A 60,948-nucleotide genomic window follows, 5' to 3' on the forward strand; every position below is an offset into this window, starting at 1 on the left:
AAACTGATTTGTCCTTACGAAAGCTTGAAGAGTTGAACAGGGGGCTGGCGGAGCTTCAAAAGGACAAGGTTGGACTTTTCAACATGAATTTCTTCAAGCCTTTTTATTTGTCACAGACTGATCTGGTTTTGTTTAAATTTGTGTGCAGGGACAACGTTTGAAACAGGTTCAAGACCACCTTAACACTCTGAACACACTATGTTTAGTGCTTGGCATGGATTTCAAGTGCACAGTTATTGAGGTCCACCCCAGTTTGGATGATTCTGAGGGAGCAAAGAACATAAGTGACAATACAATTGAGAGGTTGGCTGCTGCAATTCTAACACTGCGAAAGGTCAAGATAGAGAGGATGCAGAAGGTAACTAGTTGGAGACTTGGAGTCACATATTCTTGTTGTATTCATGTTCTTTGTTATTAATTAAACCTTTTCCATAAGTCGCACTAAGCTTTCAAGCTGTGGCAGCTTCAAGATCTGGCAACAACAATGTTGGAGTTATGGAATTTAATGGATACACCAATTGAGGAACAGCAGATGTTTCAGAATGTCACCTGTAACATAGCTGCTTCTGAAGATGAAGTCACAGAACCCAACATACTCTCTGAGGATTTCATTAATTATGTAAGTGTATAACTATGTAACCAAAAATGCGACATCAAGGTTTGCTTACGTCATTTTTGCTAAGATTTTTTTCCCATGAAGTAAGCTCAAATGAATTTATTACACAGGTTGGGGCAGAAGTATCTAGACTTGAAGAACTGAAAGCAGACAAGATGAAAGAGCTTGTTCTGAGGAAGAGAACAGAGTTAGAGGAGATTTGGCGGCGGACATGTATGGCAGCAGAGGCAGATAGTGCAATGGAATATGCAATTGAAGCTATTGAATCAGGTCAGAAAGACTGACAGTATATATCAGTTTTGCTAGAGAGAGATATCCACACGGAACAATGAAATACTAATCTCTTTATTATGCATTAGTAAATCCATTTCTTTTCGTGCAGGTGCTGTGGATCCTTCAACCATCTTAGAACAAATTGAGCTACAAATTGCAAAAGCAAAGGAAGAAGCATTTAGCAGGAAAGAAATACTTGAGAAGGTTGAAAAATGGTTGGCTGCACGTGAGGAGGAGTGCTGGCTTGAGGAGTACAACATGGTAGGAAATTTTGGTCTTCTGGAGGAATTTTACTTTTGTTCTGTCCTTGTTCTTGGATTAATTTTTTCATTGATGTTTCAGGATGAAAATCGCTATAATGCTGGTAGAGGTACTCATCTCATGCTGAAGCGTGCGGAAAAAGCTCGTTCTACAGTGAATAAACTTCCAGGTGCAAATGTTGCATCATGCATTGTAATACTAAATGATGTCTTTGTGGCTCCATAAATTGCACTTAAGTTTCTTAATATCCTGGTCCAATATTTAAAATTGGAAGTAAGAATCAAGGACATCATTTAATGCCAGTTTTGACCTTTCAATATTTTGTCAGAGTGTTATTTGGGTGTGTGTTCAATTTCCTAAATTTCTTGATTTGCTTGGTGTTGACAGCAATTGTGGATGCTTTGGCATCAAAAACCATAGCATGGGAGAAAGAAAGAGGCGTGGAATTCACATATGATGGTGTAAGCACTCCATTTTCAGTCTGTCAACTTTTGAACATCTCTTTTAACTTCTGCCAAGTCAAAACTTTGAGTCTATATTAGCTCTATTGGACTAAACTTGGCATCTGTCTTCGAATCATCCTTGTTCTTTATTATCATTTGATATATATGCTAATGGTGGTGAACTCTTATTTCGCCTATATAGATTCGGCTACTTGTTATGCTGGAAGAGTACAGTATATTGAGGCAAGAAAAAGAACAAGAACGCCAGAGGCAGCGGGTATGCACTGCAGTCTGAATTCCATCTACTGTGATCTAGAATCAATCTACTACAATCTGGAATCAGTCTCTATTAGTAATGATTCATGACATTTGTTTCCACATCAACCATTGCAGGATCAAAAGAAACTTCAGGAACAGCTAATAGCAGAACAGGAAGTGCTTTTCGGGTCAAAACCAAGCCCTTTAAAGCCCCTCCAGAACGGAAAAAAGGTGCTGAAAACTTCAACCGGTTGTCCAAGTAGCAAAAGAGTTTCTGTTGGTGGAGTGATGCTGCAAACTCCTAAATCTGATCCAGTTAACTCCCCCAAAGCTGCTACTCCTCAATCACGCACAGCCAAGAAGAGTCTATTGCAAAATGACTCACATAACAATCATCAGGATGAAGGTTTTGTAGCTTTACCTACGTGTTATTCTTTTCCCCATTCTATTTTCCTAGTAAACTTTTACAGACTGGTGGATAGTTTGAAGTTGTTCTTGATATTTATGATTTATGTACGTAGAATAAATTTAAATTTATGTAGGTCGGCGAGGGTTCGATGTTTATCTCCCAGTGAAACAGCAATCAGTGAATGCTGCAAGTGATGATGATGGTGAATCCATGTCACGGAAGCCATTCTCACTTGTCTCCGAGGCCAACACAACAAACTTGATGGATGACATGAACAAAGCACAGAAAACATTTTCAAGTAACAACATGACAGTAACCACAGCTTCCAAGTTGGCTTCTCTTCCTGATGAAGATGAGAACAGGACCCCCAAGGCAAAACCCACTACCCCTTCATCTGTATCTGTTCCCATGCAGACTGCCGCAACTCCGGTTCCATCCTCTGTCCTTTTTGGAGCTAGCAATGTGGAAGAGAAGGCTGAACAGATTGAATACTCATTCGAGGAGAGGAGAGCTGGTTTCATTCTTTCACAGACAAATCTTAAGCCAGTACAAGTTTGATTTGCTGGATGAAATTGATTTGGTTGGCCTGTCTTGCCTTTCTTACTAATATTCTTGTGGTATATACAAAGCCAATTGTTTTTGGCTTTTCCATATTCATGTACATACTTAATTGCAATGGCCTTATCAGTGTTCCCACTTCTCTGATTTCCTTTTTCTTTTTTGTCCACAAATTTTCTTCCTTCCCTTCTGGCTAGGTGCTAAGCCAACAAAATGTCAAATGAAAGGGAAATGATTTTGTTGGATTTAACTTGCTTCCTTTCAATTTCAAATGAAAGCGAGGAAGAACTTAAAATGATTAGTAAAATCAAAAGCATGAGAACAAAGGAGTGGAGTCTTAATAGAAGTAAAGCGATAGATGACAACTTGACAGAGGAAGAAAAGCTGTTTTAATGTAAAGAAACATCCAATAATAAAAGACTAGAGAATAAAAGCTGACCCCTCAAAATTCAAAATAGATGCTTTGTGTATAAAAAACAATTGTTTGAATTAGTGAAAACAATCATTACAAAAATTATAGCAAATATCTCCCGACATCCATTGCAATTAGTGGAATGGAGTCATGGGTAACTTGAAAATTCTGAAACTGTTTCTAGTCTCTCCTTTTAAAGGTAAATTTTTTTTTTTTTTTTCAGTTTGAATTAGGTTTCCTAAAACCAGATTTACACAAATGAATATTGCCTTTATTTGAAGGGGGTTTTTGCTTACCTTATTCACCCGCGAAGAATGAACAAGCAAGATCCTAGTTGTAGAGCGATTTAGTAGTAATAAAATCTTCTGTGTTTTCTATTACCAATTGTAGTCTAATATAAAACAGGATACAACTAAAGATTGGTTACTTAGTTTTAGAGGCAGGACATAAGAGGGTCCACTTGTAATGAGACCTCGTCTCATAGTGGTTGTAGTTACTGCTTTTAATATTTATCCAATTTGTTTTTATTATAAAAATCAATATTTAGGTCAGCAAAAATTAAAAAAATGGTTTGACTTCCTCTAACTCCAATCCCAAATCTGATTTATTGGAACCTAAATATGAGAATCAATAAGAAGTTAATATTTTTTTTAAGGTCCAACATTTATTTTTTAGATTGGCTTATCCAAGAGATGTGAGAAACTTCATATGATACAATTCATTGACGAGATTGAGAATCAAAAGAAATTAATATTTTTTAGTATCTGAGATATCTTTTAGAGTTATTTATTCAATAAACATTTTATAAACATTTTACGAGAAATATCGTCCAATAGGCATCAGAAATTTTTTAAAAAGAAAAATTACAAAAAAATCATCAATTTTCTACTATTTTACTTAGAAGATCAAACATGAATCATGAGAAAAGAAATATATGAATTATATAAAATTTTGATCAGTCATAGCAGTGGATTCTACTTCGACCCTCCTACATAATGCAAACTAATCCAAGATAATTAGTCATTGTTCATATGATTGTTTACGCAATTTAGCTTTAATGTTTACCTTTCATTTTTTTCTTTCTAAACATAATTTTAAACTTAAAAGAATAATAAACAAAAATATGAAAAAGAAAGGGATTTTTTGGGGGATAAATGAGAAAGGAAGATTTTCATCACTCGCCCCTTGAGTTACTCATTAATTTAAGGTCATCCCTTGAATTATTCAATTAGAACCCCTATAACGTGAAAAATGTATTAACGACATCTTCTGCTATTTGAAAATCATATTTAAATACTGATTTACGTAAGTTAATTTTTTCAAAAAGACAAGAATAACCTTGAACAAAGACAATCCTCTATTGTCTTCGATTTCTTCCTCTATGATTCATGGGTAGTGTTTTAAATTTAAGATGTAGGGGTAATAGGGGTAATATTGAAAATGTATAAATAAAAACTAACCTATGAATAACAATGTTAAGTAATAGGGGTCACATTAGGTAATTCAAGGGTGACATTAATTCTGATTGGGAAGCCAAAGGATAAGACTGAAAATTCCCCAAATGGAGAAAAGAAACTAGGCACTAGCTTATACTCAGCGAAAGTTGACCCACATTGGCTAACATTCAATCCCAACCGTTGGATTAGGAAGTGACAATTGTCATTATGAATAATGCGTCCACGTTGTGTATTTCAATTTACAGTTGCAGGAGGTAACGGACAGCAGGAAAAATCCTCTTTTGGTCAACACAACAGAAAAGCGAACGACAATTCCAGCTAAGGTGAATTTCCATCTTCTTCGCCCAACATATAAATTAATGTAATAAAATCGTCTTTTTTCATGTTCGAATATTGATTGAAACCTGAAAGACTTTCTTGCTTTGATTGGGGTCTGCATTTAGGGGGTTTCAGACAAAGTTAATAAAGAGAGATCTCCATAGATCGGTTGAAGACTTGAAGTGGATTTTTTTTTTTCAGCTTGAGGAGAGAGAAGGGAGAGGAATGACGATCTTGTATGCGCTGGTTGCGCGAGGATCTGTGGTTCTGGCCGAGTTTAGTTCAACAGCAACGAATGCGAGCGCAATTGCTCGACAGATACTGGAGAAGATTCCATCCGACAACGATAGCAATCTTTCCTACTCTCAGGATCGCTATATTTTTCATGTCAAGAGGACCGATGGCCTTACCGTTTTATGCATGGCCGACGACACCGCAGGAAGTAAGTTTCTTCTGCTTCTTTATTTTGTGGCTTCATTTTTAATGGTTATCTTCTTTGTTGCTTAGTGATTACTCTGTACAATCTGCGAAAAGAACAAGGTTTCAGGTTCTTGATTTGATTTGCATATTTGGAAAGAGGAAGCTCCGGTCTTAGACTTTGGGTGTAACGTAACTGATTTTGATTTTTAGATAATTAAGAGGACCAAATTTTTTTTCCTGTTTTCTTCTCGTCTTCCTCCTTTTTACTGCATGTGAGAGTGGAATCATGGAGTTGGATTACAATCCCAATCTCATTTCCTTGAAATACTTCTGAGTAAGCTGTATTTGCAGAGTAATTTAAAATTTCTAGCAATTCTAAAATTTACACAATTACCAGGTTGCGTGCTTTGAATGGTTACTCCTCTTAAACTTCTAAATGAGATCCCAAATTCCCAATGCCTAGGATTCATGACCAGACAGTAGAGAATGGAAATATACATTTTTAGATTTAGTTTTTCTTTGCCCATTGATGAGAAATCCCTTCACCTCGGCAATGTGATCCATGATTGGACTCTTGTATCATCAGTTGCTCCCTCCCATCCTCCTGTTACGCAGGGTTGAAAATACTCTCTTTTTTTATGCTACTCAAGGGATAAGAATCCACAACTCCTAATATACAGGGTTGAAAATGCCCTTTTCAATTCTCTCTTCTGTAATATATGCCAAACTGGCTACTCACCGGGCAGGTGCTACTTGGACCCCTTCCTTTCTGTTGTTGCCAGTGCTTTCCCTCCTTCTTAACCCGCCACAGCCTGTCTCTCCCCCTCCTGCATGCCCTGGCCCTTCGCTTCTGAAGTAGCTCACAGCTTTACTCATACATTAGGTTGCCTCCTCCTCCTACCATCTGCAGATTTAGAGCACCAGCCGAACTTGCCCTCCTTTGACCATTATTCTGTGTCAACATGTCCATCCTTCTAGCCCAACCTCTACTTGTGATTGCTGTTTGACCAGGACCACCTAGGTGCTACTCTCCTTTGCCCCTCTTCTCTCCTACTCCTGATGATCCTGTCCTTTCCCCTCTTTGTACCTACTGTGTTACAAACTTACAGCCCATAACTCCTTCCAACCTCTGTTATCACTAAAACCCCTCCTCCTGTGCCACCTCTATGCCTTTACAACAAAAGCTTCCTTATCCCAAGAAGGGGTTGCACCTGGAATTTTTCCTTCCCAATCATGAGAGACTTTTGTCAGTCAGATATCCATTTTCATGTCCTAGGGCAAGACATCTATAGTTTTGATAAGGTGGGTTTTCCTGTATTATTAATTGCAGTTTCTTCTCCTAGTTCTTGTGTCTACTTGTTGTGGTTAGGTCTTGATTGCTATGGCTGCCTCCCTAATTTTAGTCTGTTGTGGTTGATTTGGGTTCTTCCCCTTTCTTATGCCCATGTGGCCTTGTCTTCCCGGCATGGTGGTGTTGTCTATTTGTTTTTTCCTGCTCCCCCCATTCACTTCTCTTTTAGTCTGTTATGGCTCCTTTTGATCACAATGGTGAAGAGAGAATCTCTTCACCATCGGTTAAAAGAGATTGCATCCTATATTAGTTTTATAAAATTGTTCCTATTCTTTTGTTAGCAGGAAGGTTGTATTTATGATTTGCTACTTTCTTATGTTGTTGCATTCTCCTTTCATTGACTCTAGGAGCTGAATTCCAATTCTGCTTCTGACTGATGATATATGGTGCTTGCCTTACTTTGTTTAATCATTTTATGCAGGGAGAATTCCTTTTGCATTTTTGGAAGATATTCATCAAAGGTTTGTGAAGACTTATGGCCGTGCTGTACATACTGCTCAAGCTTACGCTATGAATGATGAATTCTCAAGAGTTTTGAGTCAACAATTGGACTACTATACCAACGATCCCAATGCAGATCGGATAAACCGGTTGAAAGGTGAAATGAGCCAGGTATATTTCAAATGCTTGTGAAGATTTGTGTCTTTAACATCTTTAAGAAAAGGGAAAAGGATTTGAAATTCTAGTTTATATGTGCTTTGGCTCTCTCAAATACCTCATAATGCTACTCTCCCGCCTCATCATTTTACTTCATGTTCTTGTCTTTATTTAGTCCATGATTAGGTGAACAGTGGTTTTAGTCAAATAAAAGAGACAATGCACCTTTTACACCTTTCTATGTAAAATAAACCTCATCGTGTCAATCCTTTTCCTTTTCTTTTTCTTGGGTTTTTTTTTTTTTGGGGGGGGGGGGGGTTGGTAATTGAGATAATTCTTGCTAGCTTTTCCTGACTGTATAGTATGTGTAATTTACTAGGTACGCACTGTCATGATAGATAACATTGATAAAGTTTTAGAGAGGGGAGACCGCTTGGAACTGTTGGTGGATAAGACCACTAATATGCAAGGAAACACATTTCGTTTCAGAAAGCAAGCACGCCGTTTCAAAAATACAGCGTGGTGGAGAAATGTCAAGCTCACGTAAGTCTGCTGATCACAAAATAGTGAATCCCCAATGTTTCAGGAACACACATACATGTATGCATGCATTGATGCACCCCACTGGATTGGGCATGGAACTTCCTACATTCCTGTGCATATGTTTTATTTCTTTGTTTCTTTTTCCTTTATTAGCTTATTTATTATATTTGTCTTTTTTTTTTTTTTTTTTTTGGGGGGGGGGGGGGGGGGTGGGGGAGGGATGTTTAAGGTAAAAATCAGGAGGATTATATATTGAAAAGTTTACAGGGCAATATAACTATATGACTGACGAACTACAAAACAGTTATCAAAACTCATACTCTCGTGATCTTGTGGACTAGGAGTGGAAGCAGAAGATCCCACTGCTTTATAGCTTGAGCCTGTATGTTTGGCAATGTGGTGTTTAGCAACCCCATTTTTCCGGTCTTATTCACAACAGAGTTTTTGTCATATGACTCAGGTGATGCTAGCCATCTTATGAGACTTTCCTGAGGAAAGTTTCCAGAAATACCACATAGTTTTTCTGGTGGTTAGAATCATCCGATAGCATGTGCTCTCTCATCTAGGCTGGGAATCCAATCTAAGTAAAAAGCTCCTTCAACTTTCAGAAAGTTGGTTTGTCGGACCAGGGTCACATTCTCACTTTTGATTTCAAGCTTAATAACATTGAGCTCTACAACTTGCATGAACTGAATCATGTCTTAGAATATATGGAACACATGTATGGACATTCTACCTAGGTTTTGTTAGTTGGCCCCTTTTCTTATTTGGTTAGAACTGGCATGTCCATTTTTCATGATAAACGTATCTTTTGTCTGTACTGTACTTTCTTCTTCATGGACCTGCATTGTCATTGAAAGGAAGACAATGAGGGTGGGGGGGGGGGGTAAAAGAAGGATACTTCCTCTTATAGCATTGCACTTTGTACAACACGGTTAATGATTTGGTTATCTTCATCTTTGATGTAAACATCTCTCTCTATTAGTGTGTCTGAGTGTGTATTTATGTTATTGCATACTTACATCTAGAAACAAGAATATGGAACTAAGCTCTTTTTGCCCCCCCCCCACATGTTTTAGCTTCCTGTATGTTTGCTTAGTGCTTTATGTTTTTATCGTGCAGGGCTGCATTGATAATCCTCCTCTTGATCATTATATACATCGTGGTTGCTGTTGTATGCCATGGACCTGCATTGCCTTCTTGCCTGAAGTGAAAAGGTTTGTTTGGCCTCTGATACTGGTCACTTGAAAATGGATGTGCCATCATCTGTTCTTCTGTTGCTTCAAGCTGTATGGCTGTAGTTTGACGTATTTGGAGGGTGTTTTTTCTGATGGAAGCTTCAGCCGATTATATGTGTTTTCCCTGAAGATCCACTACATATTTATCGAGTTCGAGAATACTGCTGTTTTATGAAGTTTCCCTGTCCAACAGTTAAATGTAATATGTAGAGGCATCCAAGTAATTGCAGTTTTGGCACCATGATTCTGGTTGGTGGAATGGTCGATTGTTTATGTGAACATATTGTTTCTTTGGTCTATCTAGTGGACTCATTGAATTGAAGCATATATATAATATAGTTAAGGAAAGGAAAAATAAAATAGAAAGTTAATTTCAGGGTTTTCACTGGGTATAATTTCATTCAGAACTAGAGTTCAATGCCACCGGGGAAGTTACAGAAATCGAATTTGTGAGCCATAGTTTGCTTGAAAGATGGAAGTGAAATGCAAGGAAATATGAAGGTTTCCTTCACAGGCATTGTAATAAGTAATCAGCATGCACTGGGAAATAAAAAATTTGTGCTTGTATACTATTTCAGGCATTATGGCTAGTTCTGCTGGTTGCCCAAGACCTGGGTTTGAGTCTTGTCTTCACCCATTGCTGCATCAAACTCTCTCATTGGAAACCAATGCTGATTGTCACGGCAAAAAGGGTGATTAGTTAGATTATGGATACATATCAAGTATTGCATTGTGTTGGCTAAGGCATTTTAGTGCAATTTAATAGAGAGATGTATCGAGATGTATCGTATCTATTGTATCCAATATGGATACGTATCGACTAGTGTCATATGGTATTGTGGGATATTTTAAACCTTGGGAAAACTAGGGTTGTCAATAAAACCATATTGGCCCAAATTAGCGCCAACTAAGCCCACCTGACCTAATCAACATAAATCAAGTAGGTCAAGCTTAAAAAAATCTTGGCAAGGTAGGGTTCTTAAGCCTTGATAGGGTTGGTAAGGTTTGGACTTAGGTCCCTAGGGTAGGGTTGGCTAGACGCAACTTGGCACATGGAGGCTCTTAGGTAAAATCATGGTTCAATGTGTCGGCAATATACCACCGACACAAGGCGATATTTCGCCATGTCACAATAGTGTATTGATAACAAATCGGCGATCTATCGTCAACAGTCGATTTTTCGGTGATATATTGCCAAAGTCACTATATTTAGTAGAATTTCATTAGATTTCTCATCGATTTTTGCCAAAGTGATGTAGGACCTCTATAGACTGTGAACACCCCTGTCGGGGCAACCTCTCGGACACCCCTCTTGTGTCCATCGGCAACAGAATGTGAAGCATGATCCATACTCAACATAATTGTATAATGAATTGTAGACTTTAATACTTCTCTTCACTAGTTGTGTATTTGTGTTCTTTTTGCATGCTTACATTAATTTATATGAGTTTTTAAAATTTCTAGTTTTTCCTCATATAGCTAGGCATGTGTCAATCAAAATTTCAAATTAAATGATGTTTTAGGTTAAAATAATGCTCCTAGTGTGTTTATTGGCTCAAATTAGACTACACAACAAAATTGAAGCTAAAGCGACCCTAAATACCCCCCGAAACCGAGGGTCAAATTTTCATCGATACCCTACCAAAGTTGCTGACATGTCGATGAAATGTCGCCATGTCACTGGTATCGACAAGCAGCAACACACGATATTTCTCTTCATATGGAGATTTGATTTGTTGATTGAACAACCCCAAGAGCTTATGTTTATTTGATTTATTCTCAAGAAGAATTGAATTTATGACCTCTTTTCTAAGAGGTGTTGATCATTGTCAATTAAGCAATCCTTTAATGATATAAGATTTTTTTCTTTTTTTTTGGGTGTTGGATCTAAGGTTCATTTAGGTCAACTTAAATTCTCATTGACTACATCTTCAAGAGAATTTTTATATAATAAATAGAGGCAGGACTTTGCCCGTGGCGTGGAGGGAATATATTTTTCAAAAGAATGAATTATATTGGCACCTTGCCAGAACATGGTTAGGTTAGCCGCGTATAAGAAGAAAAACAAACAAGGGAGCGATGTGAATTATTTAGGGAGGGTTACGAACAGAGATATTATTTGAATTCAACGAACTAGATTAAAAGACTTTAATCCGGCGGTGATTACTAAACCCAAGGATGTATTTACTTCTTTATTTGGGTGAACCGGAGGCCATTCAAAATTTCAAATCATTATTGGTTATTGGACGGCCTAATTTCCGGACCAGTCTCTGACCGGATCTTTGAACGTTGACGCTTCATATACTTTAAACGAAACAAGGGCAAACGCAAAACTATAGGCAACGGAAGGAGTGGTGAAGAAGGGTAAAAGTAAAACCCCACTGTCAGTCTACAGTCTGCCAGGCGACGAAGCGAGCGTTACGATTTCCAACTTTCTTCTGCTGTGAATTTACATGGATACGAACAACAAAGATTGGCCTTTGCATCGATACCGTAGATGTAGATAATAATTCTGGGTTTATCGTTGTTTTCTTATCATCTGAGATCGACTTCGTTGAGCAAAGCTATTCGTCGGAGTGGATCTGAACTCTCGAAGCTGAGGCATTACTAGGGTTTCTACTTGTTGCAACTCTTCTGTTAAGTTTCGTTTGAGGTACATCATCCAAAACTTCAATGGTCCTCCGCTTATCTCTAGGTTTTGCTTCTTATTGGTTTGGATAGTCGAACATACTTAGTCATTTCAGGAATCCTTGTCGAAACCCTTCCACTTTGTTTTTGCTTCTGATCTGCTCTCATACACACTACTAGGACGAGAGCATTTTATCTGCAGTTCCTTGGTATATCTGAATTCCCAAGTCCTTTTCACCCCTTCTGTATCTTTTCGCCCAATTCCTTGATTTTGTTTGCACTGAGGGTAATTTTTTTACTTTATAGGAGTTCAGGTTTGATCTAAGTTGGTCAAGTATTTGTAGTTGCGTTTAGTGGACCGCTAAATTCTTTAACATTGCGCTTATTTGAATTAGCAATTTCACTTCTTCTGAGGGACACATTTTAGATGGTCATAGGTCTAGGATTTGGAAGGAAGCTTGAATTGCATTCCTAGGCGTTTCTGTTTGTCAAACATGTTATCCAGGTCTGAAATTGGAAAAGGAAAACGTATTCTTCCCATGTTGTTGTTTACCAATTTGTCTATATTGTGACATTTATTTGTTGATGCTGATGGTTTCTCTATAGGTGTGTATCCTTTTTCCCTCTTCATATCAGATCAGTATTTCCTTGTAACCCCCAACAAGCATTTTTCCTTTGTTGCCATGTCGTGAACACACCATCAATATCAAACACTTCAGATTTTGGAGGATCAGCCTTATTTTTCAAGAAAGAAGATGATGACACAGAAAGGTTTTATTTAATGAAAAAGAAAATTGCAATGTGTCCTAAAGACAAAAATAATACCAGACAGTATAAGGATTTCTTCTTCATCCTTTTTTCCTTTTTTTTGATCAATGATAATTCATTATTTCACATAACGACAAAGAATGAAAATTCATACAATACATCAAACCAAGAAGGACAGTTGATCAGAAGAATTTCATATTATAAGCCAAAACTTCTCATTCTGTAGAGTCGTGAGGTTATGAACTCGGGGGGAGTCCTTTTTGGTAAAATATATCACAGCTTATCTTAGTCCAACCAACCATGTTCAATCTAGGTTGGGAAGATTAGTTTGGGCTTATTTTTTGGGATCATAGTTCATTGTTCTATTTTTAGGTTTCTGACCAAGTCAATACTCAGCCTTGCTTGAGTTCATCAAAAAGAGGGGCATTGAGGGCCCCATTATGAAGAGCGCCCTTTAGCTGTTTTGAACCTAACTTATGTTCTTTTGTAGCCTAATTCCCTCATAGTTAGGGCCAGGCGTCCTATCCCAAGTATATGGTCCAAATGAAGAGAAAAATTCATACAAACAAGGAGGATATCTTGTGTTTTGTATTAACTCTCCAAAAATGAATAACAATATGCTAAATTTACTTTTTAGTATGAAATATTGTATTTATCTGTTGTCACAATGGGATGTTTATGTAAAAATGTCATTACAAACTAAGAGGATATCTAATGTTTTATATTACCTCTAATTTAAGTAAGAACATCCTTTATTTATTTTTAGTAAGAGATACATATTTAACTATGACACAAGGAGATGTTTATCATATCTAAAACATCTCTTGCATCAGGTTATCATCTCATGACTTGTTAATGAACTAATATTGAAAAGGATTAGTCACTCTCCCTAACAGAAGTGAAGGAATTAAATTCAAAATTTCAGCATGCAGCTAAACTGGATATTATTGAAATTCATAAGAAGTGTAATGTCCATGTAAATATTATATGTTTTGTTCAAATTTTCTTGTAAAACTTTGTTCTGATTTTATCCATGTATAAAAATATATTATGTTAAAACAAACACCATGAAATAGCGAATTGAAAAAGAAACAAAAACAAAAATACATAGAGATTTAACGTGGTTCATACACTGATGTGATATGTTACGTCCACGGGCGAAGAAGAAGAATTTTTCCACTATGTAGAAGAAGAATAGAAGGAGATCTCATAGCCAATCGGCAATAATGGCGTTACAAGAACTCTCACCCAAAACCCTAATAAAAACTCCCAAATCTCTCAATAATGTAGTAGGTGAACATAAGATACATATATATCTCTCAACACTGAAGTGATTGAAGAGGAAAATCCCCCCCCCCCCCCCCCCAAAAAAAAAAAAAAAAAACCCAACAATAAAAAAGGAAAACAGAAAGAGGTGATCAAATCTTGATATTGCAAAGTAAAAAAGAAAATACGTTTCAGAAAGGAAACAATTCAACCCAGTTCTGTTTCAATTATTAGTCATTAGGTGATGCCAAAGAGCTTCCACCACACTTGTTCCACCTGCTTTGTTACTGGGTTGCGCATGGCTTCTCCTTTCAACCTGCCCTTGAAGTCACTCTGTGTGTTTTGGTTATCCTCCAACCATTCCGGTGCCTCTTTCAAGGCACTTTCAAATTTACCCTTGTCATCGCTCTTGATATTTTTGTGAGCTTGACCTTGTTGTTTACAGTCCTCTTCATGTTTTAAGTATCTGTTTCCCAACTTTTTCCTTTACCCTCTTGCCCCTGCTTTGCATGCTCGTTTGCTTATGCCCCTTGTTGTTTGTTATTTTGTTTGATTTTGATTTCTTTGCCACTGTCCTCTGCTTTCACATGTAGAATGCCATCGGAATTGACTTCATAGGGGAGTTTGATCTGTGGAAATCCACTGTCATTGAAACAAGACACAACCCATAGAGAAATTTTAGGAATTCACTTCATTCTTCAATTTCTTTACTGTTGGAGAAAGGACACCACAATATACTTGTTTACTTACCTTAAAGCTGCTTGATACCAGATATCAAATCTTCCAAGCTCATGACAGTTCCTCGTGAAGCTCCTTCACCTTTTATTAGCATGCAAGATTCAAAAGCACAAACGATTTTGTAAAACAAAATGAATAACAACAATAAAATTCTGCAATTGTCTTTGACATCAGTCACATCTGTTTGATAGCTTAATCAACACTATTTTTTGTTGATCAATAGGCTATGAAAGTCTAGGCTTCTTTGTCGGGATCATTTGTACTGTGGGAGCAATTTGGTCATAAGCGCTCCAAGCATAGATGAACGATGATTGCAGAGTCCACATTCATTGTTGTCGAAGTACCAGAAAATGAATGATTCGACCACTGGAACGTGGTTAACATTGTAATCGACAGCCAAATTCATTAGCCACCCATACTTATGCTTGGACAGGTCCGATAGACTCTGTAGTTGTACGATAGTTACCTGCAGGAGTTGGAGGAGAGGTGGGAGAGGGAAGGAAGAAAGGTTGAAAGAAGAGGGGGGAGAGGGGTGACGGGTTGACAGGGGGCAGCCATATGGTTGTGGTTGATGTATCCTCAATTAAAGGAGGGCCAATTTCCAAGATATTTAAAAGAACCAACTCAAATGGTTACAAGATGATTTCCTTGAAAATTTGTTTGTGGGGCTTTTGGGTTAAAAGTTGGTAAGATCTCAAGCACGTGGACCCAGGAATGCTTGTTTGATTTTTGTTTTTAGGGTTTTAGCTTGGAACAGTGTGGTATGCTAATGAATGATTTGGTAGAAGTGATGCCCAATGGGTTGAGATGGGTTTAGGAATCAAACCAAGCTTAGCAAGAAAAGGCTTATGGGATGGTTTCTTGAGATGGGATGAGCTGGGGAAAATCCTTGAGATAGGAAATAGGGTTTTTAGACGTGAAATTGGGTTGTAACTTGAGTGAGACTAGAGCTGTAACTGTAGGTAATGTCCTCTAAGTCAGGTTAGGTAGGGTTTCAAGAGTTTAAAAGTTCAAGATTTGTTCTAGGGTTTTAGTGGTGTGATCTGGTTGAGGCTGCAGGGGAATGGTTTGCAGCTCTAGGGGATACTTTGGTGAAAAATGTCCGTCAATTTTCATGGTTGGGTGTGAAAACCCAAGGTTAGGATTGTTAGAGAGGAACCAAGAATAGCAGGTCAATGAGTGGTGGAGTTAAAGTGCAGATGGATTCTTGCAAACATCAGCATATTCTAATGGTTGGAATTGGGATGGCTGGGATTGAAGGTGGACAGGTTAAAATTCTTCGAATGTTGTGATGGAATATCAAACAACATAAAAGTCAAAAGGGGGGGGGGGAAGAAGAGGGGGGAGGCTTGATCTCCTGCCCGAGCCAGTGGCTTTGCAAACCAGTGCTTGGTTGGCTGATCAGCTTAAGAGGATTGATCTAGGCCTGTTGCATCAACATGGATTCCAACTCCAGCAGTAATCTCTCGAAGAGACACAATGGGGCAGCAGCCAAAGAAGCTTAAAAAGCAATCAAATATTACTTATTCAGTCTTACCATATTTTATTCCACAATTGGCATTTATGTAAAAGCTTATCAGCTTTAAATCAAATTTAAATGGAAAATGACTTCTAAGTTCTAACTAATACCTACCTGACTTCATAGTAGAGTCGTTAAACTAATTCAATGGAGACTAAAAGACCTTCTGTGCGTGTAGGGGTTAGGTAAGCTAAGAACTGATAAAAACTTATTCTAAAAGTGTATCCTGCCCTTACAACTTAAATTAGACTAACCTACTAACTTAAATTGAACAACAATTGAGTAGACTAAAGACTTTAATACTCAACTCATGTATCCATCCAATAAAGGCCCAACCATTACATGTATACACCCTACTTTGTTTCCTAAAAAAGTTTGCTTCTTTGGTGCTGGATCTGCATCACTTTATATGACCTATCGTGAGCCTTCATTAAAATTTCCAGCAAGTTCTGGATTTCACATATGGTAGTCTGATAGTGGGGATAACTTTACTTTGCAACACACTCTAATTAACTTGGTCTACACTTCCAATCGTATTCAACGTACAACAAAAACAACAAAAACAACAACAACCACATCAACAAGCCTTATCTCAACTAAATGGGGTTGGCTACATTTGTTCTTGCCTTCCAATCAGCTTTGTGTGAGGCCATACTAGATACAAGGTCTAAGCTATGCATATCCTCTCTCACTACTTCCCTTAAGGCTATCTTAGGTCTACCCCTAGTTTTTCTGATTCTTCCGATCTGCGTTAAATCACTTTTCCATACATGGGCATTTATAGGCTTCGTTGAACATGGCCGTGCCACTTCAAACAACTTTCTTGGGTCTTATCATTTATAGGAGCTACCCTCAAACCAGCTCTAATAAGATCATTCGTTGTCTTATCCCTCCTAGTTTTGCCACTCATCCATTGTAGCATCCCTCAATTCTCCTATAGTGAGTTTATCTATATGATATTTTGATGGGACCCCAATCTCAAATAAAGATGAATAAATTGATTCACAAAAATAATAGCAATACTGAATCAAATAATCTCCAGACAAAACACAGAACTAGCAGTGGGTGAATCCTACGACTACCCAAGAGCAATAGCTCTCACCTAATCATCTACCAGCTCACGATGAAAGTTGCACCCTAGATATTCCATCTTTGTTTTATTTAGAAGCCTTTTGATTCCAAAGTTGCTCTCCATGATTTTGACTTGATATTAGTCCCTACTTGTGTCTCATCTATCAAAACAATATCATCATCAAAAAACATACACACCAAGGCACTTCATCTTGAATGTCGTTGGTTAATTCATCTGTTATAAGTGCTAATAAATATGGGATTAAAGCTAATCCTTAATGTAGCCAATTGCAATTGGAAATTTACCACCTAGTCCCCTTACTGTTTTTACACTTGTTACTGAACCATCATATATATCTTTAATTGTGTCCACGTATTTACTTGCAACATTTTTTTCTCTAGTACTTGCTAAATTAACGCTCTAGAGACTTTGTCATAAGCTTGTTCTAGGTCAATAAATACCATATGATGATCTTTCCTACACTCATACTTTTCCATAAGTCTCTTAATAAGGTACATAGCTTCCAGTAGATCTTCTCGGCATAAAGCTAAATTGATTTTTTGTAATAGTGGTTACTTGTCTCAAACGGGTTTCAATTACTCTCTCCCATGATGTCATAGTATGACTCATCAGTTTGATGCCTCTATAGTTATTACAACTTTAAATATCTCTTTTTATTTTGTAAATTGGAACCATGATGCTTTTCCATTCATTTGGGATTTTCCTTGTGCTCATAATCTTATTAAACAACTTGTTTAGCCAAACTAGTCCATAGGTTCCTCAATTCTTTTACACTTTGATTGAGACTTTTTCAGAACCTTTGTGCCTTGCTTACCTTCATCTTCCTTAGAGCTTCTTCCACTTTGAATATCAAAATTCTCCGTATATATGTTTAAAAATTGTTGCCATGGCATATGGTGTAGTCGTTTGAATCACAGATACTTGGAGTATGTTCATTTAATAGACTAGAGAAATGGATTTCCCATCTCTTCTTGATGTCCTCATCACGTAGTAGTACTTTACCATCTTTACTTTTGACACATTTAACATGGTCTAGATTTCTACTTTTCTTGTCCCTTATTTTATCTATTTTATAAATAATTTTTTCCCCTTCCTTCATGCCTAACTTATTGTATAAATCTTCTTACTTCTTCTCCCTTGCTTTTCCTACAATTTTCTTAGCTCATTTCTAGTGTATTTATCCCTTTGTAGATCCTCCACATCCTTGAGTCTTTTGCCATGTCTTAAAACTGGCCTTCTTACTCTTTTTTTTGGATGATTAAATAATTAATTACCAAAGTGAAAAAAAAAAAAAAATACAAGAACACAAGGGACAAAGCCCAGCAAAGCGAGAAAGAGGCCTCAACTAACAAGCAACTCTAAGAGGCATTGAGCCTAACCTAATGTAAGTCTTCATTTATTTTTTTTTGCTCAAACAAGAAGCAAATCTCTCTATAAGAATGACGCTCCTTTTGATTCACGGATGACATACTTTTAACCACCTTCTTAATGCTTGGGGTCATCTCATTCCACATTGTACTAGTGTCCCCCCCAAATTCCAATTGAATTTGACATACATGATTAAATTTGGCTACATAGTTAAGGTAACAAAATTTATTCTCTAGGACAGTTGCCTTACGTAAGTTAAATATATAGTCAAAACTGGGCATTGTGACAATATACTGTTCTTTCTCTTGGTAGAATTAGAAGGACCGACCTTTATTTATTTATTTATTTTATAGTTTTGCCTCAGACAATGTAGTTATGCAGCTCTTTAATCTATTTTTTATTGGTTATATTCTTTTGGATACAGATCTTGGTGCCTTGGTTTTCTATACCAAGTTTTGTTGGATATTAGTTGACCAAAATAATGTGGCATAAGAAACAAAACATGGCATTACCAGGTCAGATGACTGGTCCTCCTCGGCCTCCGCCTCCGCCTTTGGAGAATTTGATAGCCGCAGCTCCCTTTTGTCTAGCAGATAAGGATTCCCTGGGTGAATCATCAAGGAAAAGGAAAGCATCAATTTTGACTAAACGAGAAAGTAACTTTTCTCATGGAACTATTGAATCAGTTCTAGAAGATCCTTTCCCTAGAGAGTCATACCCATGTCATGGGAATAGTGCACTTTCAGTGATAGATATGCAAAGGAACAGTCATGGAACATCTTCAAGTCAAATTGCAGAGTCCAGGAAACCAAACACTGAAAACACGCAATTTGGGAACCACCAACATCGTCATCCAACTAACTTTTCAACAACTTGGCAGAACAATGATATGAACTTACCACAATTTGCAGTTGAAAAAATGGACAATTTGAGGATGCTGCCTCAATCTTTTCATCAGAAAGGACCCTCACCTTCAGTTAAGGCAGCAAGTGAGGAAATCCATCCAACACATGATCGGCGACATCTGGCACATAATACATCCAGCCAAATTCAAGCTGACACGTTTTCTTTCAATTTGAATTCAGGTGATGCGTTTTTTGGAAAAGCTCATGATGGTACTCCTTTAAAGGATAAGATGATCTTTGGGCATGGTAATCAATTTTCTGCAGCTAGTCCATCAGTGGAACTGAACTCTGTGTCTTCTGGAAGTTTGAGATCCTTGGAGATGTCAGAGCATACTTTGGATGAAAATGGAAAGTTGATGCATCCTGCAAAATCTGAGGGAAAAGAAGGTAGTCAAAGCACTAGTAGCATTGCTTCTTCCATTGAGGTTCAGGATGGTGCTCAAGATTCGAACATTTCATGGAAAACTTCTGTATCTATCGAGGGAAAGAAAAATGATCAATCATGTGAAAATTCTGACATTGAAATAAGATCTGGCAGTTCTGATGTGGGTTTAGGAGTTAATCTAAAGGGCAGAGATCAAAGCCCTGCAGATAAGGACGTTAATGATGTTAAGAAAACAGTAGGATCAGATTCAGGGAATGTGAAACTTACTTCGAGTGAGGAAATCTCACCTGGAAATGCTGGTAATCCTGCAAAACCGCATGTTCAGTACAGCCATGGGTATGATCAGCATAATAATTCTCTTAGCATGGATGGCAAAAGAAAATCACTTGCAGGAAAAGTAGCTCCTCCAAGCATTGAAAAACTCTGGGATGGATCCCTTCAGCTAAATGCATCTGTAACAGTGTCAGCAGTTGCCTTCTTTAAAAGGTTTCTTTCAGCCACTTTGCAAAATCTATCTTGTCATAATTTTTGATCTTTTACTATTTATTCCCATCTATGCAAGTTACAAGCTGATGCTTCTCTTCTATGCACTAGGATTATCATCTAATCGATAATTGCTTTTATTGATCTATTTTAAGTGGAAATTTTATATGTGCATTCAAGTCCTTAATAAACAGCGGAAAATGGGAGTGACGGGAACATAAAATTTTTTTAGGAGTTAAAAGTCATGCCACTAATTTCATTTGGTACACAGGACACACATGCAAGGATGGGTCTGCTCATTTGATGGAGTGTCACCTTGAAGATGTGCTACACTGTTTTCATGGCTTGTTGTTGGCAGTTGGTTTATATGATCATCTTGAGAAAACCTAAAATGTGGTATAACTGCCAGTTATAGACACACTTTAGAGTGTTGGTCTACAGTTTGTCAGATTGCTCGATCAGTTTTTATCCATACTCCATAGTTTCCCTTTTGAAAAATTTTAGTCTGAAACAATAATATATATTTTTCCCTTCAGCTGCATTGAAAAAATAAATCTGCTAATATCAGAGGGAGAAAAGTCTTAAGGTACAGATTTTTGATATAATACCCAGTAGTATAATAATAGAATCTAAACTAAATCACACTCATAATCTGTTTTTTCGACATAGCAACAAATGACTTGTACTCTAGAATGTTTTGGTTCCCTCCATTAGCGTGGTTCTTGTTCAAGTCTTGTAAAAAACAGAACATGGAGATCATAATGTAGAACACGTAAATATTAATAATTCTTTGGGAAACTAGAATAGTCTGGCTTAGCAACTACAGGGACAGAAGTTGCATTTGGCTCAAATTCTTTCCTTTTTGATATGGGTGTGGAGTTGATCATAAACAGAAAACAAACTCCATGATTATGTGATAGTGGTTTAGTGAAAAGGCTTCCATGAATTCCTAGGTCCACATCAACTATCATTTCCCCCTCTTTACAGAGTGATACTGTCCAAGATATTTGCCTCATTTTTGGTATCTTCTAAGTAATTCCACCCCAAATTCCATGATCTTAGATTCTTGCTTGCTGTTAATATTGACTGTTTTCCCTTAGCAATAAAATTTCATGTGGTCTGGGTTTTCACCAACTTTCCACTGCTAATGCTAATCCTTCCATTGTTGTCAAATCCAATAGTTTTATTTGTTTGACTAACAAGTACAAACTGTGAGAGGAATAATTGAGAGGAGTATTACCAGAGGTCACTTGAGGAGGAGTTCTACTTGCAAGTAGTGTTTTGTATAAACCTTGATAAGAAGATTTGCCTTTTATGCTTAGCTCCATTATTACCTCATGATACATCTGAAGTCAACCTGTAATTATTCTCCAACTTTTCTGGATAAACCTTGATAAGAAAATGTCTTGTCTGGCGTAACTGATGCATTGTTTAAATTTAACTAAAATGCCCCTTTTCCCAGTGAGTGCACTTTGATATATCCTGTTTCCCCCGATATAGCCTGCTGCAGTGCTCTAAAGTTATGCATAGCTTTCCTTGGCAGTCTCTGGTTTAAAAATAAAAATCAGATGAGGAATGAAGGAGCAAGCACTATATGTCCAAATTATGGTGTAAAGAAGGGGACTTGTGCCTTGCTTTAGATTAGAATATGAGGTAAGATGAAAGCTTCAAATGAAATTTGAAGAAACTTATACTGTTATATTAACGAATGTCTAAATGCTGAAAACCTCATGTTGACTCCACAAGGCTACAGTAGCAAGCCTTTTTCCTCCTTTTCTTAAATCCATACAAATTCTACCTTCTCCAACTTTGGTGAAGGGGATCAAAGCAACACGAATAATCTAGTAGGGCTCCAGAATGAATAGGTTCCATTGTATGGTACCTCACTGTCAAAAAAATAATCTATTAGGCCTCCAGAATGAATAGGTCCCATTGTGTAGTTCCAGTTGAATAATCAATTGTGTGATTGTAATCATAGGGTCAAACCTTGAAATGACTCTATTAACGCCTGAGTCATTTTTTGGTATGGTTGGAATTAAATCACACAATTTGAATTCTATGTTCCAGGTCTTTCCTTTCCTTTCTGTAATCAGTGGTTGGCTCAAACAACCTGTAGCGTTATACATCACCAAGGTTTGGGAACTCAGCCAACCAAAAAACCTAGTTCGACTAAGATCTTAGCAAGTTGGCGACACTTTAAAAAAAGGCTCCTTTTATGATTTTGGGTGGGCTTTTGACCTCGTTTGGCCATGAAAGATGGTATGCAGCCTCATTTGGGCCATTTAAACACAACGGTACTATTAGATTCCACAAATCAAATGCAAAATGGGAGTTTGACTTTCGACTAGGTTGGTAGGTTATGACGTTCTAAGATACCTACCCTTCTCTATACAAAACGTAGTAATGTAAAGTAATCAAAGCGTGCAATTGATGTAAAACAACTTAAAAGCATCAGAAATGTAAAGATGTAAAATACTTCAATCTTAACATAGATGTCGTCAACTCCTCGTATGTTCTCACGTGAGTCACTATAGCACTTATACATCATTCCATACAATTACTGTTTAATGCCGAGTTTGTGCCGAGATAGTGCCGATATCTTGAATTGGTGCTGCTTTCTTGACTTGCATCCCATCTCATCTCGATTTTGCAAAACAGAGATATTTCTCAGATCTCAGCGGTTCTCAACCATGATCAGCACTCAATAGAAAAGTTCCTCCAAATCTTTTTGGCAGCTTAGACACAGGTCATTCACAACATCACAGGCACAAGTGACAAGCAACACTATTATAGTACATTGGCACCAATTTCTGGATTCAGCAAGCAAACAATGCAACTTTTTCTATCCTCCTAAAGCATTTTTATTGAACTGAGCCATATTAGTAATTCCATTCCACAGACCAATGCAATTATTTGTAAAATGCTAATATATTGGTGGAGATTTTGGATGAGTGTCTTCATTTTGGAATTAACTTCAATCATATTTTACTTTCACAAGACAGTAGAGGGAGCTATTTCAGCTATAAAGGTGCACGTCTTGGAGCCTTGTGATACAGAAGTAGCATAATTATATAGGGCACTAAAAAGAGCAGAATAACACAACTGTGCGACACTTAAAAGATCAGAATAACACAATCAACCTTCCATTTCTGGAAATAGAAAAATAATGTTTGATTAGCAGTGACAGACACAAATTGGGAAAAAAATAATTTTCCTACGTAGAATAGAAGTACTCTAGGTGTTGTCTTTGATAACATTTATATATTTTATAGTAGGGGTGTCAATGGGCCGGTTGGGCGACCTTAACCCTACCCTAGCGACTAAAATTGAAACCCAAGCCCAACCCAACCCTGTCAGGGTTTAAAAATCCTCAACCCTAACTCGACCCCGGCAGGTTCGACCCAACCTGGCCCGCCATTATTAACCCTGATAGGGTCAGGTTGGCCCTGACTAACCTTGATCGTGACCCTAATTTTTAGTGGGAAACAAAATGTATAACTATATTGCCATGAAGTAGAATCGAACCCATGACCTTTTTGTTGAGAACTGTTGGTTTTACTGAGCAACATTGCATTGGTATGCAATGCTGGTATTAAATAGCTTTTCACTCAACTTTAATTAAATTACACTAACATAGGGTCAGGTTGGGCTGGGCCGAGTTGGCCTAAGGGTTAAATCCGAACCCGACCTTACCCTGTTAGGCTTATTATTTTGTAACTGCTGCCCGCCTTTTGGGTTAAAAACATCAGGCTAGAACCAGGCTGGGTCAACAGGGCTTTATTGACACCCCCATTTTTTAGGATGGAAATTGATGGTATGATTGCTGAAGTTTTTATCAACATGGAACCACATCAGTTCCACTTCCACTCATACCACTATACAAATGAAGGAATTAGTCCTTCACCTCAGAGATAATAATTAAGGATCTTGTATAGAACATGATTATAGATATAGACGATACAAATGTGAAACAAACTATGGAAAAAAAAAAATGAGAGAAATCAATGTGGTATTTGACATTGATGTAATGATGTGGTTATTTGGAAGAGCATTTATTGGATCTCTTTTCATCATCTTCTGCCCTACATGGCTACACCATATATGTATCTCTTTTCCCTGCCTTTTTCGTGGGTTGAGGTCTTGAGGGTAGATTTTCCAAGCCCTGGCTTGGGGTTGCCATAACCCTCCACATTTCCACCATGACTTGCTAATACTAAATAACTAGTTGTCCTCAAATGAAATTGAAGAACACATGATAACAGGAAAACAACAGTACTGGATGCAAAACACATGAAGAAACCGTCCATTAGGGCATTGCCTTTGTTGCTAATTGGTTGATGGACAATACTCAACCATGAGTACAGGATAATGTCCTGCTTTTTCCTATTCCTGATAGACAACAATCAAGAGAACTTTCATTGAAGTTCTGATTAGAAAGAAGAGTGGCAAATTACAATACACAGAGGAAGTGAACTTGAAAAGTCAGCCATTTGAAAAACAGAAGGGGAACTATAAGGAGGAAAGATGTTACGCCTTGCAGATCAATTTATGCTGGATGGTGCCAGTTCTTCTAGAACTGTTTGCTAGAAAACGAACTTCTCTCTTGCTTTTCACACTCCTGCCCCTTCCCTTTTTCAGCTGACCAATCCATAGAAAGTGTCAATCAACATGAACACGTATTGAATACTTCCATTTCTTCAAATATCATTTGGTTTCTCTGTATGGAAATTCCCTAAAGCACTGGGTCTTGTTCTTTATCAGAAATTAAGACATACACATTTGGATGGAGTCACACAAGTTGAAATTGCAAATTCTAACTTTTAGTCAATTTCATAAAGGGTACAGATGCAAAGCCCCGAGGTTCAACATTGATACTTCATTGCACAAGTAAGAAGCAGCTCTCTGTCGTTCTTGTGTTATACAATTGGATCATGGATGGAGAATATGCCAATGGAAAAGTAAAGAAAAATAATGGGATCTTTTCCCTGGTACCATTTCCAACTAAGAAGGGTTGTTAAAATAAATTAGATGCTAAAACAAGGAGTAATGACTGAACAAAAATGGTAGAGAAGAAGGTCAGAGGCTATAGATAACTCTTAGTATGTCTGTGTCCTTGGTACTATAATAGTGTCTAGGCATTAGGAGTGGGGAAGGGGTTTTACAAAGAGTGCCAGAACGGAGGAGCCAAACAAGGAAGGTATCAATGTCAAAGCCAATTTATATAGGGATAAGCCAAATTAAATGTCACACAGGATAAAAACTTAGGCTCAAGAACCAATTAAAAGGAGGAAAAGCTAAAATGAAAATAGACTAGCAGGCAGGAAACCACTCAAATAGAAAAAGATGAGTTACTAGAATTGCCAAAGAGCAATGACACCAAACTCCAGCTTTCACCTTGTACTGCAGCGAGCCTGTGGTTCTTTCTTGAGACGATTCCAGAACTGAAGGCCTATTTGACACAGGCAAACCTCATTTGGTGCTGAACCTTTACGGAAATGTTTGTACACAGGCGCTAATATATCATCCTTGAGTCCTAGTTGTAACTACTGTAAGGATATAGAGAACTGATAATTTTACTTCTAATGGAAGAATATTGATTGCTTAAAATATGAGAAAAGTCCAAACATTAAAATGGTCAAGATAGGTGGAAAATTTGTGTAGTGTCCAAACTTTGTGCCTTTCATTTTCCTTTTACTTTTTCTGTTGCCCTATTTCCCGCTCTGTTTGGTCCCTAGCCCTTGCATCCATTTGGCCCAGATCGCGTCGGTCTTTGGGATTTGCTCGAGATTGGAACTGGATCCTGAGAAATTTTGCCGGTACCTCTATCTGTGACCTTATGGGTAATCTTATCTTTGCCTCCACTATTCACCATCTTTAGTGGGAGCGTAACATACGAAGATGGACTTCCAAATCCCGCTCTAGAGATTTGATTTGGAATGCCATCTACTTTGATGTTTCTTGAAGACTTCGTTCCCTCCCCCACCCCCTGTTGTTGACTCTCCAAGAAATAGGCTGATTGTTAGTTCTTGGAGTCTCTCAGCTTCTTTCTTGTCCCCTTCTTGACTGGGACTGCCCCCTCCCCCTTGTTTCCATTTGTATGTGCTCTTTTTGGCTTTTAGTAATTTAATTATTTATTCATCCAAAAGAAAAAGTAGGAACCTATATATCCATTAGAAGGATGTTACTTAAGATTCATTTAGGCCGATCTTCCTGGTCAAACCATTTTGCTTAATCAATGAGGGATGCAAAATAGGGGTGGCATTATATTGATTTGACTCATCTAACATTTTTTTCAACAATCTTGTACTGCCATATCATCACTGAGATCTCAGTTCAAACATGCTACTTTTGGCTAAGTCAGATTTTAGAGCTTGTTTTCAGTTGTGAATTATAACCTTTAGGGCGTGTTTGGTAACTAGCCAAGGAAGAGTTTTTGGCATTCTTCGGTTCTCAGAATGCCGAAGAACGCTAAAAAGCGTCTGGTAAAATGGGTCGTTCTTAGGATACTAACCAATCCAATTTTCTTGTTTGAGAAGACTTTTCGCAAAACAACTTTGATTTGCTTTGTCGTTCTCAAAAATAAAAAGCACATTAAAATTACGTCAAAGAGAGACATTCAACCCAAACTTCATTTACATGCAATTTCTAACTCCTTCCTGCCTTCATAAGAATTTTTATTTTTATTTTATTTTAAAAAATATCCATCGTCTCTAGTGTCCTCAGCACAGATTTTACCAAACAGTTAAAATTGTGCTCAAGTCTAGAAAACAATTCTCGCAAAGAACATCATTCTCAGAAAAGACCGTTGCACAAATGCCCCCTTAGCTTTTGAGTTCAAACCTTAAAAACTATTTGACAAATGTATACCCTTTGGAAATAATTATGTTTGAAATGCATAAGTTCCAGAGAAATTGGCCAAATGTTGCCACACTGATTAAAACTTAGGTTTGTGTTTTGGTGTCCTGTTCATAAATGGGAATATTTAGAACACCAATATTCCGCTGAGGTTTCGCCTATATTTTGTACATTTTGCGAAGTTTTGGTGGGTCATTGCAGTGGATTCGGCTTAATGAAGGCTTAGGAATTACACAACCCAATTATACATTGATTTAGTACTAAAGGACATAAATGATGAGCAATAATGCAATATAGGGTTCTAAACAAGTGATGAATTTAATCGTAAAACATAGTGTCAAGGATTCATGATAAATTGGTGCATAATTTTCATGAACATCACATCATACTCTCCTTAAGTCCTAATAAATTATTTGGGATTTAGTAAACTTCCAGTGGAATTGATGTGCATTGTTCTTTGTGTACCTGTCCAAGGATTTGGATCACCAAACTGCATGTACAGCTGGTGGTCCGGTAGGAGAAGATGTCAATGTCGTCAACAAAATATGATTCATCATGTCCTTTTATGTGAGAGTCACATTTAATTACCAAAATTTCTGAGATTTCAACCAAAATATCCAAAATTTTGTGTTAAATATGTTTTTTTTTCTTCATCTCATTGTATTTTTTTCTTTTGGGTCACATCAAAATATTCAAAATGTTGACAGAATTTCATCAAAGAACCTATTTATTGGTTGCCCTATCATCTCCCTACCATAGTTGTCAAGGCGTTGCCTCGGTGTCTGGGCTCCTTCGAAGTGCCTCAAATTGGCATCGCCTTATTTTTAGGCAATAAGGCGTCCGCTTTTTATTTTTCTTTTTTAAATCACGAGAAAGATGCCTAATCGAAGGCATATATTGAATACTTATTAGATTCCGATTGTAAAGTATCTATTGTTTGAACCTATATGCATATGTATGATGACGCTACATGTGATCAAATGTTAAAATAAAAATAAAAACAATCAAAATTGAAAGAGAATAAGTTCTTGACTCAAGTCTCATACTCTCACTCTCACTCTAATCCCTAATATCTTTCTCTCCTCCTCTCTTCTTCTCTTCCATTCCCGCGACAACACTCCGGCAAGCAATGGCCAGTGACAAGCAACTTCTTCTCTTCCTTTCTTCTCACGATTTTTTATTTAGAACCTATTATGTGTGGTTTGTAGTATGTTGGATGACTTGAGGTAGTTTGATATTAGTTTTTTTATTATGCAAGATATGATAGATTTAGAGTGAATGAGATGTACACTAAAAATTTCACTTAAAACGCCTCAAAAGCGCCTCGGAGGGCGCCTCATCAACTCATCGCCTCCATTAGCCTAAACCGCCTTGCATCGCCTCGTCGCCGTGACAACTATGTTCCCTACAACTCTAAACCTTGAAACTTATTCTTCTTTTGACCAAAAAAAAAAAGAAGAATAAATATTTCACTGTATCAGAATTGAATTATCTTTTGACTAATCTCCCAACATCTATTATCAGCCTTTTAACCTTGGTTCGGATCCTATATCACCCTAACCCAAGTACATGTCTTGTCTCAGCCCACCACAAAAGAGAAAGACCCAGATTCAAATCTCAGCACCTTAAATAGAAACTTATCATCTTTCCACTAAATTTGAATTGTTCTTTTGCAGGTCCTGGTCACTGACCCTCAGTCCTATTTGGACTGCATCAGTCACCATATTAAGATGATGTGAACCAGTGATCTAGGGTTTAGTAATTGATGGAAACCTTAAATCTAGGGTTTACCCTCTGGATCTTTCTCAATTGAACCAGCAGTAAAATAGGGCTCAGTACACCCTGCGGCTAGGATTCTAATGGCCTAGGGTGAATCATGGTTGAAGTGGAAGGAGAATAGGGTTCAGCCAAGCGAAATTAGGGTTAGAACATGGGAGAGTTAAAACAGATTTGACTGAATTCTATTTTCTAGGTTTAATTCCAAAACTAGGATTTGTAAAATTAGGGTTTCTAGGAGATGGTCTAGGGTTAGGGTTAGGGTCAAGTAGCAAGGTAGGTGTGAAGGAGCAATTACCTAGAGGAAATAGGCTTTGGATGAGTGGTTGAGGTCGGTTAGGTATTTAAAGTTTAGGGTTTTTACGGTTTCCTATGAAGAAGATGGAGTTTTAGGGTTTAGATGAGGGAAAGGGGAGGGAGATGGGGATCCAGTGTGAGTGAGGGGGAGGTTGTTCTATTCTAAGAGGGTGAGGGATTTGGGGGTGGGAGTTGGAAGATTTAGAAGAACTAGGGTTTTAAAGGGTTTAGGAAAATCTCTGGGGTTCTAATTTATGGGATTCCTCTGCTTCTGCAAGGAGAAAGAAGAAGAAGAAATAGAAAAGAGGGGCTGGGGAACGAAGATCTAGGAAGAGGGAGGGATTTAGGGATTAGGGGTGAGGGAGGGGAGGCAATGTTGCTGCAGGGTAGGCAAGCGGGAAGGGAGATGTGCAAAGGGATTGGGGCTGGGATTGCAGGTTTGAGGGTTTGGGGATGGGGGAGGTTTGCTGCGGATGGGAGAAGAAGAAAGGAGACACTGAGGGTGGGGTGGGGTGGGGTTTCTTATACTTGTAGAAGGCAATAGAGGTCTTAGAGCTTCATAATTCTGCAGAATTCTCAATCAGGCAGCAGCTGATAGGCCCCTCTTAGGGAACCCATGACTCTACTCCCTTGCACCTTCACTTTAAATTTTATTAATCATCCAAAACTGCAAAATAAAAGTAGATCTAGGCTCCTTGTAAAAGTGGACTATAACTGAGGGAATCCCTCTCTACTTGGGACTCCTGCCTTGACTAGGAGTCTTCAATAACTTGACATTGAAGGACACAGATTTAAAAATAAAAGTAGATATGAGATCCTACCAACATACTGGATCCAACAAAACCCCAAGTTGAGGGAATTTACAGTAATGCGAATTTACCAAAATACCCCTGGGTTTACTAGAGGGCCATAAGGTGTGGGGCTATCAACCAAGGCCCTATTTCGGCCTTGATTCTGGTTCACATCAATTCTCCTTTTCTTGAGAACATTCATCTTGGATGAATGTTGGAGCTTCTTTCGACCTACACGTGATCCTGGAGTAAGAGTGGGAGATTCACTGGCAGTAACAACTGTATCATATGATATTTTAATTCTATTGATGATTAATAAAATTTGTGATTAAAGGACATTAAGGAGTGTTGTCGTGGGTTTTTTCTAGAAGGTAAGCCTGCTGCGTGTGTGCTTATGAATTTCTGCAGAATTCAAATCTTACAAGCTGCCATTCTCTCTTCAAGTAAGTATAAGAAGCCATACCCCAGAAGCCGTACCCCAGCCCTACCCTCTCCCTTCTCCATCCACAGCCTCTCTCCCCCATCTCCAAGCCCTAATTCTGCAACTACAGCCCCTCCCCTTCCCCAATCCCTGTGGCACCCTTCTCCCTCCCCTTCCTCCCCTATTCTCCCATTCACTTCCATCCCCCTGCCCTTCTCTTTTCTTTCTTCTTCTTCTTCTTCTTCTTCTTTTCTCCTTGCAGCAGCATTAGTTTTCCTAGATTTCTAAAACCCAGGATTTCCCGACCCCTAACCCTTCACTCAATATGTACCCCCTTAGGAATCAAATTCCCCTTCCCCTTCCCCTTCCCTACCTTCAGTTATCCATCTCAGCCCTATCCCTTCCCCTAAACCCTAGGAAAACCTAATTTTCTTTGCTTCTCTTAAACCCTAGAGACCCAAACATTATTTGCAATCATACTTTTTCAAAGACCTACTCAATATGTACCCCCTTAGGAATCAAATTCCCTTCCCCTTCCCTACCTTCGGTTATCCATCTCAGCCCTATCCCTTCCCCTAAACCCTAGGAAAACCTAATTTTCTTTGCTTCTATTAAACCCTAGAGACTCAAACATTATTTGCAATCATACTTTTTCAAAGACCTCTTCCCAACCCCATTCGACGTTAGGACCATCTTCCTTCCCCCTTCTCTACTTTCGATCCCATCCCGAACCCAAGTCTTCCTTTATAAACCCTAAAATTGAGAAACCCTAACTGTTTAGAGCCTACGGTTCTGGAATCGAGTCTGAACATTAAAACAGAAAAACTCAGGTCTAATTTTTATCAAAACCCTAACCCTCAACCTACTGGTCCGAATCCTACACTTCTTCCACATCAACTCTAAATCCCCCTAGACCTCTAGAAATCCCAGCTGCAGGTATAGCTAGCCCTAAACAGTAGCTTTCCACCTCAAAATTGCCCTAAAAGACCAATTGCAGGGTGTTTAACAACCCTAATTTCAACTTAATTGATCTTGAAAACTGGCCCTCAATTGGAGGTTACACCAATTAATCTGAGGTCAGTTCTTTGATGATAACCAAAGCAAACACTTAATGTGGACCTTGACTTTAGTCCACAAAACTGATGACATTCAAATAGTGGAAACATTCAACCAACAGCAACCATTCCACTCAATACAGCCAATTCAAAAATGAAGAAACAGAACTTGCTGGCAACTTTGGAGCAACAAAGAGTTGAGTTAGTCCTATCAACCAGCTCTCTCACTAATTGAGAGTCTCCATAACCAGCTCTCTCACCAATCAAATGCTTGGGCCTTTGAAATGGTAATGCTGACAATCCAAAGGACTTGATCTTATCTCAAAACTGCGGAGGATGAGAGAATATCATTACTGGTCAACAAAAGGCTGGTACCTGGTGTTACATGTGCGCTCATGTTCATGTTCCTTATATTTGGTGAAGCAATCGTGCTAATCACTTGCAGATCAGGAGGTGCTAAATCGCTCTTACTAGTTGCTAATTATGGAGGCATTTCTTTTACCTTGATAAACTTTTTATAATGTTCAGCATATGTACTATATACATTTCTTATTGGATTCTTGCAATATGACTTTCCCTGTGGCAAGGTTGCTGATTTTTAGTTTTGCACCCAAAATATTGCATTTGCTGTTTGGTAGTTTATATACTTAAAGGGCAAGTTCAGCCTAAAATGTAGCATTAAGGAAAACCTCTCTCCATATATATCAGCCTAAAGTTTAGGATTGGCATTTGATAGCTGTACCTGTAATATATTGTTTGTGCAGCGGCGAGAAGGCACCAGAGATCAACTGGTCCAAATTTGTAGAAGTTAAGGGCAAAGTAAGGTTGGAGGCTTTTGAAAAATTTATTCAAGAACTTCCTCGTTCACGCAACCGTGGATTGATGGTAAACCTTCTACTCTCTATAGCAGTATTGACTATTGAGTGGAGCATGTGATATAATAAGCCATTGCTATCATCACCTTTGTTCACAAGATGCGTTGTTTAACAAGGCATAGCAAGTGAGGTCTTCGTTTGGGGAAAGGTTTCCGTCTGGTGGAAGAAATTAAGAATAATTGAATAGTACTTTTACTAGTAGTGATGATAATAGAACTAGAATAATGAAAATAACAATGATTCAGGCTGTGACTGTCATTTTCTGGTCGCCATTTAGCCATTTTCATTAGTAAACATGACTTTGACTTGGAGTTCGTAATGTCTATCAGTCGTGATTGATTGGAGCTTCTGTTGCTTTGATTTTTTATCAAAAAAGGTGGTGTGTACTGTGCATATCTAAGGGTATGTTTGTCTGGTCCTTACTAGGGAAAGCAGTACTCAGTGTACAATATATGCATTTTAACATTGCGTTGGTTATGTTCTTGTGGAGAGACTGCCTGAAAGATGAAATGCAATGGAACCACATTGGCTAGTTGCATTCCATCTACTGCAGTTGCAAGTGTACCCAAATTTTGTTCTACATGGAAAGGAAAGAGGTGCAGGGGTGGTGGTGGTGGTGGCTTGGAATGTGTTATTGATGGGTTCCTAGTCACAAAGAACTAATGACCAGAAAACCAAAATAACGAAGATCTCAGGACAGGTTAATAAACCAAGAATAGTGTAATCTCTCTTGCTCACAGAAGGTTAGTCTGATGCGGATATAAGTCTGGTTGAGTGTACCTAGTTGGGTGAGAACATGTTCTCAAAATTTGTTCAAAATCGACAGTTAACTTTGAAGTTATGGGAGTGGACAGAATGAACAAGAATGAGCAAGTTCCTAAAACCAAGAATCAGAAACTCAGTAAACAGTATATGAATGGAGGTTACTTGTCTCTGTCAATAACAGTTCCAGAAATTGTCAAAGGAGTCCTTGATGTGAACACAAAGACCGCCCTGGCCGAAATTCCAAGTGGGGCCCCCAGGATGGCTCCAAGAAGCCACCTTAAGCTGCTAGAGGGTTATTTTAGTCCTGAAATTATTTTCCAGAATTTTTGTGGGGTCTAGTTTGTTAATGTAAGACAAAGTTGGTGAAGTCCCAAGTTAAGTGTCTTAAAAGATTCCAATCCAAGGGTTGTAATCTTGTAGTAATTTGATTCCTCTTTAAAGTGTTTTTAGTCAAGAGTTGGGATCCGTATTCACTAAGGAACTCCAATCTAAGTCAGCTTCTCTTATTTTAGGCTACAAATAGCCTCTTCTTGCATTGTAATTCTCAGTTTTGATTATTAATAAAATTGTTTGAGTTGAGGATTAAGGTCTCCTTATTGGATAGGCCTTGGTGAGGGTTTTGTTCAAAATTCTTTATTTTCTTCAACAATCCAGCAGCTTCAAGTCATTGTCAAGGCTTCAAGCAATCAGCAAACCATCCAAGTAAGTAATAGAAACACCCCCCCCCCCCGGGCGCAAAACCAACCCAAAAAAAAACACTAATCCCAGCCTTCCTCCTCTGTCTGCAGTGTCCCCCACCCCTTTCCTTTGTTCACGCAACCATAGAAGCCCCTCCCTTCACCACTGTAGCCTTCCTCTCTTGTTTAGGCTTAGTAAACCCTCCCCTCCTCATCGCAGACCTTCCCTGCCCCTTAGTTTCCTGCAAACTCCAGCCCCTCCTATAGCCACCGTGCCCCTCCCCCTTTCCCTTTCCCTACGGAAGCAGATCCTAATCCCATTAGGAAGTCCCCATTCCTAGCCCTTAAACCCGCCCTGCTACCTCCATTAGGATCACAATTCCTCTAGGAGTAAATCCCACTGCTACTCTGTTAGTTCCCCCATTACAGCCCTGTTTCTCTGAGCTTAAAAAAAATCCTGCACTTCATCTTCTTCCTTGAAAGAATTGCAGAATTTTAAATTTCAGAAAACCCTAAGTGTTTAACACCTTAGCCCCTCCTCCCTGAGTCTGTTTCTGAACTGCAGAACAGCAGCATCATTAACTCTGAACTGCAGGACAGCAAGCCCTTCACCCTTCCTCAACCCTAATGGAAACCCTAATTGGCCTTATAAATTCAAATTTCAAATCTGAAATTCAAGTACAAAAGGTTTCAAATCTGAAGTTAAGTTTCAGCAGGCTCTAAAACCACCTTAGAAACCCTAAAATCCTTCCCCGTTTAGCTGGAATTTCCTGGGCAAGCCCTAAGTCTAGGGAAATTACTAAAATACCCCTAACCCTAGACCTGGTTTACATCAGTCCTGCAAAGCCGAAGTAGAAAGCAGAGAAACAGAAGGTACTAAATTAGAAATGGGGGCTGGAAAACAGAAACTGAAGTCTTCTTAACGGTTAAACCTGTAGCATCATGTGCAGGTTAATGGAATGGTAATGTGCAATTCAAGCAAAACATAGAGGTCAGTCGTACTTCAGTAGGGAAAAGATGAGAATTGAATTAGAAACGAGGAAACTACTAGTGAGTAACAGATTAACAGCTTACCAGTTGCAGCGAGGAATAAAAAGTAGAAAAGTAAGAACCGATGGAGAAGAAGAAAGAAAGGGATGTATTGGTCAAAAATATCTTCCCTGGAATCTCACCAAGGTTGGTTGCCCCCCCCCCAAAAAAAAAGGAATCTCACCGAGGTTTGTTGTGTCCCCAACATTGTTTTATTCTGATTTTCATGCCAAAGGTTGCTGTCAAAATCATATGAGGCAATAATTGCCTTTTTCTACTTAATAGAATCTTAAAGTATAGAAACCTAATATTCTTAATAACTAAAAAACGTAAAATAACTGAACTGAAATACCTAATTTTTGGATATACAGACGTGGCTTATTACAATATCAGTGTTCCTCTCAAGCTGAAGCATAAATATCACTCATACCTAGCTCGGAAGAACCTTTTAAGAAAGGCAGACTAAAACAACTGCCTGTTGAAACATCACCAAGCTTACTCCTAGAATCAACAAATGATGTAGCTATTAACTTCTTCATCACTGCAATCCTCACAAATTGGCAGTTAATTTGTTTGGGTGCTCATGAAGAACAGGATCACTAGCAATATAAATTGCTGCCTTTTTATCACAAAATGTACCAATAGTATGAGCATTAGCTCTATACTCATCTTCAACTCTAGACCTGTTCTGTGGTGGCCACATCTTCATCTCCATTACTCATCTGCGTAGTCCAATTAGCGTGCTGGAATTCTTGTGTTGTAAGTTTGTAACCAGGAGGGCTCCCCATGGAAGGCTGAAAGAAGGTCCAAAATTAGCCTCCTTTCCTATGGCCCTATAGTGTGGCCGAACCTGATGAGGGACAAAATTGTCATTTTACCAGCCCATTTGGAGTCCCATCAAGCCCAGTTGAATCCAGTATTTTATGAGGAGTCCATATCTACTTATGCTTTTTGTTAAGAGTCTAGCAAGTTATGACAGAGTCCTTGTGCAAGTAGGAATCCCAGTTGGAGTCCTATTTTCAATTTGGATTCCTTCTTAAAGTAGGAAGTTTAACTTTACAGATTTTATTTGTTTATGAGTTCTTGAATAGGATTCATTTTCTAGTTGTTTGCATTGATTCTTAGTGTGAGAAGGAATTCCAATCCAAATAGAATTCTTTGTTGAGTCCTATTCTAAGTAGTCTTCTTTATTTTGTTGTTGTCCTATTATAATTTCCTTCATTGTAAAAGGCTATAGTTATAGCCCTGCACAAGTAACTGCACAGATTATGAATTTTTGAATAAGCTGAATTCGAAGGAAGACAATTTGAGTTGTGGGTTTCCCAAGGTGGGATGCCTGCAGCTGTTTGTTCTACTGGTCTGCGGCTTGTCTAATCCTCTTTCTTCAGTACAATAAGCATCCAAACCCCCCCCCCCCCAAAAAAAAAAAAAAAAAGGGCGACTAATTCTTCCCCTTCTCATTGTGCGGCAATCCCCTTTCTCATTGCTAACCTCAATTCCAATCCCGATCACAGCCCTGGGTCACCAAGCCCTCTCCACAACCCTACTCCATCGCACAAACCCATCGCCCTTCCCTTAAGCCCTGATCCCCCACATCCCTTTTATTTTTCTGGAATTTTTCAGGCTTCTCTTAAGACCTAAAATTCAAGGTCAGATCTATGGCAATATAGCCTTTAGATCTGTCCCAAACTTCTAGAACCTCATTCTGTAAACTCTAGTGACCTTCTCTCCCAATTTCAGCCCAATTGGACCTCCCAAACCCTAGTCTAAACCCTAGTTTGCTGTAGTTTCCCACATTCAAACCATAACCCTAAACCTTCAGACATCCACATCTCTTCAATCCTTCACCTGAATCGAATTCCCTTTTGCATTCTACACCCCTACCTACTATACACTCAACCCTAGCCCTAACCTTAACCCTATCCCCAAAACCCTAGAAATTTTATTACCCTAATTTTGGAAACCCTAAGCATTGGGAATCAATTCTGAAATAAATTCTGTTAAACCAGAATTATTTTCCCACATTTCCCAACCCTAACCGAAGCCTACTTCCTCACTCCATCATTCCCAAAAGAACCCTAAACCCTTTAAAGCCCTAGCCACAGGGTTAAAGTCCATATGCAGTGTTTTCTACTTGGTGGAAGTTGACTATGGTCTTGGAAATGAATGCTCTAGTCTGTAGTAATTCATGAACCTTGGTTGATCTCCCTCCAGGTAAGGAGTCCTACACATCATCATGGGTGTATAAAGTAAGGTTTAAGTATGAACCAACCTAAACCCAGATAGGATCATAAACATCACTCCAAACAGCCACTGTTTCGGAGTCTGGACTAATACAACAGTAAACCAGAAACTGAGATGGAAAAATATTTTTGAAATAGTAACTTAATGAGAGCAATTGGTATAGTCCCAATGCCACCTCAGATAGAGCTCAATTTCCAATCACGGGTGGGGTGTGAGTGGCTTTCAACTCTTCAGAAACTTGGCTACAATGATGTTTTGAGCTGCAATTATAATTGTGGATCATAATTTGAATATTCTGAGTGAATGAATGATTCCAACAGATCTGTTAGCGTAAAGTTAAGAAAAATAATGGATAAGAAGGGATTAAGGTTTAAGATTATATCAGTCTAGATTCTGTCACCCGTGGCCTTTCACTGCTTCCAAGCCAAAGCACTCTCCTTTTTTCCCCCTCCCCCTAAACTCAAATTCTGATCTAGGCTGCCTTCTTCCTTATATTTATAATTGAAGTTGGTTTGAAAATAGAGATTGCTTGGCAGCTTGCTACCAGTTGGCTTAAGACCAAAAAAGAAATTTAGTGGCTATACATTAAAATAGATACTCCTATTATAGAGAATAAAAAATGATAACAAAGTGAAATTAGAAACTTCCTTGGATTCTATTGCATGAAATATAATGTACTTCTTAGAACAGAATAGAAACTAAAGTGTGGCAGCATCTGATATTGCATTGGAGTCATTGGACATGTGCATGTGAGCCCACAGAGTTGTTCACTTGAACAGTGACCCATGTTAGTGTTCATATGAATGGTAATCACGGTAGAGTTCACTTGAACAGTAACTCTTTTCTAAATATACCCCACTTCATGTGTTGATCTACATTTGTGTACACAATCAGATACAACCCCAAGTTAAAGAAAATGGTACTTAAAGGATATCTTTTGTTTAAGAACAGAGGCAGGTATGCAATTAACGCGATCAGATACAACCCCAAGTTAAAGAAAATGGTACTTAAAGGATATCTTTTGTTAAGAACAGAGGCAGGTATGCAATTCCCCCCAAATAACAAGGAAGAAACCAAAAAAAAAAAAAAAAAAAAAACCCAAGGAAAATTCATGACACAATGAAGAAGAGCAATTTTAAAGTAGTGCTTATTTTGTTGTTCAGCTACATCATCCTTTTAGGGGTGTAAGAGCAACTGATTTATTGTTAAACATTATGTTCAGAGGATTAAAAAAAAAATGAACAAGAAGAAGAAGGAATTGCACATTGAGTATTTCACCTCATTATCTGAAAGATTTTTTTCAGGGGAAGGACTAAATTGTGGATAGTTTGAACAATCTTTTCAGTGAATGGTACATTCTAGTCAAATGTGATTGGTCATAAAAAAAAAATAGCAAATCACATGAAAATGAACCAACATTGGACCATGGTTCGTGAACTCAATCTCGGATGCCCAACTTGGTGGCTCAAAAGGCTGAGTTGGACCAATATCTTGCTGAGTTGATGCAGTTTTTTGGTCGAAGTCAAAGCCGGATTAGAGTGGAAAGCATAACATTTCAGTAAAATTCTGAGTTGTACCGAGGTATTGGGGTATTACTAAGATATACAAGATATCACCAAGATATGGGCTCACAGGCCATATCATCTCAGAGTGCCAAAAAAAAGAATGAAATATTATCGAGATTGACTTCTCGGTGAGTTCTCACTCAGTCACACTATGATGCCTTGGAAGCAGCAAATTTCGCTGCCCCCTTTGGTTGCTATTATGGTGACTAACCAACAACGGTCTCCAGACAAACCTTGGGGATCAACTAAGAAATCTCGTCCAATTTTTTTTTATGGAAGACCCCTGAATATTGAGCAGAACTAATGAAATAAAGATCAATTCCAAGAAACATGTTTTGTAGGAAAGGTGATATTTACTAAAACCACAAGCTTCACACTGTATAGATTCACATGCAAATTCCACTTTTTGAAGCTTATAGAGCAACAAATGCCCTAATTGGTAATGCCACCCAAAAGAGAAATGCCACAAAAGCAGCATAGACAACAACAGAAACCAAATCACCATCAAGGTAATATTAGCCACCCATCTCATCACCCTCCACCAATCTTCTTCTATGTCTGAAAATCTTAAAAAGAAAATTGATGAAGGATAATAGGGATGGAGAAATATTGAGATTTACTAATTTTGCTCATAAAAGGCGCAAGGCTATTGAGGATCACGGATAACAGAAGATAAAAGCAAAGATTAACTGGGAGAGACAACATCATAACTGGAAACCTGAGTAAAGCATCTACTAGCGAGAACCACCCAAAAGGATTGAGTAGTTTTATGGGAGGAAGAGAACACATTAACTTATCGTTTGATTGGTTGTGGCAGAGTTAAAACCCCTAACTGGTAGGTGACGGAGAGGGAAGAAGCACAATAGAACCTGTGAAGGGTAGTGTGATGGTGGATGAAAAAGTGGAAGCTTCAAGCTGCTGAAGCATTTGAATATTTAGTTGTAGTCATCTTGAGAGAGAGCCTGATGGAGCAGTGATGTGAACCCGATTCCAGTGTTAGGGTCTAGAATAATTTCCCTAGAATTAAGGATTCACCCAGAATCTTCCAGCAAATAATGTGACAATTTAAAGGGAACCAATGGGTAGATGGGAATTGGAAGGAAAGGTAAGGAAACACAATTGGGATCCTAAGGGTTTAACAAAAATATCTATGGTATGGTTTTGAGACATCCAAAGTTAGAATGGAATGTAACAAAATAATGGGGAATGGAAAAGATTATTCCTAGGATTGGTAGAAAAGAAGTTAATTAATTTTGGATCAATGTGGGTTGGATCTTGGAAAGGGGAAAAGGTCTTCGGCATATCTTAAACTCTTCTTCCTTGTTCTTTCTTTCTTTCTTTCTTTTTTTTTTTTTCTTTTCTTTTTTTTTTTAGGTCTGCCACAAGCCAAAACTGGGGGGGGGGGGGGGGGGGGTTGTTGTGATGAAAGGAAGAAAGCGAAAGAAGGGGCAATCGGGTATGGGATGGGTGGGGGAGTGCAAGGCAGAATCGTGGGGGGCTGGGGGTGGGAACTAGGGTCTGTCAAGGGTTGGGGGGGGGGGGGCTGCCGCCAGGGGTGTGACAGCAGAGGAATTGGGTTAATGGTTGGGCAGACAGAGGAGGGGCTGGGGAAGGGGGTGCGATGGCTGCTAGGGTGTTGTACCTACCTGGGTTTGAGCTGAACTGATGTCTGCAGGTTGAATGCTCACTGTACTTGCTGGAATTGAAGATTGAATGCTGAAGGTGGGTGCTGGAGTTGTTGAAGAAGAATGCTAGATAGGTTGCTAATTATTGAAGAAGAATGCTCTCAAAATCTGCTGTGGCCCCCTCAAACATGAACCAGGGTTCTCCAAACTCAATATTCTTATTGGCATAATCAGACTTAACTTACAAAGAAAGAGTAGGCCTTAATTTATAGCCTCCTAAAAGGAACTCAACCCTAAGTGGATTCCTTTATGGATTAGGATTCCACCACAGTAATCACAACCATTGTACTGAATATTAAAAGATCTAGAGGTCCCTAATGGACACATGCTGAAATAAAAGTTTAAATAACTTAAAATTCTAATAAGCGCATGCTAAATTCTATTTAATGAAAACTCTAATTGACTTGTGTGCTAGAGTTTAAAAGAACTATAGACTCAACTATTAATTCAAACCAAGACTTCTTAACCAAACTGGACTCTAGAATTAAACTGGAAATAAATTTTAGCAACTAAATAGGACTGAAAATTCCCAAGATATCCCTCCTAGAGGGTCCAGCGGCCATACCCGCCAACGGATAATTTTAGCAACTAAATAGGACTGAAAATTCCCAAGATATCCCTCCTAGAGGGTTTGTCCAGCTTAGGGTGGCTTCTTAGGTGCATCTTGTGGGCCCGGCCAGGGTTTCAGCCAAGGTGCAATTTTGTGTTCACATCAAGCAGCTCCAGATGTAAGCGCAAGGTTGTTTTCTTTAGACAACACCAGATTGATCACTGTTGAATTTGCCAACTGTTGTGCCAACTCAGGTATACCTTACTTTTCCCAAGACTTAAGCCACCAGCGTGATTGAGCTTTACCTTAAAGAGAACGCTATTGCTGTATTGCACAGGCTGATTAGCGTGCTGTCCTTAATCACCAGCTGAATGTCCTCTCATTCTAAACTCAACATTGATCAGGAAAACCTGAGCCATGTCTGCAACACTACTACCTGTAACAAGTTCAAGACCATCTTTGGTTTAACAGGAGAATTTGGCAAGGGTAGGAAAGACAATCAACTGAATGTGAAAAAAGGCTTCATTAATCAAAGTCCCATTTTCTCCTATAAACAACTGACTTCACAGGCTGAAACTCAGGATCTACACCAGGGAGGAATTTGGCAACTTGGAAGTCTACTCTACCTGCTGAGATTTCAAGATTCCAATATCAGTAGAGATAGGCTGATAGGCATTTGATTTCCCACATATCTTAATAACACTATGTTATTCACCTATTAAATAACTATTATACTCAAAGGAACTTCTTGTACAAGTTGAAGGATAGTTTTAATTTTTTCGAATTTTTTTTGAGGGACATTAGTTCACCCTCAAATTATCCTAGACACCTTAGCAATAGTGTGGAGCATGATATTAGCAGTTAGCAGTCACTGATGGTTTCATGCTGTTCCATAACCACTAGCAATCATCATCCTTACATGTCCTGTCTTTATTTTTGTATAAACTGTAAAGGTGTGGGTCCAGTCGAATAATCCACTTTGCCTCTGGCATTAGCATAAAATCAAAGCTTATTTATGCCTATAGCCTATAGGAGGTAGTTGGATGTACCAATCAATTTCATAGAGGTGATTTGATATTAATATTTGTCCACATGGGCTCAGAGTGACCCATTGAATCAGGAGAGATAAGATATCAAAAACTCAAAATTCAGTATATTTGGCAGAATTATAGACGAGTCATGAAGAAAAATATCCACTCTGCTGGACATATATGATGAATAATGACAGAAACCCAAGAGCAGTAGAAGATTGGTAGTGTGTGTTTTTTAACTATTTTGAGACAGACCAGATCGGAATCAAGGTCCTTGCAGATACAGGGTAGACCGCAGAAGAGAAAATAACTGAACTACTGGACAGATTTTCAACCCGCAGGGAAGAGTAGAGGGCTATGATTCTGGTTGTTCCGATGTTTAAACTGTTGAAATTGGAGAGTGCGTCTGTAAAATTTCAAAACAACCCGACCAGCATAGATAAACTTTCATAGAATCCTACTTGAACAATGATTTTCCAAGGAAGGGCGGAAAGCAATGTTTGGTGACCAAGAAAAACCCATCCATGTAGGGCTTCAACATATAAGTGATATAACAAAACAAAGGTAATGATTAAAATATCCTCAGTTGAAGCATTCACAATTAAGTACCACGTGCTAAAATAATCATTCTTCCTATGCAAAGTAGGGAAAGAATAGCAGAACAGTACCACATCAAATGGAACCAGATCTCTCACTTGCAGGATCCAGCAGACAGTAACAATTCCGTCTTCCTATTGCATAACACCAGCAGTGTTTCTATCACAGTGGAGCATCCACAATTATCTCATTAACTACTTTTTTACATATTATATAGGTGCTGCACACCACAAGGAAAAGACCATCAAAGCAAAAGGAAGGTGATCTCAATCACTGATAATTCATGATCTGATACCACATAGCATTATCAAAACAAGAAGAACCAGCAATTGTAGGAGCTAGGAAGAAAAGGAGAAACGAGAGTGAAGAGAGAACAATGAATAAATCTAAGTCATGATATTCGTCTATCTCCATTATGAGCTAGGCAGCTTATTAATAGAAAGTGACTCATCAGAACCATTATTAATTAGAGCAATCGTAGAGAAACTTCCTATGGTAGTACCACTTAAATAGTGTAGGCTACGGAATGCATTATTAACATCACCAGAACTTGTTGAAGGCCACCATTGCTACCAGAGAGCACCACCGGTATAATCTCAACAGAAAAGTCAAACATATCGACCAGGATCAGGTCTCACTTCTGGTTCATTCACCCATCATTCATAAAAAAAAGGTCCAGATCTAATGTAAATCCAGCATCTCTCTCCAACTTGGAAGTTTGTGTCAGGTCCTTTTGGAAGGCAAAATTTTGTTACAATAGTTGAAATAGGCCATGAGTGGTGGGGGCATCTATAGACTTAATGAATGTGTACACTTTCTACTTAAATATTGGATAACATCAATACACAAATTTGAATATTGGAGGAAAATTGAATTTCTTTTTTGGCTGTGTAATTTTTTTTTAAGTTGATGAACTTGTAGCACATCCATTCTGACATGCAGGATGGTTATGCTCAATGAGATAAAAGCACGTGATTCCTTGCCCTTAAGAGAGTGGGAAAGAGTGAATTGTATGTCCTGTTTCATGTTTCAAAAAAATGAAGGGTTGTATTACAAAAGTAACAAAACCAAAGATGGAATAAAGAGCACCTGTGTAGGACAAGAAGAAGAAGAAGAAGAAAAAAATAAAACTTACAGTGGAGAATGGAACTAGTCCAAACGTAAGCCAGCAGGATAGGTCTTTGGTGGTGAAATTACCATGATTTCATGTACTTGTTTATTTCTCATAAGCCCTATTCAGTGAATAACAATGATAAAATACAATAAAACAGCATAAGAGTAAGAAACAAATAACAACCTAAATACTCTACCTCAAGCTGGAGCATTGGTATCATCTGCCCATACCCAGCTTGAAAGACTCTTCAAGAAAAGCATGTCAAAACAACTTCCATATGCTCGTTTCTCTCAGGAGTCTTGGCGGTATAACCACATAAACATATCTATGGGCTTAGTTATTACACCCCACTTGATGGTATTGGACCAACCCAACGACCGGCAGTGTGATCCACAATCACAAGATCAAGGGTCATGATTCCACACATGGTAGAAGAGAGCGAGATCTTGCCACCTTGAAAAACCGAGATCTCGACCATCTTGGCAAGATCTCGGTCGAGATATACAATTTTTTTGCGTCAACTCGGTAGCCCATCTCGGTGGGTTTTAGGGTCCCAATTGGGTTGAAACTTGGCATTTAGCATATTTAAGGCCTTTTGAACACATTGGTGGTTTTGGATTTGTCAAAAAACAACCTTAAGTATGATTTCTAAGTCTACCTATAGTGTGAAATCGAAATGTTGTAGGATTAGGGAATGCAAGGTTAAAGAACATGTAATATAGAACCTTTAAGGCATATAAAAAAAAAAGTGTATCAAATGCATCAAATAACCTAAATGTTATCAAAATTCCATCCATATGAGTATCACAATCTTAATTTTCAAGAATAGAATAATGAAATTATACAACCATTAGAAGTTCTATATAAGTCAATTAAATCATAAGTTCATAAGACAAGCAGAGAATGATTGATCTTCCTTCGATGTTGTAGATGTGCTAAAAGTAGTTGCAAGTGAAAATCCAGTCGAAATTCACAAAAAAAAGTGAAAATTGAGAGTTCCAACGAGATCCAGGGAGTGATATAGCGAGATATGGTGAGATCTCAAGCGAGATATCCCAACTTTTTACTCTCGACCTCCATCTTGTCTCCCTTCTTTGAAAAAGTGAGATATCTCGCGAGATCTCCCACTATGATTCCACAATCAAAACAATCCACATAACATATTAATCATGAGAAAAAAAGAATAAGGCAATGTATACCAAAGAACATGAGTTGTCACAAGGAAAGGGAGGGAAATGCGTATCAAGGTTTAATTACATCCTCTAAACCAATTTAATGATGAAACTTTGTCCCCATAAAGTTATCACATATCCCCAAAAGAATCAAACTAGCCTAGGGTTTCACTATGTTCCATAAGTGCATTCCATTCAAGCACACAATCCATCATGTAGCTTGTAGGTCTCCACAACCGGCACATCATAAGTCTCCACGGGAGGGAGAATCCCCAGCTCAGTGGGTACGTCATATCTTGTTTGAACATCTGAAAAAGATGCCCCCAGAAGGGGGTGAGTTCCAATAAAACTCATGAGGTAACAACATATACAGGATGAAGTAATGAAGGAGCAAGATGCAATGATATGCAAGATGTATTCTACTATGCTAACTTGCCAATCTCTATTCTAGGTGAACAAACATTAAGATATCACCCATCTCCTCAGGTAGGTTAACACTCCATCTTTTGGGCGCCCACAACCGGGGGTCCAAGGATAGGTCACCACTCTTTCTCCACAACCAAGGTATGGGTAGTAGGTCCATCTCATCAACACAATTGTTGGTTTGACACTGACGCGTGTTAGGGAAAATACCTAGCCATGCAAGTGGTCATCTACTTGTTATGATACTTATGGTCATGATACCTTTCCTTAAGCTCGCGGCCCTTGTTGGTTTGGTATCCTTCCCAATCTAGGAATGTTGATCCTCATGACTCTTAACCATCTTTTGGATGAACACCACGTAACCTTACAATCATCCACATATTATATGGCGATGGGCACTTTGGGTCCCCTCACGACTTTCAGCTGTATTTTGGGTGCCCTATGAGCCCAACCTATACCATCTGCAGCCCTACCATAATTGATATGTCGACAATATTGTGTCTCCTCATAGCTCTCAATCATCTTTTGGATCCGAGCAATCACCTACCACTATCATGGGTCATTCAGCTTTAATATCCTTGCTGAAAGGGTAATAACATGTAAAGGGTCCCTAGCCATGCATTTAGACAATCATACATACATGTGCATTTACGTCTACATGATATGCAAGAGGTACCAAGGGCGATGGCCTGAACCACAAGCCTTGATATATTTATAAATATGGATGCAATAATTCAACTCCCAATCCAACATGCTTTCAATCATATAATAAGGAGAGAATTAAATAAACAACATGATAACAACATGATAATCATATTCCCATCATGCACCCAGTGCATGCATGTTGTAAAGAACACATACAATACCGCAATACATCATAGGCATGCATTTGAAGGCATATTAAAAGCATGAGTAGTAAACCTAAAATATGTATACTGTTCCCTCACCTGAATGATGTTCCAAAACCTTCAAAGTGAATCCAAACTTCACAATTAAATAGACCACTAACTCACTTGAACTCCTAGAATCATTTTGGTATAGTTAGAATTAGGTTTGGAATTCATTCTGGCCAAAACAGAAGCAAAACCGAAAACAACAGGCAGTTGGTTGGGACCTGTTGGCCTAGTCAACTGCCCAGGTTTGCGAACAGACCCCAAAAATCCAAAATTCATGCCTTTGATCCATGAACCTGAGTGGGTTTTAGGCTATTCTTAGGCCTGGATTTCGACTCTAATGCACGTCTAGACACCTACAAACAACAAACAACAACACAACCTTGATCTGAAGATTTAATCAATCTAGAGGAAGATGATTCTATTATGGAAAGTTCTGCAGTTGGGAAAGATGTAGAACTCATCCCTCATGGTAGATTTGATTAGAGTTAATGGAAGACAAAGGTTATCTGATCATATCTGACTCCCCATAATAGATTCATCAAATCGATCCCTTCAAAGTTAGGAAATAATAGAGTGGAATCGAAGAGATCAATATCCTTAACTTCAAGATTGAAGATCACGTGAAGATCCAAAATTTCACCACAGACACTTCTTTCTTCCTCTCTGAAACGCTGCCTCTGACTCACTCCAGAACCCTTGGCCATCTAACTATAGAATAATCCCGAAATCAGGGTTTAAAGCTATTAGATATAGGTTAAAGCTCATAAAAACCCTGAATTTCTTGTATTGTCTTGACCAATTGGGTACCTTGGGCGACCAATCGCTCCCAACCGATCGCCCGTCACCAAATTGCAACTGAGAGGCCAGTTGGTCCAGGGTGGTTCCAAACATTAATGCAAGCTATTGGAGAGGTCTAGGGCTCATACCTGGACTTGAGTATCATCCAACTTCATCTCTCGGAAGCTGGTAATCCACCTTCCCAATCCGTCCAAGTTCGAGTCCAATCTTCTATCAAATTCCAACACAATGGTAGAACCTTGATATCCACCATCCAAATCCATGGATCTAGATGCTGATCCAATGGTCTCTAACTAGATGGTCCACAACTTCCCTCTTGGTTCTATGGGTCCCCTGAGCCTGCAAATAGGATTTCGATTTAGGATTCTAGGGGATATCACATTAGTAATAAGGAAATCAAGCTCCTGGAGAGACATCAGACACACTCAGTTGTTGTGTGAGCTGTATCTCCACACTCAGTTTCAGCACTAGAGCTTGCTATTTTTGTGTATTTCTCACTCCTCCAAGTGATTAGCTTTCTGTCAACATATGCCTTATAGCCTTTAATAGATCTCCCATCAGAATATCCGACTGGATTTTTATTCTTATTTGGTTATATAAGACCCTTTCCTTTGGCACCCTTAAGATATCTGAAAAATAGACAACCTGCCTTGTGGTGAGCTTGCTTAGGCATCTTTACAAAGTGACTAGTGACTCCTACTGAAATGTCAGGCTTTACAGTAGATTAATTAGTTTATTAACTAACTGCATGTACTGAAGTCTGTCTATAAGATCTTCTCCATCATTAGCCCCCAACTTTTGATGTGGTTCTTTATGGATATCAACAGATTTGAATGCCAACATACTAGTATTAGTTAGAAATTCAGTACATTTTCCTGTAAAAGAGACTAATGGCTTTACTTCTCCTAACAGCCTCAATCTCCAGAAACTATCTCAGAATACCCAAATCTTTGGTCCAAAGATGCTACTGTAAATAGGGTTCAAACATATCAATGCTAAATCGATTTGAATGCCAACATACTAGTTTGGGTTAGAAATTCAGTACATTTTCCTGTAAAAGAGACTAATGGCTTTACTTCTCCTAAGTCCTAACAGCCTCAATCCCCAGAAACTATCTCAGAATACCCAAATCTTTGGTCCAAAGATGCTACTGTAAATAAGGTTCAAACATATCAATGCTAGATTAATCATTGCCAGAAATAATATCATCAACATAGATCACCGGAATGATCAGCCTAGAATCCAACTGATCATAATACCAGTGGTAAATTCCACATCAAGTAATATCTGATAAGACTATTTCAAACCATAAATTGCTTTTTGAAGCTCGCATGCTTTCCTTCCCCTGAGCAACAAATCCAGCATGTTGCTTTATATACGTCTCAAGTAAATCCCCATATGAAAGGCACTTTTATGACAATTTGATACAATAGCCTGTAAAGTGGTCACAACAAAACATTAAAACTGGTAAAATCCACTACAAGTAACATTAATTCTGAGTTTATAAAGCCAGGCAATAGAAGACTATTTCAGACCAGAATTTGCTTTGTGAAACGATTTACTTGGTGCAATTTTATCAAGTGATGAATTCAATCTATATGCATGTCGCTTTATATACATTCCAAGTAAATCCCCATCTAAAATGCACTTTTATGACAATTTGATACGACTGCCAATCAAGTGGTCACAATAAAACTGGTAAAATCTACTACAAGTAACATTAATGCTGAATTTATCAGGACAGGCTCTAGGAAAGTATTCCAGACCATAAGTTTCTTTATGAAGTTTGCACACATAGCAATTTTCTCCTGGCAACATACCCAGGATTTGCTTTATATACATTTCAACTTAGTCCCAATATAAAAACACATTTTTTATGTCAAGCTGATATGTTAGCCACTCAAATGTGATAGCTAGTGAGATGAGTAAACATACTAACTTTAACCTGGCAACCAGTTGAAAGGTACCTGAATCATCTATACCAACTACGAAGTCTGTTTAGTCTTTTGCCATCATCCTAACCTTAAGCCACTTGACAGACTCATCAGGGCTGCACTTGATAGTATTACCGGAGGTGGATTAACCATGGTCCATGTTTGATGAGAAAATAAAATATCCATTTTCACATTCGTACTTGACTTCCACCCATGATGAGACAGTGCTTCTTGATCTTGGGGGACATACTGTGAAGACAGTGATAAGGAAAAGCTATAAGGTAAAAAGGGGAAGATGTAAGACAAACTTAAAATGATCAGCAGGGAAAGCTACCATAGACCATTGAGTACTTAAATGGGTAACTTTACATAAAGAAATAAGCAAATAACCAGATGAGGACAATGATGCAGTACTTAAATGGGTAACTTTATATAAAGAAATAAGCAAATCACCAGATGAGGACAATGATGCAGGTGCAAGATTCTACATAGGGTAGTTGAGGCCTCAACGGGTGTCTTGGGATTAAAATGGCACTATAAATTTGTTGTGGCGCTGGCTGAGAATTAGTTGGGGAATATGCTAAAAGGGTGAAAGTAGGAATAGGAGAACTTAAATTCCAACACTAATTTCAGTAGAAAGATTTCGAGTATTTTCGTTGAATTAACATCAGCACTAACAAATTTTTGTCAGTTAGTAAGATTATAAAAGCGGTGTGACCTTTTTGAGTATGTTTATGATCTTGATGTTTCTTTACTTTAGACTCCTGTCAGTCTTCACCCTAATCACACCCTTCTGGGGCTTTGGCAAAGTGGATCTTGGTAATGATATCTTGTACATTTGGATAAAAAAGGGGACTCAAATAAGACAAAACACTAAAAAACTCAGGTATGCAAAACCGTGGCTGCTGATGCTGCAGCTCGAAATTGTGGCTACTGCATCAGCTATCTAACTGGTCTCTTCTTCTTCTTATTCTTCATTGGGTATACTTTCACATCTGCATTGCTCGCCCTCATTCAGAAGAAGCAAACCATGTCCAATACCATAATGACCAGTAACAATAGCAAAGCTATCTGTGGAACAAAAGAGGATATACCTTTGCCGGGGGAAGCAGAGATCCATTAGATGCAATTGTAAGCCTGATTCATAGAAGGAACCTTTTACCTGCAATAACCTGATTTTTGACATGCTGCCAGTCAGAATCCAATCCTGCTTGGCAGCAAAGAACTCAACATGTTGAGATTTTAATATGCCAAGATCGATGGATAGTGGTTGGTAGGCACTCAGTTTTTCCCACATGCCCTTTAGTGCACCTTAATGCTTACCAACATATTATCCATTTTGCTTGAAGGAGAAAAACTTTTCATCGAGTTCATACCCTCTTCCCTCTGATTATATTAGATACTCTTAGCAATGATGTGAAACATAACATTGGATTCTCAAAACCTTTAGCAGTAGTGTAGAATATACAGTGGCAGCAATAGATGGTTTCAAACATTCCGTAACCATGTGGTGGGTGTCGAATCCACCAAAAATAATTCTTCTTTGAACTTGAATCTGAGATAGCAATGAGTAGGGTTGAATCCAAAGAAATTGGGGAAGACTTATTGCTTAGTAATAATTGGGGGGGGTGGTGGTGGTGGTTTGAATCGAGATACTAGGGAATGAATCAAAGAGTAGATGTAATAACTAACTAGAAAATTTGGGAGAAAACCAATATAGTAAAACTTTTTTGATTATCAAAATATAATTTCAGTATTAATTCCTTCAATTGATTGTTGACTCAAAAGATGAATACTTTAATTTCGGGTAGATTGGTTATAGTCATTGATGATCACTCAATAACCTTCGGATCTGACCTATGAGTTATTTCCTTGACATAATGTACTTCTAATAATTGCCCCATAGATCCTACATCTATCTATGTGAAGAAGAAATCATGTAAGGAAGGGGATTCTTATTTGTTCAAATGGAACTTCGAACTTGGAATGAGCATGAAGAAATTAATGATGCTTCTTTATCTTTTGAGTTGTTTTGCCGGATCAGTTGCTCAAGATCTTTGGTCTCTACCCAGACTTGATGAAAAAAATTGGATCACTTATTGTGGATTCGTTGAGAATGATTCTGATCTAGTTCATGGCCTATTAGAAATAGAAGGCATTCTGGTGGGATCTTCACGGATAGAAAAAGATTGCAGTCAATAAAACCTTCGGACCAGACCTATGAGTTATGCTTATCAATTGCATGAAGAATTAAAGACCCAATCACTAGCCAGTCAACCTAGAAACGCCTTGTTTGTTTAAACTGGAATATGCATTCGGAAAGAAATGAGTGGGAATGGCAGATCCAGATCCAAGCCTCATTTATAATTAAGTGAAAAGTAGACTATTACAAGGAAGAAGTTTACAGAAGCAAACCAATTTAACCCTATACAAACCAAGACTCCTAATGAACCAACACTCCCCCTCAGGAGGCAAGAAAGCAGCCCAACGCCTACAATAGGAAGGAAATCCTCTTTCAAACCCTAGTGAAAACATCGCACTTGGCTCGATCTTACAAAGGCAGCGATAAGCCCTGTTCCAACTTCCTGATAAAAACGCAATCAAGTGCTAGTTCGATCATATGGGATTATTAGCAAACTAATAGCAGACTTGTTGTCCAGATAACATCATGGGTTGGAACTGGACTAAATCTGCGAAGCCCAACCATAGTTGCTCACAAACCACGAACCATAGCCATATTCAGCTGGACTGATAAAGCTACCACACGTCTTACTCCCAAGTAACTAGATTACCTCCAACAAAGGACGGAACCGAAATTGACTTCGCGGAGATCAGGCGCACGGGAGCACTTAGATTATCGGTGGGGATGAAGTATTCCTTTTCCAGGAGTTCCCTTCAAATACGAGTATCGTAACGACCCATATGAGCTAAATATGGATCATGCATGAATTGGCTCACTATCCCGCAGATAAGCGATGTTTGGCCCGGTGTGGGACAAGTAAATAAGCTCCTACCAGCCTTTGGTATCTTCCTTTGTCCACGGTTCTCCTTCTTTTCTTTAAGTTTAGCTCCCTTCAATAGGGGTATCAACTGGTTTACACCCCAACATTCCCACCGATAATAGATCTAGGACATACTTTCTTTGGGATAGGAATATACCTTTATTTGATCGAGCCACCTCAATCCCTAAGAAATACGAACTCCCTAGATCTTTAATTTCAAACTCTCGCCAGAAAGTCTTTCAACTTTGAATTTCTTCACCATCATTCCCCGTGATGACAATATCGTCTACATAAACAATGAGAAGTGTGATGTTAGTACCGACTTCGACAAATAGTGTATGATCGCATTGCTTTGCTTGTACCCAATAGAAGCCATTGCCTTGAAAGGCGCCAAACCAGATCTAGGAGACGTTTAACCCATATATTGACCTCTTCAACGACGGACTTTCCCGAGACGCATCGGAAAACCATGTGGGATTTCCATATAGACCTCTCGCTAACTCCCAGAAGAAGGCATCTTTACGTCTAGTTGGTGCAAGTTCCGGTGTTTGTTCACAGCACAGAACCGACAGATTTAATTTCGCAACAGGGCAAAGGTCTCCCGATAATCAATCCTATAGGTTTGGGTAAACCCCTTCGCAACTAGTCTAGCTTTCAACTTGTTGATCGATCCATCCATATTTGTTTAACCACAAATACCCATTTGCAGCCCTGGTTTTTCCTGGAGGAAGTGTAATCGGCTCCCAAGTGTCATTTTTCTTCATTGCGCATTTCCTCTACCATAGCTTCCTTCCATTTCTTATTAGCATAGGCTTCCGCAACTTTTAGGAAAGATACAGATGTGAGAGAGGATATAAAAGCATGGTAGGAGTCGGACAAAGAGTTATAAGAAAAATATTTAGCTATGGGATGTTAAGTACAAGATCGACCCCTTTTCTAACAAGAATAGGAAGATTGGAAGAAGATACCTCAATAGAATCTAATCTGGAGCAGGGAGACGAAGTGGTAACGATCACCTTCTCCACCGCTTAGTGGTTGTATTTCTTCCTTTGATAAGTCTTCACCTCCTTATTCTGGTCAATCTGGTTTTGAAAGACCCCAACAGTGTGTCTCACAGAGTGGTCTCCCCCGGCAGGTTCTTCACATGGTTCGGAAAACGAAGGGGGTGGATTAAAGTCCTCGGTTATCTGCCAAGTCTCCCCGGTCGGAAACTCTTCAGGACTCTAAAGTAGTGTTGGTCTATAATAGGAAGATCTAGATTCGGAAAGAACACCTCTCCTCTAGGACTCTCCCCTGGAGAGGTGTATAGTAAGGGCAAAACTCAGAAAAAACATCCATGGATACAATGGCCGGAGGGAGGATGATAACATGTACCCTTCGAGTAGTAGAATACCCCAAAAATATGCAACGAGGCCGCGGGGAGCCAGCACCGGGGGGGACCGGCAAGCACACGCATCCAAAAACTCGGGGGGAACAACAAAAGAAGAGGCTCCCGAAGAATCTCATTAGGACAAAAACCAAGATCCCGGGCATCCTATAGAAGGTAAGAACAGGAGATAGCACACCCAAGATCGGGACATCAAGCAATCATAATGGAACAAGCATCTCAAGAGATGCCGATCCCCGGCCACCCCAGGGCAGGCGACAATGCAATGGCGATGTATATGCGAGTCGAGAGATATCGAAACACCATCAATATACTCGGGCCATGCACTGCGAAGGATCACAGGGCAGAACCGAGTTAATCAAATGAAAACACGAAAACATCGGAAAACCTCAGAAAAGATAAATCCAGAGAACGAGAGGACAATCAATAAAAGAACAAAGACAGGCGAAAAGATACACGCGGGGGGACCCACAATCGGATGAATAGCATAAAAGGAATAGGTCCAATGAAGAGAAGGTAAATAAGAGAATGAGCGCAGCAAAAATGCAAGCCGCAAAAAATATCCTCAATAAGAAGAAACCAAAAGGAAAACAAGAGCAGAGGGGGGACCAGCCACGGTGCCACGATGAAGGTCGAACCGAATGGACCGGATTAGAAGAGAGTCAAAGCGGACGCAGACTCCAACGGCTCAAGCAAAAAAGCAGCAGACCACGCCAACTCCTCCCGGACCGACCCGGAGGACACAAGATGGGAAAAAGTCAACAACAAGCAGGAAGACCGAAGAGAGCAAGTACAGAGAAAGAGGGAACATGAAAACAGACAAAGAAAGGATGGAGAAGCGAAGGCCCCAGCAATAGAAGAAAGAGCACGAGAAATCCCGAAGTTGGAGAATATTGTAAACGCAAGACCGGGCCCGACAAGACCAAGGAGAGAAACCGAAGAAGCGAAAGCGAAAAGACCGAAACAAGGAGGAGGGAGGGAGAGAGGAAGCAGGGGAGGGAGAAAGGTCAGGACAAAAACGCACGACAACCAAGAACCGAAAGAGAAAGAAAGCCAAACCACCCAAAGATAGAACAAAAAATACAAAAGAAACACCGAGAGACGAAGAGGAAGGAAAATCAAAACAAGCCCGAAAGGAAAACAAACCAACCCCAAACAAGAGAGGGCATGGGGGCGACGAAACAGAAACCAAAAACAGCAGAGCACCAGAGCCAGGGAAGGCAAGCCCCAGAGAAGCAGCAAAGCAGGAGCAGCGGCACGCAATGGGTTGAAAAGGGGAAAAATCGCCAAACGAGGGCAGAAATGGAAGAAGATCCGATGGGCGAATAGGTGTAGAAGAACAAGAAAAAACCGAAGGGTTTGGGAAAAAATATAATAGCAGGGGTTTATGGGTTTGAAGAAAGAAAAAAAGAAGAAGACCTAATCAACAGGCCGATGCCAGTGAAAGAAACGATGTGGGAATGGCTATTGATCCATGATCTCAAGCTCTATTTATAATTAAGTGAAAAGTAGACTATTACAAGGAATAGAAGTTTACATGAATGCAAACTCTAATTTAACTCCTATACAAACTCTTATTAGACTCCTAATAGAATCCAACACATTCTCATAGCAAACATTCTAGGATGTTGATTACCTTTCGACAATGCTATTTGTCACTTAGATTAGACCAATGAATGAATAATTATTCTAATTGACTAACTATTCAAATCAATCATAAAACAATAGAACCTTTTGTCTAACAATTAACCCAATAATATGATGAAGCATAGAAAAGGTATAAATACCCAAGAATTAAAGAAATAAACTAATTACCGGAGTCTCACAATTGCTAGAAATCAAACCTCAATTAATCTTGATTAAAAGACAGTTTAGCTAAACATGGAAAAGAAGAACAAGAAAATGAAAAATCAAGAAAAAATTGTTTGCCTTCCCTTCCTCCTTTAGAGCCGTGCCCTCCTCTTGTTGTGATGTTTGATGTCCATTCTCCAAAACTGCCTTCCTTCTTATAGAGGTTTATTGCTGATATTGCCTCCTTTCCAATTTAGTTGTTCCCATTCTTCCTCCCTGCCAATGCAATTGTTCCCAATTCAGTTTTTTCCTTTCTCATCATTGCCTATTCAGTTGTTTCCATTCTCTTCGTTGCTAGTGCAGTTGTTTCCATTCTCCCTCCTTGCCTATTCTGTTTTTTCCACTCTAGTTGCTTTTCAGTTCAGCTTTTTCTTAAGATATTCGATCCCAAGAGGGAAAGAAATCCTAGGTTATTGAATGGAGACTTTAAGAAAATCCTCCAAATTTGGGACTCGATCAAATCCTACAGCTTTTGGTCTAGTTCTTTGATCTGGTTCAGCCCTCCTTTGATCTAAAAGTTTGGCGTTGTGGCTCTAGACTACTCTTTTCTTTACCTTACATCCAAACACTCCAATTTGTTCATAAAGCACAGAAACAATAAAAATCCATATAAACAAGCAACTAATCACATTAAAATACAAAGGAATTGACATATGCTAATACAATTAAATGACCCATCACCATGCAATTAAAATATCATTCTCATGAAGCTATTTATGTCCTCAATCATCTGCAGATAATGGGGACTAAGTAACTTGGCGTATCCAGCACAAGAGGTTCCTGCCACTGTGGTGCCTGGGAGGGTCATAATGTGTACACCCTTACCACAATTTTAGCAAAGATGCTGTGTCCAGACTTGAACCATTACCACTTGATCAAAGATGGTACCTTACCATTGTACTATGGCCTGCCCTCAAATGGTGGCAACAAATTAGGTTTATCCAATTTTCCCTTTGTATTGATGTAAACTGTATGTCTTATGCCCAGAATAGGTTATTAAAAGCAGCACTCAAGTTGTTTGATGTGATTTTTACATTACATTGTCCAGGAGAAGCTTTGGATCTGCAACTTTGAAAGTGTGGAAGTATAAAAAGAATCCAGATACAATATAAAGTGGAAAAGTAGCAGCTGATAACAATGAACTAGGTCAAAATTTCAGAGTAGAGAAATTCCCCAAAGATGAGAATTGCAGGACCTTCAGATGACCAGGATAGAAGAAAATAAATAACTCAAAATCCAGCAATCAGATTCTTCTCAAATTCTGGTAAAACTTGTCTTTCCTACAACGGACAATATCTTGGAGCTCCAATAGAAATTCAACGGATGGATAAGCCATAATGTAGTTGGGTTCTTGGAGGAAAAGATGGTTCCTTTAAAAGAGGAACTTCTAGGAACTACCATCCAGATACCTGAATTAGATCAAAATTTGAAAACTACCATTCTCTGTGGAGAAGAAAACTCCCAAATATCAGCAGCTTCCAATGGCCAGCATGCCAGATCTTATGTTTCCTATTTACAGCAGGAAAGCATCAAATAAGAGGTACCATTAAAAGCACTAGAAAAGAAAGAAGAAAAAAAATCAGAATCGACTTAAAATAGTTCCTTATGATTTAGCCAGGAAAAAAAATAGCAATCAAACCACAGAACAATCAGGAGACCAGTAACACATGTTACCATAAGAGATGCAACATTCAGAATAACAGTCTCAGGTTGTGCTTATCTTCTTGCGCTGGAAGAAAATTCAATTTGCAGGAGCAATAGAATTTCTTATCTAATAGAACTTCATGCCAACAATATTCAGATAAAAGAAAAAGAAACCCAATTTTTTGTAAAAAAAAAAAAACCCTAGTTTTGTATGACAGATTGCAGCATTGGTTACTGCAGACCATAAACCAGAACTCTTTTGGGGAACTTCAACCCACATTTACTTTCTATGTCCATTTGATGCCATATGATGAACCAAATACAGGTGAAAACAATACCTGCATGGGAGAAAGCAAAAAGAAAACCAACTAATGGTGGAGAATGGAATTCTTCCAAACTGTTACCCAGTGCCATATGTTTAACGAAGGTCCTTGGTGGTGAAACGACAATGACCTATTGGGACTCTGTGTTGTAACACATAAACCCTTACTAAGGAAGGAACTATGAAGTAGACTATGTGTTGTAACACATAACCGTTACTGAGGAAGAAACTGGGAAGTAGACTATGAGAGAGGCATATTGTTAGAAAAGATATACCATACTATGATAAGGGGAGTGTCACTATTGTGGTTTAGTATACTTGTTTGGTAGTTTTCTGAGTTAGATTAGGGTATGCAGTTATCTTTATTTTCTTATTTCTTTAGTCTTGGGTTCCAATATTATTTTGTTTCAAAATTCCTACTTGTAACTAATACATACGGATTCTGTTTTCAGCCTTTGCTCCTAATAAATACAGGTGCTCTTTATTTTGGGTGAGGATTGACTAGATAGGATACTATTTAGTATCTTGGATGTCTTGGTAACATTAGTATCCCGAATTTACCGTAATTGTATGCTTCCCTCTGAAACCTGCTTCAATTCCACCACCAACTTAGTGAAATCACTATCCAATTTGACTTTTTGGCTGACCAAGTTGTGCTTTGTAACTGAGTTCCCAAACCATGGGGAATCTGCAGGAGTATCAAGCCTGCTGGTATCCTTATGAGTCTCACTTTTCCCTTTCTCAATCTTCTCTTCTTGTCTTGTATATTTGCTAATGTTTAAAGCAAGGTACTGTCAGAAATATAATAGCCTATGGGGAAAGAATAAGACATAAACATGATAACCACTTTAACAGGTTACTAGCTTTAAGCAGTCCAGACTACGGCAAGTCCACAGGATTTCTGGTTCTTTTCCTGTAATTATCAAGATGGAGAATAATTCAAGGGCCATTTATTAGTATTGTTGCTTATTATGCTTAGTTGAAAGGTGACGGCGATTTATTCAGGAAGGGGATCCTGATAGGTCTAGAACTTGCTTTTCATACCATCAAGCTTAATATTTTTCTTTTGAAGGATGTGAGCATATTAATCATGGATCCCCCACAAGGAATCTTTTGTTACCATTGAGCAAAGGACCATGTCCTGTGCACTCCTTCATGGCCAAATTTCTATACTATTTCCGTTCCGTCCAAATTTCTAAATTTTTAGGTCATTATAAGGACAATAATATCAGAAATAACTGCCACACAGATATTGTTTCTCCTGTATGACTTGTGTCACTTTGTGTCTTGAGATGGTTGAAGATGTGCACACCTATTTTGAGGTTATTCACAATTACATTTTAATGATTGAATGATAAAGATATTTTTGTCTTCAGGTAATCTCACTTTGTTGGAAAGCTGGGTCTTCCAAATCTGGACTCTTAGGCATGAAGGAGGTTAGACCTCATAGGACATTGGAATTCTACAGTACTCAGCATCTGATTATGAATTGATAAATTATTCACCATCTCTGATGTCAATTGACAGGTTGCAAAAGGTTACAAAGAAGGAGAGAGGGTAGGGTTTGCGCAACTTTCTCAGGGTATTGATCTTTATGTCTGTCCTCGTAGTGAAACCATAATCACAATACTTGCCAAATATGGTTTCTTTAAAGGCATGGCAGCAGTTGAAGAAGATCAAGACTCGTTGATTGGCTGTGTGGTGTGGCGGAGAAACCGCGCATTGTCAAATACCAATGTTGCGTTGAAGAAACCTGAAGGGAAGAATCTTCAGTCTGCAGAGAAAACTCTGACCTCCCCTTCTGATTCTGCCATCATACAAGCTATGGAAATTAATCCCTCAATTGCTGTGGCTCAGGGTTCCAGCTCACTTGATTCAGGAGTCGGGTGCACTCCTATTGAGAGTAGTGGAAGCATCGGTGCTGAGAACAAGATTGTCCACTCCAGCTCACTCCAACTGGGAGCAAGTAATTCTTTTATCAGTGCTAAACCAGAACCAACTTCTGTTTCAAACAGTTCTGTACCAACCCCTGCTCCAACTAATTGCCAAGTTATCCCAGTGAGACTTCAGTCAGCTCTCCCTCCTAACTCAAGCTCTTTGTGGGGTAATTCTTTCACCTATCTTAATGCGAATCAAGCTCCTCTGCCAAATAACTCTCCACCAAATTCTGGGCCAAGTAATCCCCAAGTCATGTCAAGGGGACCAGAATCAACTTCTGTTTCAAACAATTCTCTACCAACACATGGACCAGATAATTCCCCAGTTACCCCTATGGAACTTCAATCAGCTCTTCCTTCTAGCTCAAGCTCTCTGAGCGGTAATTCTTTTACCTATCTTAATGCAAAGCAAACTCCTGCTCCAAATAGCTCCCCACCAAATCGTGTTCCAAATAGTTCCCAAGCGATACCAATGGGACCTCAACCAGCTCTCATTGCTGATGTAAATTCTCTGCGGCAACTTATAGAACAGTCATTGCAAGCTGGGGTTCCTCTACAGGGCCTCCCTGGATCAGAAATGTCCGACAGAAGTTTTGATCAGATGAAACCTGCTATTTCCTTACCATCTCAAGTAGTAAAACGTAGAGCTTCTGCAACTGATTATGATGATCTACCTGAGTTTGACTTTAAGGAAGCATGTGGGGTTTCTGAGAGTACTCTAAACAAACCTCTGCTGCCCCCCAACAGTGCATATGTTTTAGACACCGGTCTATCTGGCAATAAACTTTCAGCTGCAGGAGCAAGGAAGGTAGATGGGTCCATGCAATCTAAGGTGACTGTGCAGCCACTGACAGCAGTCAGCCAACAAAAACCTCATATTCTGACTTTACCAGGGCTTGCTTTGGATGCCAATCATGGAATACATCCATTAAAGAAGCCTGGAGAACATGAAATGCAGTTTCAAACATTTTCCCTTTCAGATGGGAAACCTGGATTCAACAGCAGTGAGGTGTTACGTGGATCTGTTACTTCAAAACCATCTAATTGTGCTGCAATAACCCCAAAAAGGAATCTCTGGGATGATGATGATGATATGCCTGAATGGTGTCCGCCCGATCAGGAGCACCAGAATCAACCACTCCCAATTCCTAAGATTCCCTCTGTGATTCCCAATCAATCATTTGGGAAGGTACCTTCAGCTGGATCAAGACCTCCTTTCAGTTCTCCGTCTCAAGTTCCTATAGGTCCAGTATCATCAACTCAAGGATTACCTCATAGATATCAGCATTGTCCTATAACCATCACTGTGAAGCCACCAGAAACCAGACCTGTTGGTGGAAACATTCAAAGAGGAACAAGTTCTTTTCCTGGCTTCAACCCTAACTTCTCTTTGAGACCACAGCTCAATTTGTTAAATATCAGACCTCCTAGTAGACCTGCTGATGGGAGGGGAAGGAAGCCTGACATTCCAGATGGGGGAAGATGAGAGGAATCTTGATAGCTACTGTAAATCAAGATATAATGTTTGGTCTATAGATAATATGAAGCATGCCATTAGTAGTTTTGGATAATCAAGTCTGTACATAAGAAGCTAGATAAGGTTAGCGTTTCATGGCTTGCACTTCGTTTGTCTCAGTGTATCTAATATTTCTTTTTTTTTCTTCCTTTTTTGGTAGTATTTAATCTACATTCATGTTTTCCATCTCTAGATCCAGTTAAATTCTTCCTGTTTCCATATTTGAGCCACTTCCTTTTCAGAATGATCCTGATGGAATACTCTGCATCACAGCTGGTACCGAATTCTTTTCGTCCATGGAGCAAGTCAGGAGCTTCTATGTTTAGAAAATGCTTGTAGCTTGTAGGCCGTTTTACTTTGTATACTTGTTCAGGGGGCTAGTACAGCAGTGCTCATTTTGTTGCTGTCATCTTCAACTTTGTTTACTGAGTT

General features: G+C 38.8%; 3 protein-coding genes across 5 annotated transcripts in view; all 3 read left to right on the plus strand.

The window, feature by feature from the left end:
• Window positions 1-3,042, plus strand: part of LOC149025233 (65-kDa microtubule-associated protein 3-like) — a 5,865-nt gene extending 2,823 nt beyond the window's left edge. The window contains exons 4-13 of the mRNA XM_089145463.1: window positions 1-68; window positions 149-358; window positions 464-619; window positions 727-886; window positions 999-1,150; window positions 1,232-1,319; window positions 1,538-1,611; window positions 1,796-1,870; window positions 1,987-2,257; window positions 2,394-3,042. The exon at window positions 1-68 is cut by the window's left edge and continues 184 nt beyond it. Of these exons, the coding sequence (XP_089001589.1) occupies window positions 1-68; window positions 149-358; window positions 464-619; window positions 727-886; window positions 999-1,150; window positions 1,232-1,319; window positions 1,538-1,611; window positions 1,796-1,870; window positions 1,987-2,257; window positions 2,394-2,818 (1,679 nt within the window). The 3' untranslated portion in view covers window positions 2,819-3,042. The remainder of the gene's footprint in view (window positions 69-148; window positions 359-463; window positions 620-726; window positions 887-998; window positions 1,151-1,231; window positions 1,320-1,537; window positions 1,612-1,795; window positions 1,871-1,986; window positions 2,258-2,393) is intronic.
• A 1,901-nt stretch (window positions 3,043-4,943) lies between these two features.
• LOC149025234 (vesicle-associated membrane protein 711) lies at window positions 4,944-9,692 on the plus strand. Of its 2 annotated transcripts, none has more exons than XM_089143099.1 (5): window positions 4,944-5,010; window positions 5,207-5,447; window positions 7,198-7,388; window positions 7,753-7,916; window positions 9,039-9,692. In XM_089143099.1, exons 2-5 carry the CDS (start codon window positions 5,231-5,233, stop codon window positions 9,127-9,129), a joined length of 663 nt encoding a protein of 220 aa, XP_088999225.1. In that variant the 5' UTR covers window positions 4,944-5,010; window positions 5,207-5,230; the 3' UTR covers window positions 9,130-9,692. The 2 variants fall into 2 exon arrangements, with proteins under 2 accessions (XP_088999225.1, XP_088999224.1); XM_089143098.1 differs by having other exon boundaries at window positions 4,948-5,010; window positions 5,131-5,447.
• A 1,809-nt stretch (window positions 9,693-11,501) lies between these two features.
• Window positions 11,502-60,733, plus strand: LOC149025235 (uncharacterized). Of its 2 annotated transcripts, XM_089145465.1 has the most exons (6): window positions 11,502-11,807; window positions 18,959-19,523; window positions 19,620-20,310; window positions 32,267-32,387; window positions 58,440-58,499; window positions 58,591-60,733. In XM_089145465.1, the coding sequence occupies exons 2-6, from the start codon at window positions 19,016-19,018 to the stop codon at window positions 60,484-60,486; spliced, it is 3,276 nt and encodes a 1,091-aa protein (XP_089001591.1). In that variant the 5' UTR covers window positions 11,502-11,807; window positions 18,959-19,015; the 3' UTR covers window positions 60,487-60,733. The 2 variants fall into 2 exon arrangements, with proteins under 2 accessions (XP_089001591.1, XP_089001590.1); XM_089145464.1 differs by having other exon boundaries at window positions 18,959-20,310.
• The last annotated feature ends 215 nt before the right edge of the window (window positions 60,734-60,948 follow it).

This window comes from Hakea prostrata, chromosome 2 (genome assembly GCF_041222555.1).
Source record: "Hakea prostrata isolate BN-2017 chromosome 2, UWA_Hpros_2, whole genome shotgun sequence".
NCBI lineage: Eukaryota > Viridiplantae > Streptophyta > Magnoliopsida > Proteales > Proteaceae > Hakea > Hakea prostrata.

What these genes read in the sequence shown, in the direction of transcription:
- LOC149025234 (XM_089143099.1), top strand. Translation starts at nt 5,231, where the DNA reads ATGACGATCTTGTATGCGCTGGTTGCGCGAGGATCTGTGGTTCTGGCC. An exon ending in GGCCGACGACACCGCAGGAA is followed by an intron (nt 5,448 to 7,197) that starts GTAAGTTTCTTC and finishes CATTTTATGCAG; the next exon opens with GGAGAATTCCTTTTGCATTT. An exon ending in TGGAGAAATGTCAAGCTCAC is followed by an intron (nt 7,917 to 9,038) that starts GTAAGTCTGCTG and finishes TTTATCGTGCAG; the next exon opens with GGCTGCATTGATAATCCTCC.
- LOC149025235 (XM_089145464.1), top strand. Translation starts at nt 19,016, where the DNA reads ATGTGGCATAAGAAACAAAACATGGCATTACCAGGTCAGATGACTGGT. An exon ending in GCAGTTGCCTTCTTTAAAAG is followed by an intron (nt 20,311 to 32,266) that starts GTTTCTTTCAGC and finishes TTGTTTGTGCAG; the next exon opens with CGGCGAGAAGGCACCAGAGA. An exon ending in GACTCTTAGGCATGAAGGAG is followed by an intron (nt 58,500 to 58,590) that starts GTTAGACCTCAT and finishes GTCAATTGACAG; the next exon opens with GTTGCAAAAGGTTACAAAGA.